Source organism: Eumetopias jubatus, unplaced genomic scaffold (assembly GCF_037043125.1).
Source record: "Eumetopias jubatus isolate StellerSeaLion01/CBP00866 unplaced genomic scaffold, mEumJub1_p1.0 scaffold_11, whole genome shotgun sequence".
Taxonomy (NCBI): domain Eukaryota; kingdom Metazoa; phylum Chordata; class Mammalia; order Carnivora; family Otariidae; genus Eumetopias; species Eumetopias jubatus.
In genome coordinates, this window is record NW_028274817.1 from 51740876 (window position 1) to 51812964 (window position 72089).

The following is a 72089-nucleotide window of genomic DNA, read 5'->3' on the forward strand; positions in this document are numbered from 1 at the left end:
GTCACTTTGGTCTCTTCTTTTCTCTCAGAGAGTCCCCTTTCATATTTCTTGCAGGGCTAGTTTAGTGGTCATGAACTCCTTTAGTTTTTGTTTGTCTGGGAAACTTTATCTCTCCTTCTATTCTGAATGATAGACTTGCTGGATAGAGTATTCTTGGCTGTAGGTTTTTCCCATTCAGCACATTGAATATATCATGCCACTCCCTTCGGGTTTGCCAAGTTTTTGTTGAAAAATCTGCTGATATCTTTATGGGAGTCCCCTTGTATATAACTGTCTTCTTTTGTATTGCTGCTTCTTAAAGTTTTTCTTTATCACTACCTTTTGCCATTTCTTTTTATTTTAATTTTTAAACATTGTATTTATTCATTTTTATTTTAGACAGAGAGAGCATGAGTAGGGGAGGGAAGGAGAGAGAGGGAAAGAATCTCAAGTAGACTCTGTGCTGAGCTCAGAGCCCAATGCAGGGCTTGATCTCATGACCCTGAGATCATGACTTTCACCAAAACCAAGAGTCGGATGCTTAACAGCCTGAGCCACCCAAGCACCCCTATTTTGCCATTTAATGTCTTAGTGTGGATCTGTTTTTGCTGATTTTGTTGGGGATTATCTGTGCCTCCTGGATCTAGATATCTTTCCTTCCCCAGATTAGGAAAGTTTTCAGCTATTATTTCTTCAAATAAATTTTCTGCCTCTTTTTTCTCTCTCTTCTTCTGGCATTCTTATAATGCAAATGTTAATATGAGTGATGAAGTCACTGAATCCTTAAGCCTATTCTCGTTTTGCATAGTTCTTTTTTCTCTCTTTTGTTCATCTTGATTACTTTCCATTACTCTGTCTTTTGGGTCATTAATTAATTCCTCTGCTTCTTCCAACCTGTTGTTCATTCCATCAAACGTGTTTCTCATTTCATTTACCAACTTAATTCGGCTGTTTTTCCTTACTTCTGTGTTAAGTGTCTCAGTGTTGCCTGCCACTCTCTTCTCAAGTGCCGTGAGTATCATGATCATTACTTTAAGTTCTCTATCAGCCATGTTACTTATATGTATTTTGCTTAGATTTCTGGCTGTGGTCTTGCCCTGTTCTTTCATTTGGGACAAATTCCTCTGCCTTTTCATTTTGTCTAAGTCTCTGTGTCTTTTTCTGTGTGTTAGGAAAGTGAGCTACATCTACTGTTTTTGAGGGTAATGATCTTATGAAGAAGAGGTCCTTTAAGTGTCCTGCTGTGTAGTGTCCCCTGTTCACCAGGGCCTGGCACTTCAAGGAGTGTCTTGAATGTGTGCTGTATACGCTCTGCTATTGTGTTCTGGCTGCTTTATTTTTCAGGCCAGTCATCTGCAGAGGCTCTCTTTGCTTGTTGTGGGCAGTGTTTGGTTCTTGGGCTGAATGTGGCAAGTTTTAACTAGGTGTGCTCTGATCAACTTGTGAAATGAGAGTTGTCACCACCCCTGTTGGAACATAAGCCCCACAAATCTCCTGGGTTGGGAGACAAGGTGCTTGTGGGTTTTGGGCTTGTCTGCCTGAGGTGTCCTGGCTCAATGGGACTGAGGCTAGTGTCACTGGGAAGGACAGTTCCCCCCATGTGCACAGGGGACGGGGGCAGGGTTTGGTGTAAGCAAGTTAGGTATCAAGTGTGGGGGGCCATGTGCTTATGCTGAAGGGAAAAGGAAAAGGTGCCTGACAGTTCCTTTGTTTCTGGAGGGGTCTCTCTGTGAATGCTGCCTCTCTGGGATAAGCTCAGAGATGAGCAAATAACCTCCCCATTATTTGTCCTAGTCACTCTTCAGATCATTGTTTCCATACTGTATCTGCATGGGCTGTTTGCCTTCTCTCCATTTGCAGCTCCACTGCCCTCTGGGCTCTCTCTTAGGCAAGCCCACTGATCTTTAAAACTCCAGGCTTCAAGCCCTGCTAGTTGTAAGAACTCACAAAATTCAGCCCATCTCACTTTCCAAGCCAATTGCTATGGGGATTCCTCCTCCCAGTGTGGGCTACCACGTGTGCTAGTCTATCTCTTGCCCTTCTCCAGGATCTTGGACCTCTCCCCATAGTGGTGGCCGTGATACATTTCTTTCCCAATCTGAGTCCCTGCACTTTCTACCTTCTTTGATGTGACCGCTTCTCTGCCATTAGTTGTGGAGTTTGTTCTGTCAGTCTTCAGGTCAATTTGTGGGGTATTTAGGATGATTTGATAGTCTTCTTGTATCTGTGGGTTGAGGCAAGCCTAGAGTCCTCCTACTTTGCTTTCATCTTCTCAATCCTCTCATCTTAACCATTTTAAGGTGTACCATTCAGGTGTACCATTTACATTGTTATAAAACAGATCTCTAGAATTTTTCATCTTGCAAATCTGAAACTCTATCTCCATTAAACAACAACTGTCCTTTCCCCTTTCTTCCCCAGCTGCTGGTAACTACCATTGTACTTTCTATTTCTAGGAATTTGACTACTTTAGTTACTTCATGTAAGTGGAATTAGAGCATTTTTTTTGTGATTGGTTTATTTTACCAAACATAATGTCCTCAAGATTCAGCATGTCAGTGATAGGATTTTTTCCCCTTTTTTAAGGTTTAATAATATTTTATTTCATGTATATATCACATTTTATTTTTTTCATTTGTCCACAAATATTTGTGTTGCTTCCACCTTTTGGCTATTCTGAATAGTGTTGCTATGAATATGAGTTTGCAAATATCTCCTTAAGAAATTTCTTTCAATTTTTGGACATATACCCTAAAGTGGGATTGCTAGATTATAAGGTAGTTTTATTTTTAATTTTTTGAGGAATCTCTATATTGGTTTCCAGTCATTGCATCATTTTAAAATCCTTCCAACAATGCACATTACCTCATTAACATTTGTAATTTCCTATTTTTTTATACTATCCACCCACCCTAATGGGCAGTATGCCATGAGGTGTATCTCACTGTGGTTTTAATTTTCATTTCTCTGATGATTATGATATTGAACACCTTTTGATATGTTTATTGGCTATTTGTACATCTTCTTTGGAGGAATGTCTATTCAAGTCTTTTGTTGTTGTGTTGTAAGGATTCTTTATATATTCCGAATATTAACCCTTTATCAGATTTATGATTTGCAAATATTCTCCCCATTTCTATGTGTTGCTTTTTCATTCTATTGATTATGCTCTTTGGTGCACAAAAGCTTTTAAGTTTGCTGTAGTTCCATTTGTCTATTTTTGCTTTTATTGCCTGCATTTTTGGTGTCACAACCAAAAAATTATTACCATGTCATGAAGTTTTCTCCGTATATTTCTTCTAGGAGTTTTATAGTTTTAGGTCTCATGCTTAGATCTTTAATTCATTCTGAGTTAATTTTTTTATATGATGTAAGATATGGGTCCAACTTCATGCTTTTGCATGTGGATATCTAATTTTTCCAACATCATTTGTTGAAGAGATCATTCTTTCTCCATTGAGTGGTCTTGACATTCTTAATGGTGATCATTTGACCATAAAAGCTAGACCATAAAAGCTAGAGATTATTTCTGGGCTCTGCATTCTATTCCTTGGTCTATTTATCCATACCACACTATTTTGATTACTATCGCTTAATATATTTTGAAGTCAGGAAGTTTGAGTCTTCAAAGTTTGTTATTCTTTTCTATATTACTTTTTCTATTTGAGTCCCTTGAGATTACATATTGATTTGGGGATTTAAAGAAAATTCTATAAAAATTGCCATTGGGATGTTGATAAGGGTTGCATTGAATCTGTAGATAGCTTTGGGTAGTAGGGACACTTAATTTTTCCAATCCATGAACAGAAGATATCTTTCTATTTATTTTTGTCTTTTTTAGTCCCTTTCATCATTGTTTTATAGTTTTCATTATACAAGTCTTTTGCCTCCTTTTCTATGTTTATTCCTAAGTATTTTATTCTTTTTGATGCTATTGTGAATGGGATTGTTTTCCTAATTTCTTTTTTGGATAGTTCATTGATAGTGTGTAAAAACATAACTGATTTTCTTGTGTTGATTTTATATCCTGCAGCTTTACTGAATTTATTAGTTCTGTGTTTTGTTTGTTTATTTGTTTTGTGGAGTCTTTAGGATTTCCTACATATAAAATCATGTCATCTGCGAACAGAGATAATTTTACTTTTCCCTTTTAGATTTGGATTATTTTATTTATTTTCTTCCCTAATTGCTCTGGCTAGGACTACCATTACTTTGTTCAATAGAAGTGGCCAAGTGGACATCTTTGCCTCGTTCCAGATCTTAGAAAAAAGGCTTTTAGTTTTTCACTATTAAGATGCTAGCTGTGGACTTGTCATATATGTTCTTTATTGTGTTGCAATAAGTTCCCATCTACTTAATTTATTGAGAGTTTGTATCATGAACAGATAGTGAATTTTATCAAATGCTATTTATGCATTATTGCAATGATCATATGATATTTATCTTCCGTTCTATTAATGTGGTGAATCACACTAATTGATTTGCATATTTTGAAACATCCTTGAATTCCAGGAGTAAATCCTATTTTTAATGGTATATGATCCTTTTAAAGTGGTGTTTAATTCAGTTTACTAGTATTTTGTTGATTTTTGCATTCATATTTATCAGGGATATTGCCCTAGTTTTCAATTCTTGTGTCTTTGTCTCACTTTAATATCAGGGTTATGTTGGCTTCTAAATGAGCTTGGAAGTATTTCCTCTTCTATTTTTTGGAGTTAAGAAGGATTGGTTTTAATTTATATTTGAATATTTGGTAGAATTCATCCATGAAAGCTTCTGGTCCTGGGCTTTTCTTTGTTGGGAAGTTTATGATTTTTCCCTTTCAGCACTTTGAATATATTGTGCCACTCACTTCTGGCCTGAAAAGTTTCTGCTGAGAAATCGTCTGACACCCTTATGTTTTAAGGTTTCCCTTGTTTGTGACTTTTTTTTAAAGATTATTTATTTATTTATTTAGAGAGACAAAGAGGGAGAGAGAGAGCACGTGCACACAAGTTGGGGGGTGGGCAGAGGGAGAGGGAGAGGAAGAAGCAGATTCCCTGCTGAGCATGGAGCCAGACTCGGGGCTCAATCCCAGGAGCCTGAAATCATGACCTGAGCCAGTCAGGTGCTTAACCAACTGAGCCTCCCAGGCACCCCAGTAACTTTCTTCTTTGCTTTCATTGCTTAATTTTTTTTATCACTACATTTTGCCATTTTAATTACTATGTATCTTGGTGTGGACTTCCCTGGGTTGAATTTGAGGGCAGTGGAATCTGTGCTTCCTGGATCTGGATATGTTTCCTTCCCCAGATTAGGGAAGTTTTTAGCTGTTATTTCTTTAAGTCAATTTTCTGCCTCCTTATCTTTCTCTTCTTCTGAGATTCCTATAATGTGGATGGTATAATGCTTGATGGAGTCATTGAGTTCCCTAAGACTATTCTCATTTTGCATAATTTTCTTTCCCCTCCTTTGCTCAGCTTAGTTATTTTTCATTTTTCTGTCTTCCAGGTCACTAATCCATCCCTCTGATTCATCTAGCCTGCCATGTATTCCATCAAGTGTATTTTTAATTTCACTTATTATGTTCTTGATTTCTGATTGGTTCTTTTTTTCCCCTCTGTGTTAAGGTTCTCACTGATGTCTTTCACTTTTTACTCGAGTCTAGTGAGTATTTTTATGGTCATTACTTTAAATTCTTTATCAGGCATATTACTTATATCCATTTAGCATTGGTCTCTTGCTGTGGTTGGTTCCTGTTCTTTTATTTGGGCGATGTTTCTCTGTCTCATTTTGTTTGACTCTCTGTGTCTATTTCTGTGTGTAAGGAAAGCCAGCTACTTCTCTTGCTCTTAATGATAATAACCTTATGAATATGAGGTCCTATAGTGTCCTGCAATGCAGTGTCCCTTGTTCCCCAGGGCCTGGCACTTCAAGGAGTGTCTTCTATGTGTGTTGCATGTGTTCTGCTATTGAGTCTGGGCCATTTTTTCTTTCACTCCAGTTGTTTGCTGAAGCTCTCTTTGCCTATTGTGGGCAACAAGGTGTGTGGTGGTCTGCTTGCAAAATGAGACCTGTTCCCATTGCTGCTGGAACTGAGGTCCTGCAAAATACACAGGTCAGGAGATGTGGTGTTGGTAGAGTTTGTGCCAATCTTCTGGTGGAGGGGCCTGCAAATCAGGACTCAGGGGAACATGACTGGGAAGGGTGGATCTGCTGAAGTCCTGTGGATGGGGGGACAGGGCTGGGTGCAAGCAAGTTATGTAAGAAGTGTCAGCACAAGGCTGGTTCCTGAAGGTGGGCATTGTTCATGTTGGGGGTAGGAGGGGAGGGAAATGGTGCCTGTCAGCCCCTTTCTTCCTGGAGAGCTCTTCCCGTGATCTCTATCTCTCTGGGCCATGCTCTGAGATGAGCAAATCAGTCTCCCTCCTGTCTGCCCCCAGTGTTTTTTGAGGTGGTGCTTCTACTCTGTATCTGTATGGGCTGTTTGTTTTGCTGTCTCTTTAAGGCAGGGAACTCTTCTTCCTAAGGCTTTCTGGGCTCTTCCAGAGGTGAGCCTGACAATTTCTAAAATTATAGGCTTTAACTCCTGCTGGTTTTAAGAACTCACTTTCTTTCAAAGATTTTATTTATTTATTTTAGAAAGAGAGAGAGCGCACAAGCAGGGGGAGGAGCAGAGGGAGATCTCACAACCCTGAGATCATGACCTGAGCCAAAACCAAGAGTCAGAGCCTTAACACATTGAGCCAACCAGGTGTCCCAGGGCCCTCTGGCTTTCAAATGCAAATATCATGGAGAGTCATCCTCCCCATTCATGGGCCCCTAGGTGTGAATATCTGTTTTCTGCTCTTCTCTGAACCAATGGTTCCTTCCCCACTGCAGAAGGCCATGGTTTGTTTCACTTCCCAGACTGCATCTTCATTCTTTCTACTCTCTTTTTTTTATTTTTTTAGATTTTTTAATGTATTTATGTATTTATGTATTTATTTATTTATTTGACACAGAGAGACACAGTGAGAGAGGGAACACAAGCAGGGGGAGTTGGAGAGGGAGAAGGGAGCCTGATGCGGGGCTCAATTCCAGGACCCTGGGATCACGACTTGAGCCAAAGGCAGGAGCTTAATGACTGAACCACCCAGGTGCCCCTCTTTCTACTCTCTTTGATGTGGCCTCTTGTTTACCTTCAGTTGTGGAGATTGTTCTGCCAATCTTCGTGTCATTTCCTGGGTTATTTACACTGATATGGATGTTATCTAGTTGTATCTGTGGGATGAAGGGAGCTTAGTGTCCTCCTAACCCACCATCTTCTCATCTGACCTCTCTAAAAGCTAAATGTTTATTCAACTCATTAGTTAAAGAAGGATCCAGTAAGATGTTAACAGTGGTGCAAAAGGAAAAATTGAGGAAGATTTATATAGTCAAAGTGCTACTGAACAAATTTGCTAATAAATGTAAAATTAGTTAATATCCTACATAAAAAATAAACTATAAAATTTGTATTTATCTTTTCTACTGGACAGAAATCAGTTGCACCTGACTAGATAAAATTTATGTGCATTGCCATGAACAGGAATTATTTTCATTGTTATTAGTTTTCTACAAGTTAATTTCTACCTTTATAGAGATATAAAATAATCTAATCAATAGAATTAGTCAAATGTACACCCATACCTGAACAGATAATCCCAAGAAATTTGGCTAAACCAGGAATCTGCAAACTCCAGCCCATTGACTAAATCTGGGTCATTGTCTATTTTTATAAATAAAGTTTTATAGCAACACAGCCACACTCTGTATTGTCCATAGCCACTTTTGTACTATAGTGACAGAATTTAGTAGTTGTTACAGAGATTTTATGGCCCACAGAACATAAAATATTTACTATCCCACCATTTAGAGAAAAATTTGTTGATTCCCATTCTAGACATTGAGCAGCACTCCACTGAAAAGACACCCAGTATTCCTTTTTGCCCCTTTCCAAAATTTGAATGAATGTTCTTTAAAATACTATGGATACTGAAATGAAATGAAACTGGCAATGTCACAGCATACAAATCAAAATACAAAAATATATTGCATCTCTATAGAGCAGCATAAATAATTGAAAATAAGTATTTGGGACAGGAGGCTGGGTGTGGCTATAGAGGGGTAACACAAAAAAGCCTTGTGGTGATGGAACAGTTCTCTATCTTCATTGTGGTATGGTTACATGAATCAATACATGTAATAAAGCTGCATAGAACAACAGACACAGACACAGACACACACACACTCACACACACACACACACACACACACACAAGTGCTTGTAAAACTGGTGAAATCTTAATATGTTCTGTGGATTATACTAATTTAAATCTCTTGTTTTTGATATTATTCTGTTCTACTAATACAAGATGTTACAACTGGGGGAAACTGGGAGACATAGACATAGAAGCATGCATTTGTTTGTTACTTCCTGTAAATCCATATTTCAAAGTAAAAACTAAATATATGCTCACAAAAAGCATATTGTTCACAAAAAGAAGAAATATTCTTCAAGAATGTTTATAGCAGCTTTATTAGCAATAACTAAAACTTGAGAACAATGTAAATATCCATCTTCAGGAGAATGGATAAAGGAATTGCAGTATGTTCATGTAAAGGAATACTATTCATCAATAAGAAATTACTGACACATGTAAAACATCAATGAATCTCATAGATATTATGTTGGGGAAAGAGTTGAACACAAAAGTGTACATACTATATGACTTATATGTAGTTGCATAACATTAAATAAATAGTAAAAATGTTATGTGGTTGCTTCTAGGTGAAGTTGTGGTGGTGGGATTGACTGGGGAGGGCATAAGGAAACTCTGAAGTGATAGAAATATTCTGTATCTTATTAGGAGAGTGGGTTACATAGGCATAAATTTTATGCACACACACAAAATAACTCTTAGATTATAGTAAGTTTGCATTTCTCAGTGGTATATTTTAGATATTTGATTAGATATTTTGAATATAATGGAAAGCAGTCTTTTTATAGTATAGAGATACAAATATGCAAAAGGAGAATACTAGAATATTCCTTGTGCTTTTTAAAACGTGTTTGTAGGTTTGTGTATATATATACCTCTGTTACTTGTATTGGCCTGGAAGCAATTCTACACCAATAGCAAAGGACACAACTAGGCCCCAAATTTGTTCTCTATTTAAATGAGCAGGACTCCTTGGAGAATGGCTGGAGACACAGAAAGTACAAGATGAGGTTGGAATATCTTAGTGTTCCAAAAAAGAATGGAATTACTCAGAGAATGATAGAGACATACCAACATGATGTAGGATCTAGCTGGAAGCGTTTTCCACAGGCCAAATCTGAAATAATTTGAAACTCCAAGCTAGTGAAGTTACTGGGTTCTAATCATTGATTAAAATAAGAATCTATAAATCAATGCTGATAAAAATCAATTAATAAATGAGTGAGTGAGGAAAAGCTCTTTCCCATTATAGAGTGTCAATTAATAAATCAGACAGAATGATTGAGAAAATCATCAATAAATGCTAAAATTATTAGGTAAAAGTTTGATGAAGAACAGGATATTTACATAATTTCAATACATCCCTCCATGTATTATTCATTAATTTTTAAATGAAAGAAAAGTAAATTTACAGTGGAGAAACTTGGCTTTCATTACTTTCGCTAAATGATCAGAGTTAATATCAGCAAGATGGAGCATATCAATATCATATACCTTTTTATTTGGCACACTGAGAAGGATATATCACCCCTGTAGTATTTCTGTCAAAGTGTATAACTTGAATACATTCATGAGGAAACATCTGACACACTCAAATTTAGGAACATTCTATATAATAATTGTCCTGTACTTTTAAAAAATGTCAAGGTCATGGAAGATAAAGAAATGCAATAAAATTGTTCCAGGTTAAAGGATACATGATAAGTAAATATAATGTTTGATCTTGATGGGATCCTGGATTAGGACAAATAGATATAAATCTATAAATATCTTTGGCCTGGGACAATTGACATATTATAGTTACATAAGAGAATGTGTTTTTAAGAAAAAAATACTAAAATATTAGAGACAAAGTGGTACAATGTATCCACAATGACTCCAAATTTCAAACAGTTAAAAAAATAAATAATAAAGTGTGCGTGTATGTGTGTATATATATAGAGAGATTTTAAATAATCAGTGAATCTGGATAAAAGATGTACAGGAATTCTAATACTATGTTCAAAGCTTTTCCTTAAGTGTAGGATTATATAAAAATAAAGTTTAAAAAATACAATGTTTACTTAACTGTTCAAAGATTATCTTTTTTTTTTTAGGCACCAAAGCTTCTATGCCAATAGTTTGCAAATGAAAGAATGGGAAGAGAGTAGAAACTGATTTCCCTCTTCTAGAAAAACCCTTAAAAAGCAATTTGACTTTTTGTCCCTGATATATACATAAAGGATTTGGCACATAATAAGCACGTGAGTACATGGCAGCTATTGATATTGTCACAGGTCTTCAGCTACCAGATTTCTTTTCATTACCTATATACTGGGTCTGAAATAAGTGCTGTCTACCTCTAGAATCCTCATTTATCTCCTAAGGATAATTATATGGTCTTATTAAATCGTATTGTCTCACTTGTCTTTTGCTTTTATTTCACTAGCCTTTGGAGATATATCTTGAAAGAAGTTGCAGTGGCTGATGTCAAAGAGGTTACTGCCTATGTTTTCCTCTAGGATTTTGATGGATTCCTGTCTCACATTGAGGTCTTTCATCCATTTTGAGTTTATCTATCTGTATGGTGTTAGAGATTGGTTGAGTTTCTTTCTTCTGTATATAGCTGTCCAATTTTCCCAGCACCATTGAAGAGACTGTCTTTTTTCCATTGCATGTTTTTTCCTGCTTTGTCAAAGATTAGTTGACCATAGAGTTGAGAGTCCATATATGGGCTTTCTATTCTGTTCCCTTGTTCTATATGTCTCTTTTGTACCAGTTCCGTGCTGTCTTGGTGATCACTGCTTTGTAATATAGCTTGAAATCGGGCAACATGATGCCCCCAGCTTTGTTTTTCTTTTTCAACATTACCTTGGTGATTTGGGGTCTTTTCTGATTCCATACAAATTTCAGGATTTTTTGTCCCAGTACTTTGAAAAATCTCATTGGAATTTTGATCAGGATGGCATTGAAGGTATAGATTGCTCTGGGTAGCATAGACATTGTAACAATGTTTATTCTTCAGATCCATGAGCATGGAAGGATTTTCCATCTTTTTGTGTCTTCAATTTCTTTCATGAGTGTTCTGCAATTCCTAGAGTATGGATCCTTTACCCCTTTGGTTAGGTTTATTCCGAGGTATATTATGGTTTTTGGTGCTATTGTAAATGGAATCGTTTCTCTAATTTTTTTTTCTACAGTTGCACTCTTAGTATATAAAAAAGCAACTGATTTCTGTGCATTGATTTTGTATCCTGCCACATTACTGAATTGCTATATGAGTTCTAGTAATTGGGGGGTGGAGTCTTTTGGGTTTTCCACATAAAGTATCATGTCATCTGTGAAGAGAGTGTTTGACTTCTTTTTTGCCAGGTTGAATACATTTTATTTCTTTTTGTTGTCTGATTGCTGTTGCTAGGAATTCTAGTAGTATGTTGAGCAATAGTCGCAAGAGTGGGCATCCTTGACGTGTTCCTGATCTTAAGGGAAAAGCTCTCAGCTTTTCCCCATTGAAAATCATATTCACTGTGGGTTTTACAAAGATGGATTTTATGAACTTGAGGAATGTTCCCTCTATCCCTACAGTTTAAAGAGTTTTAATCAGGAATGGATGCTTTATTTTGTCAAATGCTTTTCCTGCATCAGTTGAGAGGACCATATGGTTCTTCTCTCTCCTCTTATTAATGTGTTCTATCACATTAATTAATTTGTGAATGTTGAACCACCCTTGCATCCTGGGGATAAATCCCACTTGCTCGTGGAGGATGATCCTTTTAATGCAGTGCTGGATCTTATTAGTTAGGATTTTGTTGAGGATATTGGAATCTATATTTATCAGAGATATTGGTCTGAAATTCTCCTTTTTGATGGGGTCTTTGCCTTTACCTCAAGGTAATGCTGGCCTCATAGAATGAGTCTGGAAGCTTTCCTTCTGTTTCTATTTTTTAAAACAGCTTCAGGAGAATAGATATTATTTATTCGTTGAATGTTTGGTAGAATTCCCCAGGGAATTCATCAGGCCCTGGACTCTTGTCTTTTGAGAGGTTTTTGATCACTGCTTCAATCTCGTTACTGGTTATTGGCCTATTCAGGTTGTCAATTTCTTCCTGGTTGTGTCTTGGCAGTTTATAGAGTTCCAGGAAGGCATTCATTTCTTCCAGGTTGCTTAATTTATTGGCATATAGTTGTTGATAATAATTTCTAATAATTGTTTCTATTTCCTTGGTGTTACTCATGATCTCTCCCCTTTCATTCATAATTTTATTAATTTGGTCCTTTCTCTTTTCTTTTGGATAAGTCTGCCCAGTGGTTTATCAATTTTATTAATTCTTTCAAAGAACCAGCTTCTAGTTTTGTTGATCTGATCTACTGTTTCTGGTTTCTAATTCATTGATCTCTGCTCTAATATTAATTATTTCTCTTTTAATGTGTGGCTTAGGCATCGTTTGTTGCTTTTTCTCTAGTTCTTTAAGGTGTAAAGTTAGTTGGTGAATTTGGGATTTTTCTTTTTCTTTTTTTTTTTTTTTTTTGAGTGAGGCTTGGATGGCTATGTATTTCCCTCTTAGGACCACCTTTGCAGTATCCCATAGGTTTTGGACTGATGTGTTTTCATTTTCTTTGGTTTCCATGAATTGTTTAAGGTCCTCATTGATTTCCTGGTTGACCCAAACATTCTTGAGCAAAGTAGTCTTTAGCTTCCAAGTGTTGAATTTCTGCCAAATTTTTTCTTGTGATTGAGTTCCAGTTTTAAAGCACTGTGGTCTGAGAATATGCAGGGAATAATCTCAATCTTCTGGTATTGGTTGAAACCTGATTTGTGACCCAGTATGTGGTCTATTTTGGAGAAACTTCCATGTGTGCTTGAGAAGAATGGGTATTCTGTTGTTTTTTTGGAATGTTCTGTATATATCTATGAGGTCCATCTGGTCCAGTGTGTCATTCAAAGCTCTTGTTTCCTTGTTGATTTTCTGCTTAGATGATTTGTCTATTGCTGAGAATGGAGTATTGAGGTCTCCTACAATTAATGTATTGTTATCAATATGACTCTTTATTTTGGTTAACAGTTGGCTTATGTAGTTGGCTGCTCCCATGTTGGGGGTGTAGATATTTACAATTGGTAGGTCTTCTTGTTGGATAGACCCTTTAAGAATGATATAGCGTCCTTCTGTTCCTCTAACTACAGTCTTTAGCTTAAAATATAATTTATGTGACATAAGAATTGCTACCCCAGCTTTCTTTTGAGGTCCGTTGGCATGGAAGATGGATCTCCATCACCTTTCATTCTGGATGTATCTTTAGGTTCAAAATGAGTCTCTTGTAGACAGCATATGGATGGGTCCTGTCTTTTTATCCAATCTGCAGCCTTGTGCCATTTTATGGGAGCATTAAGCCATTCAAGTTGAGAGTGATTATTGAAAGATATGAATTTATTTTCATCACGTTGCCTGCGAAGACCTTGTTTCTATAGATTGTCTCTGTAAATTTCTGTTGTATATGACTCTTGGGGTCTTTCTCCTTTTATAGAACCCCCCTTAATATTTCTTGCAGGGCCGGCTTAGTGGTCACATATTCTTTCAGTTTCTACCAGTCCTGGAAGTTCTGCATCTTTCCATCCATTCTAAATGACAGCCTTGCCAGATAAAGTATTCTTGGCTGCATGTGTTTCTTGTTTAGTACCATGAGTATGTCCTGCCAGCCCTTTCTGGCTTGCCAGGTCTCTGTGGATAGGTCTGATGTTATTCTGATGTTCCTCCTTCTGTACATAAGGAATCTCTTCCCCCTAACTGCCCTTAAGATGGCTTCCTTGGTTCTAAGATTTGTGAATTTTATTATTACATGTCGGGGCATTAGCCTGTTTTCCTTGATCTTGGGAGGGTTCCTCTCTGCCTCTAGGACATGAATGTTTGTTTCATTCCCCAGATTAGGGAAGTTCTCATCTACGATTTGCTCAAATATATCTTCTAGTCTTCTCTCTCTCTCCATCCCCTCAGGGATCCCAATAATTCTGACATTGGAACATTTCATGGGGTCACTTATTTCTTTGATTCTATTTTCATGGATTCTGAGTTGTTTTTCCCTGTCCTCCTCTTTTTCCTTTTGTCTATTAATTGGTCTTCTAGATCACTAATTCATTCTTCTGCCTCGCTGACCCTAGTTGTTCGATTGTCTAGATTAGATTCGATCTCTTTGATAGCATTTTTCGGTTCTGCCAATTCATGTTTCATTTCTGGCTTTAGAGACTCTATGTTGCCATTAATCGATTTCTCCATTCTAGCTATTGCTTTCACAATTGATACCCTGAATTCCATCTCCAACATCTTGGTTATATCTGTATCCATTTGTAAATCTGTGGCAGAAGTCACAGTCTCTTGAGTCTTTCCTATTTTGGGGGTTCCTCCTTCTAGTCATTGTATTGAGGGGTGATTGAGGGAATGTACAGAGTCCAAATTATTGACCAGAACCCAAGTAAGATGCACCTATTTTCTAGGGACCTTAGGGTTGCTGGCCTCTTTTTTTCCCAGCCTGTCTTCTGGGGGAGGGGCCTGCCATGCTGTTTTTCAGGTAACCTTGTTTGGGCAGAGTTGCCCTGTCCCCTGTGACAGGGGATGGGCTCAGTAAAAAATGGTTTTGGGGGGCTTTTGTTCTCTGGTGGCTTTCCATGGTGGCTTATCACATCTCTTTCAAGAATCAGATCAGAAGAGATCATTTCCAACCCTCTGTCTCAGAGCAGAGAGATCGCAGTCTCTTCTTCAGTGAGCTCTCCAGGCCACACTATCACTGTTTCTGTCTGTGTTGTTATAAACTGCAGCATCCCAGGTTGTGGGCCCCTCAGCAGTGTTCCCAGCCCTGGCCTCCAGGTCGGGGCACGTCTGTGTTCTTTGTGCTTCTAAAACCACCAGCCGCCCCCGGTTCTCACGTGTGGCCCTGCCACTCTGGGTTTCAGTCTGGGGGGCTGCCCTAAATTCCTTTCCCTTTCGCTACCAGTCTGTGCCCAGTCCCCAGCACAGGAGGCTTTTGCACTCTGTTCCCAGCACCAGCACTTATAGCAGCTCCCTCCCCCTTCCAGGTACCTTTCAATATCTGCCTGTGGAATCATGGCTCCCCATTTCATACCTCAAAACCAACCGCCTGTGATATTCTGTTTGTAGAGATCCAAATCTATCTTGTTACATCTCAGACTGATTTCGTGGGTGTTCAGACTGGTCTGGTAGATATTTAGCTCAATTTCGGAGACCAGTTGGAATAGGGTCCCCTACTCCTGCACCATCTTTTCCTCTCCTGCTTTTATAATTTCAAAAAATTATTTAATTTGTCTTAATGAAAATGAGGAGTGAAATGGTAGACATTTCACTATGGCTAAATTAGGTGCAGTGCCTTTGTTAAGTGTAGACCAGCGGCAGTGGCATTACCTGGGATGTTAGAAATGCACCCTAGACCTACTGTCAGAATCTGCAATTTTATAAGATCCTGAAGTGATGTCTGTGCACAAAAATTTTGGAGAAACATTGAGGTAGTTAACCTCATTAGTCTTAAGAAAGAGAATCATCCATGCTAAGTATGTTAAATTACTATAGTGTCAGGTATTAATTTCAGACAGATTCTACTGAAAGTAGAATTTTCAAATTGGACCAATCTACTTAATTCAAATGTTACCTATGCATAGCAATACATAGGTAAAAGAAATTAGAGTATATAACAGAAAATTTATTAAGGAGGGACAATGAAACCAAACACAGATTATTTCTCACTCAGTTTTTTTTTTTTTTCTTGCTAATATCACTTTGGATTGCAGTGGTCCAGTACCTGGAAGTAGAGTTTACTGGCAGCCAAAAGTGATAGTAAACTTATGTATATAGCAGAAATTCCTATGGTGCCCTTCCTTTCTTCAGTTTAAGGGAAATTAGCTGTACAAAATCTTGGATTTTAATTATTAAAGCTGGTAGATTTTCTAACAGCTACAACCATTCAAGAATCATTTCTAGTTGCTAATGTACTTATTATCAAAGTGTGAAGCAAGCAAGTCCAGACTTCTGTCTGTTCCATATGACCCATGCCTCTATTATTTCTCTTTCTTTGCTCTTCTATAAGCTGTTAACAAAATGTAATGTTTCATTTTTATTCAAAATATTTTACTCAGTAAATATTTCAGAATCCTAATGGATGATATATGTGCTACTTTAAAGAGTCCGGTTTACAAATAAATTTAATATTTGCACAGGTTGTTAGGAAAGACAGTGTATTGCTATTTCTAAAATTTTTGGTAGATAATTACTACTACCACTTCCTCTCCTCCATCCCCCATTCTGTGTGTGTATGTATTTGTATGTGTGACTAATAAGAGAAACAAGGAAAACATCATGATGTATAGTCTAATACAGTATTTCTCCAACTTAATATGTATATGAAGCATCTGGGAATTATGTTAAAATCCAGATTCTAAATATTTCCTTAGCAAAATAAGAGTGGAAAGAACCCAGGAAAAATGAAACAAAACAAACAAACAAAATAGAACAAAAACTTAGCCTACCTACTTGATCTTGAGTAAGTTACTTCAATACTATGATTACTTCAACTCTTGGATTTCATCATCTGTAAAATTGGGCTAAAAATTGTGAGGATTCAAAAACAAAATAATATTTGTAAAGCACCCAACACATGGGAGAAACTCAATAAACAGTAGTCATTGTATTATTGCCATTAGATTGATGTTTTGGCATGTGTAATAGATTGAAGGGAAAGTGGTATAAAATGAAACAGCTGACATATATCATAATGTGAAATCTCAAGCTTGCCTATATCTGGCCCTTTTACACATTGAGGTGTTTCTAAGTTAAAACTGTACTTTTTTTTTTTTTAGTCAAAGTTGAATGTCTGATTTCTATATTGATGTTTTGACATCTCACCCTCAGTAGATGGTTGTGAAATCTCATCAGCCGGGTATTCGTTAGGTCCAGAATGACTAGTTGGACATATTTTTCTTAACTCCCTTTAAACTTATTCCTGTTAAGTTGTGTTAAACCTTCTTACACTGGTCCTATTTTCTGGCAAACTCTAAGTAACATTTTTTTAAATTTTCCATAGTCACACATATAACTCAGTCTCATTTCTGATTGATTTACTGGCATAAAGTTAGAATTCAATGTTGATTATTATAATTTATCTGTTTGAAAATTATCAAGGCTTAATAATCACTACTGTAAATATCACTAATATTATCAATATTAATGTAATTGATATTGCCTTATTGTTAATTGTGAACACTTTGTTAATATACTGTTATTAATAGTAATGCATGGTATCTCATGTTGTGAAATATTCAAAGTGCATGGATTTTAATCATATAGTTAATGTAGTTACTTTTTTCTAAAAATTATCTCAAGCATTAACAGTTTTATTCCAGTATAGATCTTATGGACTATCTTGATTAAATAATGCATACCTATTATGTTTAAGATACAGAGATAGATACCAAGGATATAGAGTGATATGAGAGTCTAGGCCTTTGAGGAACTTGTAGTCTTGTTGGGAAAACAAGGCACATTACAAATCACAGAATGTTGAGGTGGAAAATGTCCCTCTCTTAATTTGCTCAGGTTGCTTTAACAAAATACCATAGACTGGGTGGCTTAAACAACAGACATTTATTCCTCACAGTTTTGGAGGCTGAGAAATCCAAGGTCAAGGTGCCAGCAGATTTGGTGTCTAATGAGGACCCACTTCTTGACTTGCAGATAGCCCCTTTTTAATTGGGTGCACATGTGGCCTTTCCAAAGTATGTGTTCATGGAGAGAGAGATCTCTTTGTCTTCCTCTTCTTATAAGGGCACTGATCCCATCACAAAGCTTCCACTCTCCTGACCTTATCTAATTTAACCCTACTTCTCAAAGGTCCCACCTACTTAATACCTTCACATTGGGTATTAAGACTTCAACATATGAATTTTTAGGGGACACAAACATTCAACCCATAACAGTCCCTAAAGTTCATTTTGTTTATCTGATCCTTAAGTCCTCTTACAACCCCATAAAATAGTCATACTGTCTTTTATTATTTCCAATAGCAAGAACTTCATCATTTCCTGAGGCCATAGCTCATTCTATGTTAAATCAGTACTGACTACTAGAAAGTTATTTTTAAGATTGAGTTGAGGGGCACCTGGCTGGCTCAGTCAGTTGAGCATCTGACTCTTGACTTAGGCTCAGGTCATGATCTCAGGGTCTTGGGCTCGAGCTCCTCCTTGGGTTCTGCATTCAGCCAGGAGTCTGCTTGAGATTCTCCTGCTCCCTCTGCCCTTCCCCAACTCTCTCTCATGCAAGTGCGCATGCAAATGTGTGCATGCACTCCCTCTCTCTAAAATAAATAAATCTTTTAAAAAATAAATAAAATTGAGTTGAAAGTAGTCTCTCAATAATGTTTAACAATTGGCCCTGGTTCTGTCATTTGGAGCCCTATAGAATCATTCTATTTGCTCCTATATAAGAGTACTTAGAGTAGTTAAAGATAATTAGCATATTATCTCTTGCCCAACCCCAAAACTTCTCCAAGATATATACATCTCTAGTCTCCTCAGAAATTTACCCTGTACAATCTTTTTATTCTCCTGGATGCTGGCCTTCCTCATGCATAAAATGGTAAATAATACAATATTGTACATATTAAATACCAAATAAGTAAAATAAGCAATGGCAGTTAAAGGAGTTCAGAAAAGGGAATATTAACTGAAGTCCATGTGATTGGGCAGGGTTTAGTGGTTCAAGTCATACTTGCACTGAGTCTTAGACACAGGAAGACGAGAGAGGGTAATGTGAAAAAAAAGCCCCCAAAATTGCATTGTATGTGACTTCTTCAGGAACCATGTTCAGATCAGTTTAGCTCAATTGCATGGCACGTATAGGCATTGAATTACTTCATTGAAATCCATTAAAAAATATCTGTACCAGGGGCTCCTGAGTGGCACAGTCAGTCAAGCATCCATTTCAGCTCAGATCCTGATTTCAGGGTCACAAGATTGAGCCCCCCGTTGGGCTCCATGCTCAGCACAGAGTCTACTTAAAGCTCTTTCCCTCTCCCTTTCTGCCCCTCCCCCCTACTCTCTCTCTCTAAAAAATAAATTAATTAAAAATATATATCTGTACCAAGCTTTGAATGATTGTGGTCCTATATTCTTCCTAGCAAATAATGGCCCATTTTTATGCATTTCCTTAGAAAGCAAGTGTCACATGTATTTGAATTTCAGCGACTGCTTCAGTTTTAAGAACATCCCATGAAAGTTTTAGATATATTATTTTGAGTGGAATGATTTCATTGTGATGTGTTTTTTCCAGGGAGAGACCTCTCCTGACATAAATTAGATGCCTTTAAAGCTGGAGGTTCTTCTGATGAAAACATCAAATTATCCAAGTTTTGATTTTAGTGCAGTTCAGTTAATCTAAGACCCAAGAAAATGTAACATTTCTGTGAAACTTTCACTGACTCTCATAGTTTGGGAGTGAAAAGAACTAAGGAAAGAAAGGAGAACATGGGGGCAGGATGAGTAAGGACATATTCATGTGCTTATGAGATAAGCTATGGATAGGATAAGTGTGTTGTGCTAGCATATGTGATGTTCAAAAGTGACGTGGTATACTATGCTAATGGCACATGTTGTGTAACCTGTTTGGTAAAGATATATATGTGATAGTGCTTAGGTTATTTTATCTACTTAGGTCAGAGAATGGCTGACTGTATTGAGATATTTGAATGAAAACCTAAGTAGTAGCTTCTCAAAAGGCCAGGTTGTAGGTGCTGATATTTTGTGAAATTTCTTATAATAAATCTCTTCTGACAGGTTGAAAACATGTATTCATCATTCATCAAATAATAACTGACCATATATTGTATGTCAGCACCCTAATAGGCCCTGAAGACTGTAAACAAACACAGACAAGTCTTTCCCTTTGAGATTTTCATAGTTTAGTCAGAGAGACAGGCACTAATGTAATAATCATATGCATAACTATTTGTTGACCTAAGTGTTCCAAGGGAAAAGAACTGGGTACTATAAGAGAATAACGTGGTGTATGTTCTTTTGTGTGTTCCATATCTTCTGTACTATACCTGGAGACACCAGCCAGTTGCTGTTACAGGCCTCAATGGTATGATCCTTAAAAGTCTGCTTTTTCATTTGGGTCCCTAGAAAATTCAAGTCATACTTAATTTATAATAGGTAATGGATGTGTGTGCAATTAGCCATTAATACGTCTGTCTCCTGAAGTAGAATGTGAGCTCCTGGAGAGCAGAAATTCATTTGACCCAGCCCTATCTCTATCCCAGTGTTTGGCATATAGTATGAGTTCAGTAAGTGTTATATGGATGACTAAATTAATCCTACTGCAGTATAGTACAGGTTAAAAATATATTCTGAACCAAATTTTTCAGCAATAGTGCAGAACCACAAGAACACTTTACCCTAATTATATTCTAATTCCATTCTTTCTTTAAAAGATTTTATTTATTTATTTGACAGAGAGAGACACAGTGAGAGAGGGAACACAGCAAGGGGCAGTGGGAGAAGGAGAAGCAGGCTTCCCGTGGAGCAGGGAGCCTGATGTGGGGCTTGATCCCAGGACCCTGGGATCATGACCTGAGCCGAAGGCAGATGCTTAACGTCTGAGCCACCCAGGCACTAATTCCATTCTTTTTAACTCTATGCTCAATTTCAAAGTCTGCATTTGAAGTTAAATTAGGATATATAAATCAAAGTTTTTTTTAAAAAAAGATATTATTTAGAAAATAAGTAAATTTTGCATTGATTCTAATTTTGATTTGGGAGCAAAGCTTTAAAATGTCAAATAAATCCCAAATATCTTCAGGGGACCTGGGTGGCTCAGTCAGTTAAATGTCTGCCTTTGGCTCAGGTCCATGGGATCGAGCCCTGCATCAGGTTCCCCACTTGGCAGGGAGTCTGCTTATCCCTCTGTTTTCCTCCTTCCACTCGTGCTCTCCATTGAGGTGGAGGCCTCAATTCCTTGGCCAGTTTAAAATTAGTCAAGGAAAAGATAGGCTCCTATAGAAGTCAAATTCTTCTTAATGAACTGTTAATTGTTTACTTTTAGACTGAAGTTGCCTGATAATATTTCTTCTAATTTTGCTAATGTATTCCTGGCCCTGCTGCTCTGATGGTCTCAGGCAAACTCTGTCATAAAAATGCAGGTGTACTTAGCAGGTATAATAAAAGTGCATATGTGCATAACAGGTTTGTCAGCTGATATGCTCCTATCAGCTTAAAAGAACAACATTTCTACAAATTAAGAAATGAATCACTAGTGCACAGATTCTTGATTTCCCTCTCTTCATCATTTTCTCTGCAGGCCCAGCCAGACTAGGGTATTTTATAGGAGTTGGAGATGACTTGTCACCCCACATTACTTTGTCTCACAGATGGCATCATTTTATTTTATGCACAAAGAGGCTGACAAGTGACATTGCATTGATTTTATTGTATTAGGCTATAGAGAACACTGGCTGTGATAGATATATAATCTGGAATAGGAGTTTTCATTTGGGACTTGGGGCTTTGGTAGGGTACACAGGGAGATTTTTAAAAAGGGCATATAGTGGGAGAGAAGAGAGAGATGTTAAGAGAGAATGCATTCTCTATATAAGCAAGGTATTATTTTCTATACATCAGAGAATACTGAAGACCTGTAGATGGTTCTCAGGCTAATCTAGTCATTAGGTACTGGAAAGTAGTTTTTAGACTGTGCTAAAACTGTTGACTTAAGGCTTTTCAATTTCTGCCCAGAGTTACAGACTTGATCATTTTCATTAACAAATGAACCTAGGGGTGCTGTAGGGCTAAGCTAATGACCGGCTTCTTGCCAATGCTAAAATGATAGGGCAGTAATTTCCCCCCAGTAAGTCAAGTATGAGAGGTAAGAATCTTCTAAAATGTGTGTGTATGTGAATGTGTATATTTTCCTTTAGTGATGGTCACTGAATGCAAGTATGAAGAGTGGGAATATGTGCAACTTCACTGAAAATTTAAGTTTTTTCTTATGTGAGATGAGTCAAAGATAATTTTATAGAGTTTCTTCTGATGTATTCAGGAAAAAAAACTGGTCAACCAGGTAGAATCCTTTATTCTTCTGTCAGAAAGTTAGATCATTTCACAATCTATACAACTGTTGAATTACTATGTTGTACACCTGAAACTTGTAATTTACTACCATAGCCATGTAACAAAGTGCTTCTTAAGGAACTTAATGCCTCCTGTTAAAACTCAGGTTTTCTAGATTGAAGCCAAATACCCTTTCCAGCTAGTGTATCAAATATTAATTGTATTCTCTCACAAACTCTGGATATACAAAATAACCCATTATTTTCTAAACCAAATTAAATCTGACCTGAAGTCTTTATGGGGGTCCCGTAAAAGATTTAAAAGCATTCATTATTGGGTCTCGCTTCTAATTCCCCAGTGTTGTGGGATGTCAGTGGGTTTTTATGCAATCAAAAATTTTAAAAACTCCCTCAGGGATTTGTTCCACAAAGGTCCCTGATGATGTGCTTATTAGCCAAGCCTTCATTTTCCATTGGGTAGGGGTGGTGTTACCACTTCTTTGACTAGCTTGGGAACAGGGTTTGAGGCTGGACAGAAGGTCTAGCATGTTTGTTCTCTAGATGGAACTCACCTGAGGTTCCATCTCTTTCCCACTGACTCTCAGAGCTTTAAAAGCATCTGTTCCAGCTATCTGGGGACCACAAAAAGCACAATCACTTTTCCAGTGTTGGGGAGTCTCTCAGAGACCTGGGGTCAGCTAATTGGCCCACCTGTATCTCTCTAAGCACTTCTTTCTATCCTGTCTCTTCCCAGTGGACCGTTTGCTACTCTCTTTAGTGGGAAAGTAGGACAGAAAATACTGAAATTTGTCTGTCTTATTCAAATTACCTGATAGCAGTAGTGTCATGAACTAAAGAACAACTGCTCCTATCACTGCAAAGTGAACATATGGTCCATGTAGTTGCAGTCCATTGTTGGTTAACAGATCATGTGGACAGAAATACAGTGTCTTAAACTAAAATGTAGTCTAAAAAAAAAAAAAAACAAAACTAAACTAAAACCTATTCTAGACTAATCTTCCCAAAGTATGGCTCCATTGCCTCACTCTCATCCTTTAAAAAAAATTAATGGTTTCTTATTGATTATCAAATAAAATATACTTTCTGATCAACATAGTCTCAAACAACATAGTCTTAACCTACCCTTTCAGTTTTCTCTCCAGTCAATACTCCACACTCAGGTAAAACTGGACTGTTATCTCAACATTATGTTATTTGAACAGTATCACCTGTATGCTTTGTAACTGAACTTAAGGTTTTGCCACTTGCAGTGTATTAAATTGAACACAACCCAAGGAATTGTTGAAAGCAAAGAATGTTTATTACTTGCCACAAGTAAGGAGACAGGGAAATAGCTCTCAAAGCCCTGTCTCCCCTTGCGGTTAGTGCAGGAAGCTTTAATTCAGTGTGCTAGGGAGACGGGACAAGGAACTTCATACAGTAAGAAACTTATACATTTTCTGTTACTTAGGCACTTCAGTTCAACTGTGCATGCTTACCATGCTAGTGCATATATTATATGTTCAAAAGAAAATGGTGGAAAACTCCACCCATAGTAGGAGATTTTAGCATTATAATGAGCTAAAGTTAACTTTAGGGTAACTCAGGGGGCTTCTGCTCAGGGCTTCAGCTCCAATCTGGCTCAAACTTGTTCATGATGGGGGTATCCAGTGGAATACTTGGCCATACATCTCCTTAATGTGAACTGCTTGTTCTACAAAACAGACACATTCTTTCCCTTGTTTTGCCCCTTTCCCCTCCTCCCTCTTGCTGATCTGAGTAACTCTCCCTTGTGCCCTAAGGCACACCTTTGCTCACGCTTTCTGACTGGAATACCCTCCCTTTGTATCTGCCTGTCAAGATCCCACTCATCATTCAAAGTTCAACCCAGGTGCTATTTTCTTCAGGATTCTTTCATCATTCCTTTAATTTGATTTTATTTCTTTCATCTTTGAACCACAATACATTTTATTTGTCCTTCTATTTTTATAATTCTTTATATTCTGCCTTAGACTGTGGTTATTTGTATTTTTGCTCTAGCTTTTCAAGTAGACTGCATATTTCCTGAGAGCAGGCTCTGTGACCAAGGGCTGAAAAATCTCCTAGCATAGTGCTTGAAAGGCTAGACATTCAACAATTAATTTCAAAATTAGCACATCATATCCCAAGCCATTTTTAGGACAGACATTGTTTTCTTTCTTTTCACAGTGCCTATAGATGTTTTGGGCTATAACTGTTTTCCTACATGCAAATTTCTTTCCCCAACAGTTCTTATACCTTGGCCTCCTGCAGAGTAAATACATATCTAGCTATTTCTTCCTGGTTCTGGTTGTTTGAGTTTTCCATGTAGTTTTTTTTTTTTTCTGATTTATTACTGACAAACCATTTCTTTGTCCTTTTTGCTATGTTTCTCTTGGAGTTAAATTAAACTGTATTGGAATAAAAGAGGTAACTCTAGACACCACAGTTACCTAACTTTTTAAAAAGTTGATAGAAAGTGTAGGCACCACAGGAATACTTCTAAAAGAAACAAGCCAACTAAATAACATTGTAAGCTTTTTTTTAAGATTTTATTTATTTATTTGACAGAGAGACACAGCGAGAGCAGGAACACAAGCAGGGGAGTGGGAGAGGGAGAAGCAGGCTTCCCGCTGAGCAGGGAGCCCGATGTGGGACTCGATCCCAGGACCCTAGGATCATGATCTGAGCCGAAGGCACACGCTTAACGACTGAGGCACCCAGGTGCCCATAACATTGTAAGCTTTTTATTAAAAAAGTGGAAGAGGGAGTTCTGTTTGCACACTACAAAACTTTCAGTATTATGACATTAACTACTCTAATGGTTTGCTTTATACAAAACAAAAGTCACATGTCACAAAAGTAATAGACTGAAAATGGGGGAGGAAGAAAGAACACTAAACATAATTATTATGCAAAAACTCACTTTATACAATGGGATAATGAACATTTTTTAAAAGATTTTGTATTTATTTATTTGAGAGAGAGAACATGAATAGGGGGAGGGGCAGAGGGAGAAGCAGACTCCTGTTGAGCAGGGAGCCTAATGCAGGGCTGGATCCCAGGACCCTGGGATCATGACCTGAGCCGAAGGCAGATGCTTAACCGCCTAAGCCACCCAGGTGACCCTTGGATAATGAACATTTATGATCATCCAGAGATAAAACCCCTGGTGAGAACGAGACAATGCTAAATGCACGCTAAACAAATAATTGTACAAAATATTGACTTAATATCATTTTCAAATAAACCTTTGTGATGTCAAATGAGAATCTAAATATGAAATATTGTTAACATGTAACAGAGAGTTGAGAGCCTTGTTTGGAATCATGTTTACATTGCAAACACAGAGGCACAGTATTTCAGTAAAGAAAAATTTGTTTACATATTCTGGATAATATATATTTTAAATTAATTTAATTATATTTCATACAACTGTTAATATCTATGTGGAAAAATGCTCAGGATTAGAAAATATTTAAAATCATCAACTGACTGAAGGAATCCAGTCAAATTTTGTCTCTATCTAACCCAGAGAGATTTTCATTTTTGGTCTAATTCCTTAGAAGTTGAAGTAATGAAGCATACGATATGTACAATTTACATGAGTGATCATACCTCTGTTAATCTTATAATAGAATTAAATATTAGAATGGGGACATTCTCACTGAGATAAGTATGCTTTTATTGTAAGACTGTAGTGAAGTTAATCAGTATTTGAATATTATTCTGACCTTGATATAATGATAGTATCTTAACACAATATAAGCCATCAATATTTTTTTTCATTTTCTATTTTTAGTTTCTTATTTTTGAAAAAATGAAGTTTGAAATTAAAGCAGTGCTTAAGTAATGCTTTTTCATTCTAGTGAGAGCCCCAAACTCTATTGGTCCTGGTTCTGACATTAGCTAGTATAAGGCTTTGAATAAGTCCCTTCTGGTCCTCAATTTATTCATTTATAAATTTACCTTTGAAATACCAATATTTCATAATTCTAAATAAATGAGAAAATTAGGATTCTGCTCTCCTAGCAGTACTTGAATAGGAATAGCAACATCTTATACAGAAACATAGATAAGTACTTTACCTGACTGAATTTGTCTCTCTGAAAGCCAAGTGTGAGCTGTATTTAGACTCTATCTTGCACAGGAATGGCCCCAATTCCAGTATCGACCACATATTCTTAATTTAAATCAAATGAAGTCTTTTAAAGCTTGTTCTCAATGTTTAACTGTTTAAATGAACTCGTTTCCTGGAAGCTAAGAGCTCCTCTTGGGGGTCTAAGGCGCTTGTGTCATTAAATGGTCAATTCCTAATACATGGGGACAGATTTCTGCTCTGGTAGTGGAAGACACATTTTTTTCATGACAGCATTTAGGGCTTCTCGCTGTGCCTGGGATAAAGCTTTATAACTACCCCCGACCCAACATACATACATTTTTTTCAATCTACTGCTTGTCTGAAACTATAAACTACATGTCAATATATCAAATAGAAATGTAAAAGTGAATCTTTTACCTGAAGATACTGTCTTTCTGGATATGGCATTATTTAAGCCTCCTGGTCCTCAACTGCTACAATTGTATTACTATCTCTTTTAAACAATTAATCTTTTACATAAACAAAAGGATTTGTTTCCTGCTATTGCAATTAGAAACAAATGCATTAATGAAATACTAAATGTAACATTTAAAATGGTATTTTCCTTCATACATCCTAAGATATTTATTTGGTACAAGAAAACCAAGGAGTTTATACTGGGCAAGTTGACAAACTCAGTTTAACAAATTCTTTCTATTGCATATTGTAGGGAAAAGTATGACAACTATTGTTAAGTCCCTTGAGTCTGGAAAGGTATTTATTGCATTCAAGAGCAAGATGTAAGAGCAAATGGGGGAAGGGGGAGAAAGATTATTTCTTAGATGAAGCAGCCAAGATAAAGAAGTGTATTCTCTAGAGTTTTTCAGTCTGAGTCCTTGGCTACCATCACAGGAGTGTCACAAAGGATAAATGCTAATAGAGTTGGGAGGGAACAGTCTGGGGCAGAAGGAAGTTATAATCATTTTGAAAATGATTCTGCTGTATAGAAGTGTCATTTTGATATCATTATCCAAATATTTTATCCTTTTTATAAGTTATAGATATTCTAAGGAGTATTTCATTAAAGTCTCTAAGCTATCTTCAGTGATAATCTTATAACAAACATTGCTAATTCCTTTCGCTTTGTTTCATTTGAAAATAAAAAAAATAAACTCCAAAATAAGAAACACATTTTTAAATATATCTTCAAGTCACTCTCTTTTTTTAAACATTGCCAGTTAACATTCAACATAACCCAAAATGTAATGCTAATATCTTCAGAGTGTAGATCACTCAATTTACTGGGGGGAATTTAACAGTGGCATACCTACTGTTGCAGGATTGCAGGGTTCTTGTCTCATGGAGTCGAAGAATGAATCTCATGGACACAAAAGGGTTAAGTGAAGTGAAAGTTTATTAAGTGAAAGTGAGAGTGGAAAGGAAAGAAAACTCTCTAGAGTGAGAGGGGTCTCAACTAGGTTGCCACTGAGGGCTTTTAGTGGCAGTCTTTCATTGAGAATTGACTGGGAAGCTTGTGGCCTTGAGATTCTTGTGCTGTCTTGGTTTGTTCCCTTATCTCTTGTTCAGCTCCTTCTCAGCGTCTCCACCTGTCAGGAATAGTTTTAGAGCCTAGTCAGGGGAGTCAGGGGCCTCCTATCTCTCCTGCCTATACCTTAACCCTTTCCCTGTTCACGGGACAGGACCTGTGGGCAGAAAGAGCTATATTGAGATTGTGAGGTGTGACTGATTGTCTACTTTTTGATTAGTGGGGGTTGAGGATAGGGCAAGTCTCCGAGGAATCTGGAAGCAAGGCTTTCAGGAGCTTGAAAGGCCCCCTGCTACCAAGATGAGGTTCCTTTTAAACATAAAGGTACTAAGGCAGTCTCAAGTTCCTTGAGGAAGTTCACACTCTGCCTGTCTCAGGTATCTATCAGTGGGCTATAAGCTATAAGGAGATTTTCATTTAAGCTACATTTCTTTGGCCTTTGTTTCCCACATCACTACAGTGCAGTGAGGCTGGAATGCTTATTAGGACAGATTACTGACTGTCATTCCACCTGTGCAGCTTCCACTGAAATCAACAGTAATCTTGCAGCAATTCAATTTTCTCATGTAGCTCTCAGATCTTAAAAGTACTGAAGACCTTAATCAGTATGTAAATGTAGTGATTTCATAGAAAGCAGAAAAAATATGCATTCCAAAATAATGTTATCTGGACTTTTGCATAATGAGGAACCACTGGTATTATTTAACCAGACTGAAGGCCACAACCCAAACAAAAAGAAATTATACTCTCACCTCTCTCTTGGCCTTATACCAGGTCTCTACTGGCAAAGCCAAGTACAGGATTGAATTTTTTTTTGTAGATACCTTTAACTTTGAAGCAAAAGTAAAATATGAACTTTATTATTTAAATAATTATTAGGTCTTTTAGAATGAAAATATTTTGGTAGTACTAACAATGCTGTCCATATGAATTGGAACTTAAAAGTAATTAAATTGAGCATGAATTTGTTGAATTACTGTGTGTTTTCTTTGTGCATGTCCACATGCATCTGAACTTTTTAAGTTTAAATTCCAATTATGCTTTACCTAAGGAAGACTAGCTCTCTCAAAAAAATGTTAATGAATAATTATTTTACTGAGTCCTTTTAAGAAGTAGCAGCTGACAAAGCCTTTGCAAAGCATTATTAAATTATTTCTATATAACTCATTGACCCTAAAACCTTAGCCAGATAGATATAGGGAGGGAATTTTGCTCTTCTTTAGGAATTAGTTGAATATCCATCTCTTCTTGATTGATTTTTTTCTCAAGATAGAAACACTGTATAGCTTTTAAAAAAGCTTTAATTAAATTCCAGTTAGGGAAAAATAATTAAACAAAATATAATTTCCAGTTAAGTAACATACAGTGTTGTATTAGTTTCAGGTGTACAATATAGTGATTCAACACTTCCATACAAAACTTTGTACTCATCAAAGCAAGTGCACTCCTAAATCCCCATCACTTATTTAACCCATCCCCCCACCTACCTGACCTTTGGTAAACATCAGTTTCTTTTCTATAATTAAGAGTCTGTTTCTTGGTTTGCCTCTCTCTTTTGTTCCCTTTGCTCATTTGTTTTCTTTCTTAAATTCCAAATATGAGTGAAATAATATGATACTTGTATTTCTCTGACTGACTTATTTTGTGTAACATGGGACACTTGACTATTGTAGATAATGCTGCTATGAATATTGGGGTGCATGTATCACTTTGAATTAGTATTTTTTATTCCTTGAGTAAATACCCAGTAGTGCAAGTGCTAGATTGTATGGTAGTTCTATTTTTAAATTTTTGAGGAAACTCCATATTGCTTTCCATAGTGGCTACACCAGGTTGCCTTTCCACCAGTAGTGCAAGAGGGTTCCCTTTTCTCCACATCCTTGAAAACACCTGTTGTTTCTTCTGTTGTTGATTTTAGCCATTCTGACAGGTGTGAGGTGATATTTCATTGTAGTTTAGATTTGCATTTCTCTAATGGTCAATGATATTGAGCATCCTTTCAAGTGTCTCTTGGCCATCAGTATGACTTCCGTGGAATAATGAAAATTCTACTCATTTATCTCTGTTTCTCATTTTTTAATTTGGATTATTCACTTTTGGGTGTTGAGTTTTATAAGTTCTTTTTTTTTCAAAGATTTTATTTATTTGACAGAGAGAGACATAGAGAGAGAGGGAACACTAGCAGGGGCAGTGGGAGAGGGAGAAGACTTCCTGCAGAGTGGGGAGCCTGATGCGGGGCTCGATCCCAGGACCTGGGATCATGACCCAAGCCGAAGGCAGATGCTTAAAACTGAGCCACCCAGACATCCCTAGTTTTTAATATATTTTACATACTAACCCTTTATCAGATATGTCATTTGAAATCATCTTCTCCCATGCAGTAGGTTGTCTTTTAGTTTGGTTGATTGTTTCTTTCACTGTGCAGAAGCTTTTTATTTTGATGTTATCCCAATAGCTTATTTTTACTTTTGTTTCCCTTGCCTCAGGAGACATTTCTGAAAAGAAGTTGCTATGGCCAATGTCAGAGAAGTTACCGCCTGTGTTCTCCTCTAGGATTTTGTTGGTTTCTTGTCTCACATTTAAGTCTTTCATCAATTTCCAATTTATTTCTGTATATGGTATAAAAAAAGATCCCATTTCATTCTTTTGCATGTAGCTGTCCAGTTTTCTCAACACCATTTGTTGAAGAGACTGTCTTTTTCCCATTGGATATACTTTCCTGCTTTGTCAAGCATTAATAGATCATATAGTTGTAGCTTCATTTCTGGGTTTTCTATTCTGTTCTATTGATCAATGTGTCTATTTTTATGACAGTACCATACTGTTTTGATCACTATAGCTTTGTAATATAACTTGAAGTCTGGAATTGTGATGCCTCCTACTGTGCTTTTCCTTTTCAAGACTGCTTTGCTTATTTGAGGTCTTTTGTGGTTCCATACAAATGTTTGGATTGTTTGTTCTAGCTCTGAGAAAAATGCTGTTGGTATTTTGATGAGAATTGCATTAAATGAGTAGATTGCTTTGGGTAATGTAGATATTTTAACACTATTTGTTCTTCCAATCCATGAGCATGGAATGTCTTCATTTCTTTTTGTCATCTTCAATATTTTTCATCAGAATTTTATACTTTTTGGAGTACAAGTCTTTCATCTCTTTGCATAGGTTTATTATTTTTTTAAGATTTTATTTATTTATTTGACACACAGAGAGAAAGCATAAGTGGGAGAGCAGCAGGGAGAGGGTGAAGCAGTCTTCCTGCTGAGCAGGGAGCATGATGTGGGGCTCGATCCCAGGACCCTGGGATCGTGGCCTGAGCAGAAGGCAGCCACTTCACTGAGTGAGCCACCCAGGTGCCCCGCATAGGTTTATTTTTAGGTATCTTATTGTTTTTGGTGAAGTTGTAAATGACATCGATTCCTTGATTTATCTTTCTGCTGCTTCTTTCAGTATATAGAAATGCAACATATTTCTCTACATTGATTTTGTATCCTGCAACTTTACTGAATTCGTGTATCAGTTCTAACAATTTCTTGATGGAGTCTTTTGGGTTTTCTACATAGAGTATCATGTCATCTGCAAATAGTGAAAGTTGGACTACTTCCTTGCTGATTTGGATACCTTTTATTTCTTATTGTTGTCTGTTTGCTGTGGCTAGGACTTCCAGTACTATTTTAAATAACAGTGGTGAGAGTGGACATCCCTGTCTTGTTCCTGAACATAGAGGAAAAGCTCTCATTTTTTCCTCATTGAGGCTGGTATTAGCTGTGGGTTTCACATGTATGACCTTTCTTACACTGAGGTATATTCCCTGTATCCCTCCTTTGTTGAGGGATTTTATCATAAATGAATATTTTACTTTGTCACATGCTTTTTCTGCATCTATTGAGAAGATCATATGGTTCTTAACCTTTATTTTATTAATGTGGTGTATGACATTGATTGACTTGTGAATATTGAACCACTCTTGCAACCCAGAATAAATCCCACTTGATCATGGTAAATGATTTTAATGCATTGTTGGATTTGATTTGCTAGTATTTTATTAAGAATTTTTGGGTCTGTGTTCATCAGGGATATTGGCCTCTAGTATTCTTTTAATGGAGTCTATCTGATTTTGGTATTAGGGTATTGCTGGCCTCATAGAATGAATTTAGACATTTTCCTTCCTTTTCTATTTCTTTTGAATAGCTTGAGAAGAACAGGCATTAAGTCTTCTTTTAATTTTTTAATTTTTTAATTTTTTTAAAGATTTATTTATTTGAGAGAGTGAAAATGAGAGACAGAGAGTACATGGGGGGGAGGGTCAGAGGGAGAAGCAGGCTCCTCGCTGAGCAGGGAACCCAATGCGGGACTCGATCCCAGGACTCTGGGATCATGACCTGAGCCAAAAGCAGTCGCTTAACCAACTGAGCCACCCAGGCACCCTAAGTCTTCTTTTTAAAAAAATATTTATTTATTTTAGAGAGAGAGAGAGCAAATGGGGGAGGGGCAGAGGGAGAGAATATTCAAGCAGACTCCCCACTGATCGTGGAGCCCAACATGGGGTTCAACCCTACGACCCATGAGATCATGACCTGAGCCAAAACCAAGAGTCAAATGCTTAATTGACTGAGCCACCCAGCCTCCTCAGCATTAACTCTTCTTTTAATGTTTGGTAGATTTCACCTGTGAAGGTATCTGTCCCTGGACTTTTGTTTGTGGAGAGTTTTTTAATAACTGATTGAATTTCTTTGCAGGTTATCAGTCTATTCAAATTATCTATTTCTTTTTTTTTTAAGATTTTATTTATGTATTTGACAGAGAGAGACACAGCGATAGAGGGAACACAAGCAGGGGGAGTGGGAGAGGGAGAAGAATTCTTCCTGATGAGCAGGGATCCCAATGTGGAGCTCGATCCCAGGACCCTGGGATCATGACCTGAGCCGAAGGCAGACGCTTAACCACTAAGCCACCCAGGCGCCCTTCAAATTATCTATTTCTTCCTGTTTCAATTTTGGTAGTTGATATGTTTCTTGGAAATTTATCCATTTCTTCTAGTTTGTCCAATTTGTTGTGTATAGTTTATCATAATTTTCTCTTATAATTGTATTTCTGTGGTGTTGGTTATTATTTCTCTTCTCTCATTTGTGATTTTATTTTTTGGGTCCTTTCTCTTTTCTTTTGATAAGTCTGCCTAGAAGTTCATTAATTTTATTAATTTTTCAAGGAACCAGCTCCTGGTTTCATTTATCTGTTCTATTGTATTTTTAGCTTCTGTATCAATTATTTCTGCTCTAAGCTTTATCATTTTCTTTCTTCTGCTGGCTTTAGGCTTTGTTATTCTTTCTCTAGTTACTTTAGGTGTACATTTGGGTTGTTTGAGATTTTCCTTGCTTTTTGAGGTAGGTTTGTATTGCTATAAACTTTCCTCTTAGAACCATTTTTGCTCTATCCCAAAGATTTTGGACAATTGTGTTTTCATTTGTTTCCATGTAATTTTAAAATTTCTTTGATTTATTAGTTGAGCCATTCATTGTTTAGTATCATATTATTTAACCTCCACATATCTGTGCTCTTTCCAGGTTTTTTCCTGTGGTTGATTTCTAGTTTCATGGTATTGTGTTCAGAAAAGATGTATGGTATGTGTTTGATCTTCTTGAATTTGTTGAGACTTGTTTTGTTACCTATTATGTGATCTATTCTGGAGAATGTTCCATGTACACTGTATTTTTTTTTAATTGTGAAAAAAATGCAGTTTATGTACATGAGCAAGGAACCAATATGTATAATATAACAAATAGGTAATCTTAGGTGTAAGATTATAGTATAAAGTAGTGGTGTTTGTGATATACATCAAGTATCAATATAATAAACATATCCAAAGTGGGTGTTGATGAGTAGGTCCAAAATTAAGCTTTAAAAGTCATTTTTAAATGATGACTTCATTGTTACCCTATCAATATATTTTTAAAAGTTGTTTCTACTTTTGATCTAAATGCCAAACTTCAAGACATCTACAATAAAAATTGTTCCTTAGCACTTTAAAAGACTATGTATTCTGCTTTATTGGGATGGAATGTTTTGAATATATCTGTTATATCCATCTAGTGCAGTGTATCATTCAAAGCCAGTATTTCCTTGTTGATTTCTGTTTGGATTATCTGTTCATTGATGTAAATGAGTGTTAAAGGGAACTACTATTATTATATTACTATGGATTAGTTTCTTTAAGTTTGTTATCAACAATTTTATGTATTTAGGTGCTCCCATGTTTAGAGCCTAAATCATTACAATTGTGATATCTTCTCGAATTATCACATTTATGATTATATAGTACCCTCCTTTGTCTCTTGTTACAATCTTTGTTTTAAAGTCTAGTTATCCTATATAAATATTGCTACTCCAGCATTCTTTTGACATCTATTTGAGTGATAGATGTTGTTACATCCCCTCACATTCAATCTGTAGGAGTCATCAGGTCAGAAATGACTCTCTTTTAGGCGACATATAGATGGGTCTTCTTTTCTTTTTTTTCTTTTAAGTTTTTATTTAAATTCCATTTCATTAACAGACTGTAAAATTAGATTCAGGTGTAAAATTTAGTGATTCATCATGTACATACAACACACAATGCTTATCACAAACCGTGCCCTTCCTAATATTCATCATGTACTTAACCCATCCCCCCCCCACCTCTCCTCCAGTAACCTTCAGTTTCTCTTCTGTAGTTAAGAGTCTGTTTCCTGGTTTGGCTCTATTCTTTCCCCCCTGTTTTTTTTTTTTTTTCTTAAATTCCATGTAAGAGTGAAATCATATGGTATTTGTCTTTCTCTGACTGACATTTCTCTTAGCATAATGTATGTTAGCTTTATCCACATCATTGCAAATGGCAAGATTTCATTCTTTTTTATGGCTGATATTCTATTGTATATACATGCCACTTCTTCTTTTTTATTATTTTTTATTTTATTATGTTATGTTAATCACCATACATTACATCATTAATTTTTGATGTAGTGTTCCATGATTCATTGTTTGCATATAACACCCAGGGCTCCGTTAAATACGTGCCCTCTTTAATACCCATCACCAGGCTAACACATTCCCCCACCTCCCTCCCCTCTAGAACCCTCAGTTTGTTTCTCAGATTCCATTGTCTCTCATGGTTCATCTCCCCCACCAATTCCCCCCCTTCGTTTTTCCCTTCCTACTATCTTCTCTCTGTCTCTCTCTTTCTTAACATATAATGTATTATTTATTTCAGAGATACAGGTCTGTGATTCATCAGTGTTACACAATTCTCAGCACTCACCATAGCACATAACCTTCCCAATGTCTATCACCCAGCTACCCTGTCTCTCCCAACCCCCACCACTCCAGCAACCCTCAGTTTGTTTTCTGAGATTAAGAATTCTTCATATCAGTCAGATCATAGGATATATGTCTTTCTCTGACTGACTTATTTAGCTTAGCATAATACCCTCTAGGTCCATCCACATCATTGCAAGTGGCAAGATTTCGTTTTTTTTTTTTGATGGCTGCATAATATTCCATTATACACACACACACACACACACACACACACACACACACACACACACACACACATATATATATATATATATATATATATATCACATCTTCTTTATCCATTCATCTGTTGATGGACATCTTGGCTCTATCCATAGTTTGGCGATTGTGGACATTGCTGCTATAAACATCAGGGTGCACATACCCCTTCCAATCCCTACATTTGTATCTTTGGGGTAAATACCCAGTAGTGCAATTGCTGGGTTGTACAGAAGCTCTATTTTCAACTTTTCAAGGAACCTCCATACTGTTTGCCGGAGTGGCTGTACCAGCATGCACTCCCACCGACAGTGTAGGAGGGTTCTCCTTTCTCCACATCCTCGCCAACGGTTCCTGACTTGTTAATTTTAGCTATTCTGACTGGCGTGAGATGGTATCTCATTGAGGTTTTGATTTGGATTTCCCTGATGCCGAGTGATGTTGAGCACTTTTTCCTGTGTCTGCTGGTGATTTAGATGTTTGTTCATGTCTTCTGCCCATTTCTTGATTGGATCATTTGTTCTTTGGGTGTTGAGTTTAAGAAGTTCTTTATAGATATTGGATATTAGCCCTTTATCTGATATGTCATTTGCAAATATCCTATCCCATTCTGTCAGTTGTCTTGGTTTTGTTGACTGTTTCCTTTACTGTGCAAAAGCTTTTGATCTTGATGAAGTCCCAATAGGTCATTTTTGCCCTTGCTTCCCTTGCCTTTGGTGATGTTTCTAGGAAGAAGTTGTTGTGGCTGAGGTTGAAGAAGTTGCTGTCTGTGTTCTCCTCTAGGATTTTGATGGACTCCTGTCTCACATTTAGGTCTTTCATCCATTTTGAGTCTATTTTTGTGTGTGGTGTAAGGAAATGGTTCAGTTTCATTCTTCTACATGTAGCTGTCCAATTTTCCCAACACCATTTGAAGAGACTGTCTTTTTTCCATTGGACATTCTTTCCTGCTTTGTTGAAGATTAGTTGACCACAAAGTTGAGGGTCCATTTCTGGGCTCTTTATTCTGTTCCATTGATCTATGTGTCTGTTTTTGTGCCAGTACCATACTGTCTTGACGATGACAGCTTTGTAATAGAGCTTGAAGTCTGGAATTGTGATGCTGCCAATTTTTCTTGTCTTTTTCAACATTCCTCTAGCTATTTGGGGTCTTTTCTGGTTCCATACAAATTTTAGGATTATTTGTTCCATTTCTTTGGAAAAAGTTGATGGTATTTTGATAGGGATTGCATTAAATGTGTAGATTGCTCTAGGTAGCTTTGACATCTTCACAATATTTGTTCTTCCAATCCATGAGCATGGAACGTTTTTCCATTTCTTTGTGTCTTCCTCCATTTCTTTCATGAGTATTTTATAGTTTTCTGAGTACAGATTGTTTTTCTCTTCGGTTAGATTTATTCCTAGGTATCTTATGGTTTTGGATGCAATTGTAATTGGGATCGACTCCTTAATTTCTCTTTCTTCTACCTTGTTGTTGGTGTATAGGAAGGCCACTGATTTCTGTGCATTGATTTTATATCCTGCCACTTTACTGAATCCCTGTATGAGTTCTAGCAGTTTTGGGGTGGCGTCTTTTGGGTTTTCCACATACAGTATCATATCATCTGCAAAGAGTGAGAGTTTGACTACTTCTTTGCCAATTCGGATGCCTTTTACTTCTTTTTGTTGTCTGATTGATGTGGCTAGGACTTCTAATACTATGTTGAATAGCAGTGGTGATAGTGGGCATCCCTGCCGTGTTCCTGACCTTGGGGGGAAAGCTTTCACTTTTTCCCCATTGAGAATGACATTCTCTGTGGGTTTTTCATAGATGGCTTTTATGATATTGAGGTATGTACCCTCTATCCATACGCTCTGAAGAGTTTTAATCAAGAAACATTGATGTACTTTGTCAAATGCACTTTCTGCATCTATTGAGAGGATCATATGGTCTTGTTCTTTCTTTATTAATGTATTGTATCACTTTGATTGATTTGGGAAGTTGAACCAACCTTGCAGCCCAGGAATAATTCCCACTTGGTCGTGGTGAATAATCCTTTTAATGTACTGTTGGATCCTATTGGCTAGTATTTTGGTGAGAATTTTTACATTCATGTTCATCAGGGATATTGTTCTGTCATTCTTCTTTTTGATGGGGTCTTTGTCTAATTTTGGGATCAAGGTAATGATGCTTCATAAAATGAGTTTGGAAGTTTTCCTTCCATTTCTATTTTTTGGAACAGTTTCAGAAGAATAGGTATTGATTCTTCTTTAAATGTTTGGTAGAATTCTCCTGGGAAGCCATCTGGCCCTGGGCTCTTGTTTGTTGGGAGATGTTGATTACTGCTTCAATTTCCTTACTGGTTATAGGTCTGTTCAGTTTTTCTATTTCTTCCTGGTTCAGTTTTGGTAGTAGATACATCTCTAGGAATGCATCCATTTCTTCCAGATTATCTAATTTGCTGGCATAAAGTTGCTCATAGTATGTTCTTATAATTGTTTGTATTTCTTTCGTGTTTGTTGTGATCCCTCCTCTTCCGTTCATGACTTTATTTATTTGGGTCATTTCTCTTTTCTTTTTGATAAGTCTGACCAGGGGTTTATCAATCTTATTAATTCTTTCAAAGAAACACCTTCTAGTTTCCTTGATCTGTTCTACCATTCTTTTGGTTGCTTTTTCATTGATTTCTTCTCTAATCTTTATTATTTCTCTCTCCTGCTGGGTTTAGGATTTATTTGCTGTTCTTTCTCTAGCTCCTTAGGTGTAGGGTTTGGTTGTGTATTTGAGACCTTTCTTGTTTCTTGAGAACGTCTTATATTGCTACATACTTTCCTCTTTTTTTTTTAAAGATGTTATTTATTTTTTTGCCAGAGAGAGAGAGAGAAAGTGAGAGCACAAGCAGGGGGAGTGGCAGGGAGAGGGAGAAGCAGACCTCCTGCTGAGCAGAGAGCCTGATGTGGGACTCGATCCCAGGACCCTGGGTTGATGACCTGAGCCGAAGGCAGATGCTCAACCAACTGAGCCACCCAGGCGTCCCTACATACTTTCCTCTTAGGACGGCCTTTGCTGCATCCCAAAGATTTTGAACTGTTGTGTTTTCATTTTCATTGGTTTCCATGAATTTTTTTAATTCTTCTTTAATTTCCTGGTTGACCCATTCATTCTTTGGTAGAATGCTCCTTAGCCTCCACGTATTTGAGTTCTTTCCAACTTTCCTCTTGTGATTGAGTTCTAGTTTCAAAACACTGTGGTCTGATAATATGCAGGGAATGATCCCAATCTTTTGGTACCAGTTGAGACCTGATTTGTGACCCAGGATGTGATCTATTCTGGAGAACGTTCCATGGGCACTAGAGAAGAATGTGTATTGTATTGCTTTGGTATGGAATGTTCTGAATATATCTGTGAGTTCATTTGGTCCAGTGTGTCATTTAAAGTCTTTATTTCCTTGGTGATCTTTTGCTTAGATGATCTGTCCATTTCAGTGAGGGGGCTGTTAAAGTCCCCTGCTATTTGTATTGTTTCTTTGATTTTGTTATTAACTGGCTTATGTAATTGGCTGCTCCCATGTTGGGGGGATAGATATTTACAATTGTTAGATCTTCTTGTTGCATAGACACTTTAAGTATGATATAGTGTCCTTCCTCATCTCTTATTACAGTCTTTGGTTTAAAATCTAATTAGTTTGATGTAAGGATTGCCACCCCAGCTTTCTTTTGGTGTCCATTAGCATAGTAAATTGTTTTTCACCTCACTTTCAAAATGGAGGTGAATCTGGGTCTAAAATGAGTCTCTTGCAGACAGCATATCGATGGGTCTTGTTTTTTTTTTTTTTAATCCAATCTGATAGCCTATGTCTTTTGATTGGGTCATTTAGCCCATTTACATTCAGGGTAAGTATTGAAAGATATGAATTTAGTGCCATTGTATTGCCTGTAAGGTGACTGTTACTGTATATTGTCTGTGTTCCTTTCTGGTCTATGTTACTTTTAGGCTCTCTCTTTGCTTAGAGGACCCCTTTCAGTATTTCTTGTAGGGCTGGCTTCATGTTTGGAAATTCCTTTAGTTTTTGTTTGTCCTGTAAACTTTTTATTTCTCCTTCTATTATCTTTCCTTCTCCATTCTCCTTCTATATCTAGCGGATATAGTATTCTTGGCTGCATATTTTTCTCGTTTACTGCTCTAAATATATCATGCCAGTCCTTTCTGGCCTGCCAGGTCTCTGTGGATAGGTCCGTTGCCAATCTAATATTTCTACCATTGTAGGTTACAGACCTCTTGTCCCGAACTCCTTTCAGGATTTTCTCTTTGTCTCTGAGACTTGTGAGTTTTACTATTAGATGTTGGGGTGTGGACCTATTTTTATTGATTTTGAGAGGGGTTCTCTGTGCCTCCTGGATTTTGATGCTTGTTTCCATCCCCAAATTAAGGAAGTTCTCTGCTAGAATTTGCTCCAATATATCTTTTGTCCCTCTCTCTGTTTCTTCTTCTTCTGGGATCCCAATTATTCTAATACTGTTTCGTCTTATGGTAGCACTTATCTCTCGAATTCTGTCCTCGTGATTCAGTAGTTGTTTACTTCTCTTTTTCTTAGCTTCTTTATTCTCTATCATTTGGTCTTCTATATCGCTAATTTTCTCTTCTACCTCATTTATCTTAGCAGTTATAGCCTCCATTTTTTATTGCACCTCATTAATAGCCTTTTTGATTTTGACTTGGTTAGATTTTAGTTCTTTTATTTCTCCAGAAACGGTTTCTCTAGTATCTTCCATGCTTTTTTCAAGCCGAGCTAGTATCTTTATAATTGTCATTCTGAACTCAGTTCTGACATCTTACTAATGTCCATATTGATTAGGTCCCTGGCAACTGGTACTGCCTCTTGTTCTTTTTGTTGAGGTGAGTTATTCATCTTGTCATTTTGTCCAGAGCAGAACAGATGAATGAGAGAACAACATGCTAACAGGGTAACAATGACCCCAGAAAAATATACAGTAAACAAATCAGAAGAGACCTGAAACTGGGGGAAAATAAAGGGAAAGAAAGCAAAAAGAATAAAAAAGAAAATTAAAAAAAACAAAGTGATCAAATATGATCATGTTCATCAATAGATCAGTACCACACACTAGAATTTGGGTGTATTTTTGTCTGTTAGAAGAAACTACCTCCCAAAATTTTAAAGAAAGAAAAACTTACATATATACAAAAATAATGGTAAATATGATGAAGGGATAGAATATGACTGTAAAGATGAAAATTATTAAAGATTCTATAAAAGGAATTGATAAGATAAGAAGTTTTTTGAATAAAGAAAGAAAAGAAATTTAAAAAAATAAATAAATAAAAGGGAGAGAATGTGATGAGCTAGGAGACCAGAACAAAGTCATACACTAGAGATTTAGAGTATATTTTGGTCTGTTAGAAGAAACTGTGTCCCAAAATTTTAAAGAGATATATACCAAAAATAAGGTTAACTACAATGAAAAGATAGAATATGACTCTAAAAATGAAAAATAAAAAAGATTTTCTAAAAAAGGATTGGTAAGATGTTCGTTGAATAATGGAAAAAGAGAAATAAAAAAATAAGAAAGAAAGAAAAGAAAATTAAAAAAATTAACTTTGAAAGACTAAAGAATCCGGGGGAAAAAGCCATGAATTCTATGTGCTGTATTCCCCTATTGCTGGAGTTATGCCATTTCTCATTGACAGGTAAACTTGGTCTTGGCTGGCTGTTCTTGCTGATCTTCTGGGGAAGGGACTGTTGCAGTGGTTCTCAAATGTCTTTGCCTGAGGCAGAATTGCCCCACCTTAGCCAGGGGCCAGGCTAAGTAATCTGCTCAGGTTTGCTCTCAATAGCTTTTTTTCCCTGCAAGCTTTCCGTACAGCTTTGGAGGATGAGAGTGAAAATGGCAGCCTCCCAGTCCAGAGGAGCTGAGAACTCGGGGCCCGACTCCTCAGTGTGCCCCCAGAGAAAAGCAGTCAATCACTCATGTCTCCCCAGTCTCCGGCCAGACTCGGTGCTCATCCGGCCTGTGACTGAGGGTTTCTATCTCTGGCACAGGACCTTTTTTTGAGTCCCCAAACCCAGCAGATTCCTGTGGTGTCATCCTCCCAGGGGAGGAAAGAGAGTCTCCCTGGATCTACCGCTTGTTGGGTCCCTGCTCCAAGAGCAGTGGCTCGACTGTGCCATGGATCACAGTTTATGCCAACCCTGAGATGAGAGCCCACTCCTCGGCTCCGTCTCTGCAGCTGACTTCTCCACTCCGATACCTGGGAGTTCTGCCGCACTCAGGCACCCCTGGTCTTTTGGTGACCCTGAGGGTCCTGAGACCACACTGTCCCAGCGAGGGTTCCACCCCCTGCTTAGCCACCGGAGCAACGTCCCTCAGCAGAGCTGACTTCTAATAGTTCCGATTTTCTGCTCTGCTACACTATCACTTACCAGTAGCTGGCTGATAGAGCTCCCTCCCCCCATGGTCTATCTTCCCATATATTGCCTCAGATTCACTTCTCCACACATCCTACCTTCCAGAAAGTGGTTGCTTTTCAGTTCAGAGAGTGGCTGCTATTCTTTCCTTCAGTCTCCTGTAGAGTTTGTAGGTGTTCAGAATGGTTTGATACGTATCTAGCTGAATTCCTGGGACCAGACGAAATTTAGGTCTCCTACTCCTCCACCGTCTTGCTCCTCCTCCCATGCCACTTCTTCTTTACCCATTCATCAGTTGATGGACATTTGGGCTCTTTTTATATTTGGCTATTGTTGCTAATGCTGCTATAAACATCAGGGTGCATGTGTCCCTTCAAATCAGTACTTTTTTAATCATTGGGTACAATTGTTGTATCAAAAGGTAGTTCCATTTTTCAGTTTTTGAGGAACCTCTATATTGTTTCCAGAGTTGCTGCACCAATTTGCATTCCCACCAAGTGTAAGAGGGTTCCCTTTTCTCCACGTCCTTGCCCAAACCTGCTGTTTCCTGTGTTAATTTTAGACATTCTGACAGCTGTGAGGTGATCTCATTGTAGTTTTTAAGATTTTATTATTTATTTATTTATTTATTTATTTATTTATTTATTTATTTTGAGAGAGAGAGAGAAAGAGAGAGAGGAGGAGGAAGAGAGGGAGAGAAACAAGCAGACTTCATGCTGAGTGTGGAGCCCAAAGCAGGGTTGAAGCCCATGATGCAGAGATCATGACATGAGCCAAAATCAAGAGTCAGGCATTTAACTGACTGAGCCACCCAGGTGCCCCTCATTGTAGTTTTGATTTTTATTTTCCTGAAGATGAGTGATGTTTAGCATCTTTTCATGTGTCTGTTAGTCATCTGTATGCCTTCTTTGGAGAAATGTCTATTCACACCTTCTGCCTATATTTTAATTAGATTATTCATTTTTTGGGTGTTGAGTTTTAAAAGTTCTTTATATATTTTGAATATTAACCCTTTATCAGATATGTCACTAGCAAATATCTTCTCCCATTCCATAGGTTGCCTTTTAGTTTTGTTTATTGTTTCCTTTGTTGTGCAGAAGGTTTTTATCTTGATGAAGTCCTAACAATTTATATGTGCTTTTGTTTCCCTCACCTCAGACATATCTAGTAAGAAGTTGCTATGGCCAATGTCAAAGAGGTTACTGCCTATGTTCTCTTCAAGGATTTTGATAGTTTCCTGTCACACATTTAAGTTTTTCATCCATTTTGAATTTATTTTTTGTGTATGGTGTAAGAAAGTTGTCCATTTTCATTCTATTGCTTGTTGTGGTCCACTTTTCCCAACACTATTTGTTGAAGAGACTGTCTTTTTCCCATTGGATATTCTTTCCTGTTTTGTCAAAGATTAGTTGACTGTAGAGTTGTAGGTTCACTTCTGGTTTTCTATTCTATTCCATTGATCAATGTTTCTATTTTTGTTTTAGTACCATACTGGATCACTACAGCTTTGTAATATAACTTGAAGTCTGGAATTGTTTTGTGTCCAGCTTTTCTTTTCTTTTTCAAGGCTGCTTTGGCTCTTCGGTGTTTTGTAGTTCCATACAAATTTCAGGATTGTTGATTCTAGCTCTGTGAAAAATGCTGTTGGTATTTTGATAGGGATTGCATTGAATGTGTAGATTGCTTTGGGTAATGTAACATTTTAACACTATTTGTTCTTCCAATCCATGAGCATGGTATGTCTTTCCATTTCTTTATGCCATCTTCAGTTTTGTCAGCAGTGTTTTATAGTTTTCAGAGTATAGACTTTTACCTCTTTGGTTAGGTTTAATCCTAGGTATCTTATGTTGTTTTTTTTTTTTTGTGCAACTGTAAGCGGGATTGATTCCTTGATTTCTATTTCTGCTGCTTCATTATTGGTGTATAGAAATGCAACAGATTTTTGTATATTGATTTTGTATCCTGCAACTTTACTGAATTCATATATTAGTTCTAGAAAAATTTTGGTGGATTTTTTTTGGTTTCTACATAATGTCATGTCATCTGCAAATAGTGAAATTTGAACACTTCCTTGCTGTTTTGGATGCCTTTTATTTCTTTTTGTTGTCTGTTTGCTGTGGCTAGGGCTTCCAGTACTATTTTAAATAACAGTGGTGAGAGTGGACATCCCTGTCTTGTTCCTGACCATAGAAGAAAAGCTCTCATTTTTTCCTCATTGAAGCTGGTATTAGCTGCTGTGGGTTTCACATGTATGACCTTTCTTACACTGAGGTATATTCCCTGTATCCCTCCTTTGTTGAGGGATTTTGTCATGAATGAATGTTGTACTTTGTCAAATGCTTTTTCTGCATCTATTGAAATATCATATGGTTCTTAACCTTTATTTTATTAATGTGGTGTATGACATTGATTGATTTGTGAATGTTGAACCACCTGCAGCCCAAGAATAAATCCCATTTGTTCTTGGTGAATGATTCTTTTAATGTATTGTTGGATTCTGTTTCTAGTATTTTGAGAATTTTTCCATCCATGCTCATCAGGGATAGGACTTTAGTTCTTTTTTTTAAGAAAGTCTTTGGTTTTGGAATCAAGGTATTGCTGACCTCATAGCATGAGTTTGGAAGGTTTTTTTCCACTTCTATTTTTTGGAATAGTTTGAGACAAATAGACATTAGATCTTTAAATGTAGATTTCACCTGTGAAGCCATCTGGCCCAGGACTTTTGTTTATGGGGAAATTTTTGATTACTGATTCAATTTCTTTGCTGGTTATCAGTCTGTTCAAGTTTTCTATTTCTTCCTGTTTCAGTTTTTGTAGTTAATATGTTTCTAGGAATTTGTCCATTTTTCCAGGTTGTCCAATTTGTTGGCACTCAATTTTTCATAACATTCTCTTAGAATTGTTTGTATTCCTGTGGTGTTGGTTGTTATTTCTCCTCTCTCTTTCTTGATTTATTTATTTGGGTCCTTTTTGTTTTCTTTTTGATAAGTCTGGCTAGGGATTTGTCACTTTTATTAATTTTTTTCAAAGAAACAACCCCTGGTTTCATTGATCTGTTCTATTTTTTTTTCAGTTTCTATATCATTTATTTGTGCTCTAATCTTTATTATTTCCCTTCTTCTGCTGGCTTTAGGCTTTCTTTTTCTTTTTCTAGCTCCTTAAGGTGTAAGGTTAGATTGTGTATTTGAGATTTTGCTTGCTTCTGGAGTTAGGCTTCTATTTCTATATACTTCCCTCTTAGGACCTCTTTTGCTACATCCCAACAGTTTGGACCATTGTGTTTTCATTTTCATTTGCTTCTATGTATTTCTGTTTCATCTTTAATTTTCTGGATGACCCATTCAATTTTTAGTAGAATGTTGTTTTTGTTTGTTTGTTTCTTTGTTTGTTTTTTAGTAGCATGTTTTTTAACTTCCATGTACTTGTGTTTTTTTCCAAATTTTTTCTTGTGTTGACTTCAATTTTCATAGCATTTTGGTCAGGAAAGATGCATGGTATGATCTCAATCTTTTTGTTCTTGTTGAGGCCTGGTTTGTGGCCTACTATGTGGTCTATTCTGGATAATGTTCCATGTGCAGTTGAAAAGAAAATGTATTTTGTTATTTTAGGATGAAATGTTCTGAATATATCTGTGAAGTCCGTCTGGTCCAGTGTGTCATTCAAAGTCACTGTTTCCTTGTTGATTTTCTATTTAGATGATCTGTCTTTTGATGTAAGTGGGGTGTTAAAGCCTCGTACTATTATTGTGTTATTTTCAATTAGTTGTTTTATGTTTATTACTAATTATTTTATATATTTGGCTGCTCCCAAGTTGGGGGCATAAATATTTACAATTGTTAGGTCTTCTTATTCGAATGACCCCTTTATTATGATATATTGCCCTTCTTCATCTCTTGTTATAGTCCTTGGTTTAGAATCTAGTTTGTCTGATGGAGAACAGAGGTATTGCTACCCCAGCTTTCTTTTGACATCCATTTGTGTGATAAAGGTTTCTCCATCCCTTCACTTTAAATCTGCAGGTGTCTTTAGGTCTAAAATGGATCTCTTATAGGCAGCGTGTAGATAGGTCTTGTTTTTTATCCATTCTGACAACCTATGTCTTTTGATTGGAGCTTTTAGTCCATTTACATTCAAAATTCCTTTCTTGTCTTTGTCACTTTTTAAAAAAGATTTTATTTATTTATTTGAGAGAGATATATAGAGAGAGATAAAGAGAGAGAGAGAGAGAGCATGAGTGGGGGGAGAGGAGCAGAGGGAGAGGGAGAAGCAGACTCCCCTGCTGAGCAGGGAGCTCAAAACAAGTCTTGATCCTAGGACCCCAGGATCACGACCTGAGCTGAAGGCATATGCCTAACCCACTGAGGCACCCAGCTGTCCCCTGTCTTTGTCACTTTTGTTCTCTCCCTTCCACACAAAGAGTTCCCTTTCATATTTCTTGCAAAGCTGGTTTAGTGGTCACAAACTCCTTTGGTTTTTGTTTGGGAAACTCTTTATCTCTCCTATTCTGAATGTTAGCTTCACTGGATATTCTTGGCTGCAGATTCTTCTGCATGAATGACACACTAGACCAGATGGACTTAACAGATATATTCTGAACATTGCTCCTAAAACTGCAAAATATACATTCTTTTCAAATGTACATGGACATTCTCTAGAATACATCACATACAGGTCACAAAACTGGCCTCAACACATACAAAAATCCTGAAATCATACCATACACCTTTTTTGATCACAACACTATGAAACTGGAAGTCAATCACAAGAAAAACTCTGGAAAGACCACAAACAAATACGTGAAGGTTAAACAACATCCTACTAAGCAATGAATGGGTCAGCCAGGAAATCAAAAAAATAAAAAAAATACATGGAAAAAAATGAAAATGAAAACACAATAGAACAGATCAATGAAAACAAGAGTTGGTTCTTTGAAAAAAATAATAAAATTTATTAACTTCTGGGATGCCTGGGTGGCTCAGTTGGTTAAGTGACTGCCTTCGGCTCAGGTCGTGATCCTGGAGTCCTGGGATCAAGTCCCACATTGGGCTCCCTGCTCGGGGGGCGGGGGTCTGCTTCTCCCTCTGACCCTCTTTCCTCTCATGCTCTCTGTCTCTCATTCTCTCTCTCAAATAAATAAATAAAATCTTTAAAAAAATAAAATAAAATTTATTAATTTCTAGTCAGACTTATCAAAAAAAGAAAAGAGAATGGACCCTATCCTTGATAACTATAGCTTTGTAGTGTATCTTGAAATCTGGAATTGTAATACCTCGGGCTTTGTTCTCCTTTCTCAGATTGCTTTGACTATTTGGGGTCTTTTGTGGTTCCATACAAATTTTAGTGTTATTTATTCTAGTTCATGACAGTTATTTATCTAATAAAATATGGTTTACAATTTAAAAAGAGATAAAATGAGAAAGCTTTTTTTTCCTCCTTTCCCTGTGTTACTAGTTCTCTGGCATCCACTTACTCTCCTTTTCAAAGTTAACAGGTTGATGTGAAGATTAAAAACAAACTTTCTAGGGTTATTTCTTCCACCACTGATATTTCATAGCCAAGGTGGTTGTGGGTAGCTCAGTCTGTTACACAAAATGTGTAAAGTGGGTCAATTGGAATTTCCTTTGTATAAAGAAATGCTTTTCGTTGAATGAATTATTTTGTAGAATTTTTTCCAATCCATATTTGTAATGTTCTTTATAAAACAGAGACAGTTATCATGATTTATTACAGAAAGTCATAGTTTGGGTCCATGCCATGTAAAGAAGAAAGGGAAACAGAAGTAAGGGGAAAATCCACTGAGTACAGTCATTTAATTAGGATTATTAAATTATATTTATTTATTGAATACAACTATGGCCAATATTAGTTGTGGGTAATTTAGAACACAATAGAGTGACCTAATTATACAAACTTTCATGGATAATTTCAATCTTGCATATGTTAATATTAAGTGTACCTCGACTTCTACATGTATTTATTATGATTTCTTATGATTTATCAATGACAAAATGAGTGATGATTATCCCAGTAAGGAAAAACAGAAAATTAACAAAATTGGAATATACATATCTAATATTTAGAGTTAATACTAACTCCAGTCTCCCCTTTGAGGCCACATAAGAAAGATAAAATATCAAGGTAAAAGTTTTGGTAACTAAATCATACTATATTTAAATGATAAGTGAACTTATTTTATAGGAATCTAATAAAATATCCTACTGGGTAGAAAGAAATGTTTCTTCCTCCCCATTGATGTCAATTGTCAGATTAGTTCTAGATTTGAAACCTAAATTTGTTCTTTCTGGTTTTGAAATTTTGTTTAAAGTTGTGAGTCTTTATCTTTTCTTGACCTATGCTGTCATAATGTGATGCGTTTCATTTTCCTTCCAGCTTTTATAATAGAACTAACTTTTCTTTCTGGAACCCTGTAATTTTAGGATTAGGATTCTTTGAATGGAAGAAACCATTGACTGACCTCAATCCTTTTAATTTCTGATCTCAGGTTCATCTAAACCCCATGATAGCACCATGGTCCAGAGTTTTTAAAGATACAAATTTCTTTTATTTCCTATTCCTCTTTAGAGAAAATAATACCAACTGAAAACTTCTTCTGTCTGAAATACTTTCTCTTTGTGTTTGAGAGAAGTTAAAATGAGCCTTGAATCCTTTTATGCAAAGGTAGTATTTCAATGTCTTGACCCCTGAGTCTTCAGCTTCACTTAGAGTAATTGCATTATTTTTAAAAGATGACTCATTCTTCAATATTAATTAATGTCAGAGTTTAGTTTAAAATATCCTATATTTGAAATATTTTGTAATCAGAGGTAGAACTTCTAAAACAAAGTTTCTATGATGATCTGTAATTTATGGAACAGGGTAAGATGAAGTCACTTCACAAATACAAGATTTAAGGTTTTGAAAATTAACATTTTTTTAATCAAGGAAGTTGCTAAATAGGAGAGCAAGAGTAAGTCAGTGCATCAGTGAACCAGAAGCTTGAAGCAGGCAGTTCTCCTTGAATGCAGTCTATTGGAACAAAAGAGAGAAGTTAATAGGCATAAAACATACATCTCCAAGTTCTAAAACACTATCAATAGTACTTCATAAAGAGAAATAGAGAGTGGAGAAAAGGAAATAAAGGGTAACAAAATAATATATATTAATTTATTCAAAAAATTAGAGCCTATTATGTCCCAGGCACTGTTCCAGACTCAGGAAAACAATAGAAAAAAAAAGGCAGAGAAAAGTCTCTGTATATGTGGAGCTTACATTCTGCTTTGAAAAACCTACACTAAACAGGATGAATAATTAAAGTATAATGTGTTAGAGTATGGTATGGAATGAGAAAATAATAAAGCAAAGAATAAGAATTTGAAATAGTGGAGTAAATTTTTCATGTTTGATGTGATGGCAAAGTAAGGCTTCACTGACCCAGAAACATATGTGCATTGAGTGAGGGAATGAACCATGAAGCTGTCTGAAAGAAGAGCATCTCAGATAGAAGTAATTATAAGTATGAAGGCACTTGAGTTAAGAACATACCAGGTATATTCAAGGAACAGCAGGGAAGTGCACTTTGGAGAGAACAAGGAAAGAATAGTAAGAGATAATGTCAGTGGAAAGGAAGGACAGCTTGTGTAGTTTCTAAAAACTTTTATTTACAATGGAAAACCATTGGAGGATTTGAGAGGAGGAGTGACATTATATGACAGTTTTTTTAAGATATTTATTTATTTGACAGAGAGAGACACAGTGAGAGAGGGAACTCAAGCAGGGGGAGTGGGAGAGGGAGAAGCAGGCTTCCCACCTAGCAGGGAGCCTGAAGCAGGGCTTGATCCCAGGACCCTGGAACCATTATCTGAGCCAAAGGCAGATGCTTAATTACTGAGCCACCCAGGTGACACTTATATGACAGGTTTTAAGAAGATTACTCTTTGTGCTGTGTGGAGAAGTCTACAAGAGATTAAGAATGAAAGCAGGGTGTTCAATTAAAATTTTATTTTATTAATTCAGAAAAGGGAAGATGGTGGCTTGGACCAAGGTAATGGCAGTGAAGTAGTAGAAATGTCAAATTCTGTATATATTTTTAAGTTCATGTCAATAGTATTTGCTGATGGAACAGAGCTAAGGTGTTAGAGAATGTGGAGAGTGCCTGGGTGAAATTAAGACTTTTCACAAAAGTAACTGAAATTAACCCAGATCAGTAAGACTTCAGGAAGAGAAACTTTTGGAGGAAGAATATTGGGAACTGGTTTGAATGTGTTAAGCCTCAGTGACTATTAGACAAAGAAAGATGTCCAATGAATAACTGAGTACAGATATCTGGAGTTCAGAGAAGAGGTCTGAGCCAGGGATAATCAGGATGTAGATTTTAATTAAAGACTTAAGACTATATATGATCACCAAGGATATAAGTATAGCTAGGAAAGAAGACTAAGCTCTAGGGCAACACCTTATTTTTAGACTAAGATTTAAAGAACTAGAAAAGAAGGAACAATCACAGCAAGCAGGAAGAAAACTGGGTGAGTGTCATAATCTAGAAGTAAAGTGACAAAATGTCTTAAAGAGGAGAAAGTGATAAACTCTGACAAATGCTGTGCTAAGTCAAATAAGAAGAGGACAGAGAAATGACCATTGCATATGAGGTCATTAACAACTATGGACTCAAGAGAAATTAGTGAGGAATATAAATAAACAACTCAATTTTTTTTTCTATAAAGAAAAAGAAAGATGTGGCAGGGTAACTGGAGGGGAAATTAGGTGACACTTATTGACTCTCTGATCATCTTCAGCCCTGTCCTTCTCAAAACAAGAGGAACAGGGTATCCTAGAGGCCTGCAAAAGATAATTGATCAATATGTTGGCTTGAGGCCTTGGCATTCATTCTTTCAATGAAAAGACTTCATTCACCGAAGTGAACTTGCAAAACCCCAGCCAAGTTCCACCTCACTGCCCCATCAAGAACTGTTTCAGCTGTGAATCTATTCAGGTTGACAGATATAACATCTGAAAACATGATCTCTGGTATTTTCCCCAGCCTACATTTTGCTGATAGTCTTCTAGACCTCAAGGCTGTTTTCCCCCCTCATCCATTTTTACTATGAAAATTATTTAAATCTCATTCTTTAGAGCCTATTAACTACTCATCTCTTAAATAGACTGATTTCAAATGGCTGCATATTCGACAATCAAGGAGTTGTCCAAACATAGGTAGATGAGTGAGACCTGGCCAAAAAGAGTTATTAGGAATAAAACGCACATACTATCATTTGTTTCCAAAGATATAAATATATATGTATCTATATATTTATATATAATAAATAAATACATAAATTTATGTATTTCACATATATATATTTCACATATAAACTTTTTCATCTTAATATTCTTAGACTTTTAAACAATCTAACCACTTGGCAAAGTAATATAGCAGACTGATAACACTTATTTCTGTAATGCTAATGGGTAATTTCTAAGTTATCTGGTATTTATAAAAATGACTAATTCATTTTCATTCAGACTCTACTCACTGATAAAACAGACATGATAAATCTTAACTTACATATTAGTATCTATCAAAACATATGGATACATCAAGTATCTGTCCACAGGAAACTGCTTTGGTTTTTCTTTAACGTGTTGGATGTCTACTGATGAGAGGCATGTTACTAAGAAGTTTATAATTATAGTCTCACATAATCATCATACTATTTTATTAGCTATAAGATAGGTAATTTTAATTCTCATTTTTAGAAGAAGCAACTAACTCAGAGAAATTAAATTTCAAATAGGAAATAAGACCCAAATCTGTACAGATTAAAATCTGTACCTATTCTAGTACACCCTTCTTGTAGCTTTCCTGACAACTAGAGACTACTAGGTTTCTACAACCAAGAATGTGACTATTAAAACTCCAACCATAACACACCTGAACTAGAAAGATGGCTCACATGAAGGCCAGGCTTCTGGAAACACCCATGAAAGGAAAGAGAACAATTTTGCTAAATCCAGTCTATGTGAAATGGCAATCACTGAATTCAGTAGGTTTGCTAGATGAAATATAGACACCTAGTTAAATTTGAATTTCAGATAAATGAGTGAATTTTTTAGTGTAAGTGTGGCCCATGTACTATTTAGGGCATATGTGTGTTAATAATTATCCCCCATTTATATGAAATTCAAATTTAAGTGAGTATCCTGTAGTTTTACTTCCTAAAACTGGCAACCCTATCAATAAGACAATTGTAGTTTCAGCTTCTAATTTCAAGGTACTATTAGTTGTGTTTTCCCTGAGACTTTTAGAGAAACAGCCTTGATATAGTACATAGTGGATAATGGCACCAATATTGTGCTTTGAAGTAGGCAAATGGTTTTGTTTGGGGTGGAGGGCAATACATCTAACAATATTCTGAACTCTTCTGCCATGCAGAATTATTTGAAAATTTGTCATAAACAGTTTCTGAAATCAATTTCTTATACATTATGGAACATATAAGGTATCACTCACTGCATCTGAACTTTTAGAGCAAAATTCACTGACAGAGCTAAATTATTGGAAAAAGAAAATAACCTTTTGAGGCATTTTTTTTTCAGTCCGTGATTACAGTGTAGTGGGAAAAAAAGCATTAACCTTGAGTTAGAAAATCTGAGCCCTGTTCAGTAGCTTTGTCACTTATTATCAAGTGATATAGGAAAAGTTATCTATTTCCTCTGAACTTCACTTTTTAAATTTATATAATAGTGGTAATAATCTCCTTCCAGTCTACTTCACATAACTGTTAATATGCCTAAATGAGATAATAGATACAGCAGGTTCTGTATGTTGTAAAGCCCTATTCAAAATGTAAATAATTATCTTAATTTTACCCCCAAAGAGCTTTAAATGACAACTATTGTGACATTGAAAATATTAATAATGAATAAATTACTTGGTTGTTTTCTGATTGTTTTTGACAGCAAGAAAATATTTCATTGTTATATGATTTAGTATTCTGATATTTTGTGCCTATAAAACTAATTGAAATAGACTTTTTCCAAGCTGAGTAGAAGTAAATAGAAAGTTAGACTGTCCCAAGAGATTATGTGAGATTATGTGAATGTGGACTGTGTGATCATATATATAACATATGTACTCATGGAAGTGTGATAAACACTATCAGTCATGTGATGTATCTTTATAGTATAATAAGTCTTCTTTAAAAGATTTATTTCAGGGGCTCCTAGGTGGCTCAGTTGTTAAGCGTCTGCCTTCAGCTCAGGTCATGATCCCAAGGTCCTGGGATCGAGCCCCACATCGGGCTCCCTGATCTGCTGGAAGCCTGCTTCTCCCTCACCCTCTGCTTGCCTCTCTGCCTACTTGTGCTCTCCCTCTCTCTCTCTTTGCCAAATAAATAAAGAAAATCTTAAAAAAAAAGATTTATTTCAGAGAGAGAGAGAGAAAAGAGGGAGAGGAAGAGGGGAAGTAGACTCCCCACTGAACATGGAGCCCAATGTGGGGCTCAATCTCTTGACTGGGAGATCATGACCTTGGCTGAAGTCAAGAGTATGACGCTCAATAGACTGAGCTACCCAAGTGCCCCTATGGTATAATAAGTCTTAAAAATAATGGTGAAGTAATTTTATTCAGTGGCTGGATGAAGTTTCATTAAAATCTTGTCAACCAAAATTTAGCAGGAAGGAAATTCCCAATTTTCTTTGATGGTTAAGGAAGTTGACCCCTTATCAATTTTCACCTTTTTAAAATTAAATTCTAAACAATTTTAATAATAGAGATTTCAGTTTTTAGAGCTAATAATTTACATCTCCCTTTTTGCACATCTGCAATATGTAAGTAGGTGCCAAAAATATCATCCTTATGTCATAACATCTATTTCTATGATTTAGGACTATCTACTGGAATATTGCCTTAAGTATCTATTGATATCATAAAGGAAACAAAGCTACTGAAAGCAAGCAGAGATGGTTCATGCTGCTACATATTAAGAAAGAATCAATCATCAATCCGTTTTTAACTAAACCCTTTTTTGTAAAGCCATTGGGTTTCTCTCACTTTTTCTCTCTTTCTCCAATCTCCTCCAATTTTAAGTGTTTTTTTTTCTCTTAACGAATATGTTTGTTGCATATTAAAATGAATGCTTATGGATAACTAGTATTTTTGCCACTATTAATTCTGCCTGCTCAAAGTGGCTTCTAGCAAAATGTTGAGAATTATTCTCAAATCTTTTTAAACTAATCTTTGAACAGACAATATGTTTATTTAATCTCAACAATGTCATGGCAGTGATATGTAAATGGTATCAAAGAACTGCTTCTAAAAACTAAAATTGCTGTCAGAGAGGCCTAAGCAGAAAGCAATTTTTAGCTTTGAAGTGCCCCTTTTAAGGCATCCTGTTGAGCTGCAGTCTGGCTGCAAACATGGTGGTCATTGTAGCAGTGACTTAATTATGACTTTTTTATCAAAGTATTTTTAGGTTTGATTATTTAGTTGTACTAAACCTCAATTAAAAGTTAGATATTTTCCCTTCTTCTACATAATTGTGAATTCCCTACATTTTAGCTCTATTTTCAGAATGGATTCTTATATTACCAATGGTAAGACTAAAATTTAATACATTATTATCTGCAGATACTGATTTGAGATTAAGTGTTGTTGAGGAGGAACAACAAATGTTGGAGAGGTTGTGGAGAAAAGGGAACCCTCTTACACTGTTGGTGGGAATGCAATTTGGTACAACCACTTTAGAAAACAATGTGGAGGTTCTTCAAAAAGTTAAAAATAGAGCTACTCTATGACCCAACTTTTTTATTTAGTACCAAAGACCACCTCCCTTCCCTTTAGTCCAAGGCATATTTTCCTTCCTTTACCTGGCTGGCTCAGAAAGCTGATCTTAATTTATTTTTAATTTATTATTTAGTGTCAAAAGGGTCATGTTATGGTCTTCCCAGGATGACTTGTGTTTCTCTTTTAAAGTTGGACACTGGGAGGAAAAATGAAATGTATATATAGATCTAGATATCTATCCATATATATCTATATACATATATGTATATATCTGTGTACATATAGATATCTATATCTATCTATCTATATATATCTATCTATAAATAAGTAAATAAATAAATAAATAAATAAATAAAATTGAAAGAGCAAGAGGATGTGAGAACCTTGCCTCCCCATTCATATTCTACCAAATCTAGACCCTGCTTTTTGTAACCTCACTTCTCATGCTGAGCCCTTCCTTAGCAATAAGCTGTAAGATTCTTGAGAGCAGATGCTTTTTACCACATTGGTCATTTGTACATTTCTAGTGTCTGTCACTGTATCGCAGTGCCTATAACAAAGCTAAAGTACATTTGTTGAATTAATAATCAAAGAATTTTTTTTCTTTTTCAAGTTTTTATTTAAATTCCAGTTAGTTAACAAACAGAATAATATTAGTATCAGGTGTAGAATTTAGTGATTCATCATGTACATACAATACCCAGGGCTCATTACAAATGCCTTCCTAATACCCATACACATTTAAACCACTCCCCTCCCTACTTCCCCTCCAGCAATCCTCAGTTTGTTCTCTATAGTTAAGAGTGTGTTTTATGGTTTGTATCTCTCTTTTTTATCACCCTATGTTCATCTGTTTTGTTTCTTAAATTCAGCATATGAATGAAATCATATAGCATTTGTCTTTCTCTGATTTATTTTGCTTAGCATAATACACTCTAGCTTGATCCATGTCTTTATAAATGGCAAGATTTCATTCATTTCTATGGCTGAGTAATATTCCATTGTAAATATATATCAAATCTTCTTTATCCATTCATCAGTCCCAGGACACCTGGACTCTTTCCATAATTTTGCTATTGTTGATAATGCCGCCATAAACATTGGGGTGCATGTATCCCTTCAAATAATATTTTTGTATCCTTTGGGTAAGTACCCAGTAGTGCAATTGCTGGATCATAAGGTAGTTCTATTTTTCAGTTTATGAGGAACTCCATACTGTTTTCTAGAGTGGCTGCTCCAGTTTGTATTCTCCCAACAGTGGAAGAGTGTTCCCCTTTCTCCATATCCTTGCCAACATCTGTTGTTTCCTGTGTTGTTAATTTTAGACAGTTGTGAGGTGATATCTCATTGTAGTTTTGATTTGTAATTCCCTGATGATGAGTGATGTTGAGCATCTTGTCATGTGTCTGTTAGACATCTGTATGTCATCTTTTGGAAAAATGTCTATTCATGTCTTCTGTCCATTTCTTAACTGGATTATTTGTTTTTTGGGTGTTGAGTTTTATATATTCTTTATATATTTTTGGATACTAGCCCTTTATCAGAGATGTCACTTACAAATTACCCCAATTATCCCATTACCTAGGTTGCCTTTTAGTTTTGCTGATTGTTTCCTTTGCTGTGCAGAAGATTTTTATCTTCATGAAGTCCCAATAGTTTATTTTTGCTTTTGTTACTCTTGCCTCAGGAGACATATCTAGTAAGAAGTTGCTACAGCTGATGTCAAACAGGTTACTGCCTATCTTCTCCTCTAGGATTTTTATGGTTTCCTGTCTCACATTTAGGTCCTTAATCCAATTTGAATTTATTTTTGTGTATGGTGTAGGTTTCATTCTTTTGCATGTAGCTGTTCACTTTTCCCAATACCATTTACTGAAGAGATTTTTTTCCATTGGATAGTCTTTCCTGCTTTGTCAAAAATTAGTTAACTATATAGTTGTGGGTTCATTTCTGGGTTTTCTATTCTGTTCCATTGATCTATATGCCTGTTATTGTTTTAGTACCATACTGTCTGGACCACTACAGCTTTGTAATATAACTTGAAGTCCAGAATTGTGTACCCTCAGCTTTGCTTTTCTTTTTCAAAGTTGCTTTGCTTTCCCAATTAAAACTCCTCAGAGTATAGGGATAGAGGGAACATTCTTCAAGTTCATAAAATCCATCTATGAAAAACCCACAATGAATATCATTCTCAATGGGGAAAAGCTGAGAGCCTTTCCCTTAAGATCAGGGACACGTCAAGGATGCCCACTCTCACCACTATTGTTCAACATAGTACTAGAAGTCCTAGCAACAGCAATCAGACAACAAAAAGAAATAAAAGGTATTCAAATTGGCAAAGAAGTCAAACTCTCTCTTCTTGCAGATGACATGATACTTTATGTAGAAAACCCAAAAGACTCCACCCCCAAATTACTAGAACTCATACAGCAATTCAGTAATGTGTCAGGATACAAAATCAATGCACAGAAATCAGTCGCTTTCTTATACACTAACAATGCAACTGCAGAAAGAGAAATTAGAGAAATGATTCCTTTTACAATAGCACCAAAAAACCATAAGATACCTCAGAATAAGCCTAACCAAACAGGTAAAGGATCTATACTCTAGGAACTACAGAACACTCATGAAACAAATTGAAGAAGACACAAAATGATGGAAAAATATTCCATGCTCATGGATTGGAAGAATAAACATTGTTAAAATGTCTATGCTACCCAGATCAATCTATACCTTCAATGCCATCCTGATAAAAATTCCAAAGACATTTTTCAAAGTGCTTGAACAAACAATCCTAAAATTTGTATGGAATCAGAAAAGACTCCGAATCACCAAGGAAATGTTGAAAAAGAAAAACAAAGCTGGGGGCATCACGTTGCCCAATTTCAAGCTATATTACAAAGCAGTGATCACCAAGACAGCATGGTACTGGCACAGAAACAGACATATTGACCAATGGAACAGAATAGGGAACTCAGATATGGACCCTCAACTCTATGGTCAAATAATCTTCAACAACGCAGGAAAAAAACATGCAATGGAAAAAAGACAGTCTCTTTAATAAATGGTGCTGGGAAAATTGGACAGCCACATGCAGAAGAATGAAACTCAACCATTCTCTAACACCATACACAAAGATAAACTCAGAATGGATGAAAAACCTCAGTGTGAGACAGGAATCCATCAAAATCCTAGAGGAGAACATAGGCAGTAACCTCTTTGACATCAGCCACAGCAACTTCTTTCAAGATTCATCTCCAAAATCTCATGAAACAAAAGCAAAAATGAACTTTTGGGACTTCATCAAGATAAAAATTTTCTGCACAGCAAAGGAAACAGTCAACCAAACAAAGAGGCAACCCACAGAATGGGAGAAGATATTTGCAAATGACACTACAGATAAAGGGTTGGTATCCAAGATCTATAAAGAACTTATCAAACTCAACAACTAAAAAACAAATAATCAAATAAAAAAATGGGCAGAAGACATGAAAAGACACTTCTCTGAAGAAGACATACAAATGGCTAACAGACACATGGAAAAATGTTCATCGTCATTAGCCATCAGGGAAATTAAAATCAAAACCACATTGAGATACCACCTTACACCAGTTAGAATGGCAAAAATGGACAGGGAAAGAAACAACAAATGTTGGAGAGGTTGTGGAGAAAGGGGAACCCTCTTATACTGTTGGTGGGAATGCAAGTTGGTACAGCCACTTTGGAAAACAGTGTGGAGGTTCCTCAAAAAATTAAAAATAGAGCTACCCTATGACCCAGCAATTGCACTTATGGGTATTTACCCCAAAGACACAGATGTAGTGAGAAGAAGGGTCATATGCACCCCAATGTTCATAGCAGCAATATCCACAATAGCCAAACTGTGGAAAGAGCTGAGATGCCCTTCAACAGATGAATGGATAAAGAAGATGTGGTCCAAATATACAGTGGAATATGACAGCCATCAGAAAGGATGAATACGCAACTTTTACATCAACATGGTTGGGACTGGAGGAAATTATGCTAAGTGAAATAAGTCAAGCAGAGAAAGTCAATTATCATATGGTTTCACTTATTTGTGGAACATAAAGAATAGCATGGAGGACATCAGGAGAAGGAAGGGAAAAATGAAGGGGTGGGAATCAGAGGGAGAGATGAACCATGAGACTGTGGACTGTGAGAAACAAACAGGGTTTTAGAGGGGAGAGGGGAGGGGGGGTGGGTTAGCCCGGTGATGGGTATTAAGGAGGGCAGGTACTGCATGGAGCACTGAATGTTATACAAAAACAATGGATCGTGGATCACCACATCAAAAACTAATGATGTATTGTATGGTGACTAACATAACACAATAAAATTAAAAAAAAATTTTAAATTAAAAAAATAAAATGTAAAAAAAAAAGTTTCTTTGGCTATTTGGGGTCTTTTGTTGTTCCATACAAACTTTAAGATTGTTTGTTCTATCTCCGTGAAAAATGCTGTCGGTATTTCAATATGGATTAAATGTGCAGGTTGCTTTGTGTAGTATAGACATTTTAACAATAGTTCTTCCAATCCATGAGCATAGAATGTTTTTCCATTTCTTTGTGTCATCTTTAATTTCTTTCATATGTGTTTTAAAGTTTTCAGAGTACAGATCTTTTACCTCTTTGGTTAGGTTTATTTCTAGGTATCTTATAGTTTTGGGTGCAATTATTACTGGAATCAATTCCTTGATTTCTATTTCTGCTGCTTCGTTATTGGTGTATAGAAATGCAAAACATTTCTGTACAAAGATTCTGTATCCTGTGACTTTACTGAATTCATATATCAGTTCTAGCAAATTTTTGGTGGATTTCGGGTTTTCTATATAGAGTGTCATGTCATATGCAAATAATGAAAGTTCGACTTCTTCCTTGCCAATACGGATGCCTTTTATTTCTTTGTGTTGTCTACTGTGGTTAGTACTTCCAACACTGTGTTAAATAACAGTGGTGAAAGTGGATATCCCTGTCTTGTTCCTGAAGATACAGGAAAAGCTCTCAGTTTTTCCCCATTGAAGATGATATTAGCTGTGGAATTGTTGTGTATAGCTTTTCTTATGTTGAGGTATGTTTCCTCTAACCCTACTTTGTTGAAAGTTTTTTTTATCATGAATGAATGTTGTACTTTGTCAAATGCTTTCTCTGCATCTATTGAGAGGATCACATGGTTCGTATCCTTTCTTTTATTAATGTGGTGCATTATGTTGATTGATTTGTGAATATTGAACCCCCTTGCAGCCCAAGTAGGAATCCTGCTTGATTGTGTTGAATGATTCTTTTAATATATTGTTAGATTTGATTTGCTAGTATTTTATTGAGAATATTTGCATCCATGTTCATCAGGGATATTGGCTTATTATTTTTTTAGTGGAGTCTTTGCCTGGTTTTGGTATCAAGGTAACACTGGCCTCATAGAATGAGTTTTGAAATTTTTCCTTCCATTTATATTTTTTAGAATAGTTTGAGAAGAATAAGTATTAACTCTTCTTTCAATGTTTGGTAGAATTCGCCTGTGAAGCCATCTGGCCCTAGACTCTTGTTTGTTGGGAGATTTTTGATTACTAAATCAATTTCTTTGCTGGTTATCCATTTGTTTAAGTTTTCTATTTTTTTTTTTTGGTAGTTTATATGTTTCTTGGAATTTATCCATTTCTTCCAGGTTGTCCAATTTGTGGGCATATATTTTATCATAATATTCTCTTATAATTTTATTTCTATGGTATTGGTTGTTATTTCTCCTCTCTCATTTGTGATTTTATTTATTTGGGTCCTTTCTCTTTTCTTTTTGATAAGTCTGGCTAGGGGCTTATCAATTTTATTAATTTTTTCAAAGAACCATCTCCTGGTTTCATTAATCTGTTTTTTTTTAAGTTTCTGTATCATTTATTTGTGTTTCTTCTTACTTCCCTTCTTCCACTGGCTTTCAGCTTCTTTTGTTGTTCATTTCTTAGCTCCTTTAGGTTTAAGGTTAATTTGAGATTTTTCTCGCTTCTTGAGGTAGGTCTGTATTCCTATCTACTTCCCTCTTAGGATCACTTTGGTGCATCTAGAAGGCTTTTGACCATTGTGTTTTCATTTTCACTTGTTTCTCTATAGTTTTTATTTCTTCTTTGATTTTCTGGTTGACCCATTCATTGTCTAGTAGCATGTTGTTCAACCTGCATGTATTTGTGGTCTTCCCAAATTTTTTCTTGTGGTTGACTTCAAGTTTCATAGTGTTGTGGTCAGAAAAGATGCATGGTATAATCTCATTCTTTTTGTACTTGTTAAAACCTAATTTGTGACAGTATGTGATCTATTCTGGAGAATATTCCATGTTAGCTGGCTGGTAGTTTTGATTGCTTAAAAATGTCACCTTTTCCTTATTTCTTACAAGTTATTTCTAAAGTCAAGAAAATTCATTTATTTTTATATATTTTTTATATATTTTATTTTGCTTACTATTTTATGGAACTCGTTTTATTTCTAATGATTTACAAATCAATGCTCTTGTATATTTAGGCATATAATAATGTACAAATCCTGAGAATTCTGTGTCCTTGTATTCTAACACTTATAACTCATATTTCTGTTTAATGTATTATTGGATTAGCCAGAATATTCATGTAAATCTCAATTTCTAATGATGATAGCAAATATCCATATCTTGAACTTTATTTTCATTTTGACATTACTTGTATACCTGCATCTTTTACCAATACCTGATAATGGATCTGTTAAGTTAATCTGTATGAATTCTCACATGAAAGCCATACTTACTTGTTTTTTTTTATTATGTTATGTTAATCACCATACATTGCATCTTTAGTTTTAGATGTAGTGTTCCATGATTCATTGTTTGTGTATAACACCCAGTGCTCCATGCAGAACATGCCCTCTTTAGTACCCATCACTAGGCTAACCCATCCTCCCACCACCCCTCGCTAGAACCCTCAGTTTGTTTTTCAGAGTCCATAGTCTCTCATGGTTCGTCTCCCCATCTGATTTCCTCCCCTTCATTCTTCCCTTCCTGCTATCTTCTTTATTTTCTTTTAACATATAATGTATTATTTGTTTCAGAGGTACATGTCTGTGATTCAACAGTCTTACACAATTCACAGCACTTTCATTGACGTTGCTTAACATAGAGTGCATTTCATTAGGTAATCCCTTTACTCTGTGAAATGTTATAAGTGAAAAGAAATGGGTAATCGTTTCTATCTCATGCTTTTCAGGACTCTCTGAATGATAGCTTTAATACTGTAGTTTATTATTTTATAAGTGTTTAATTCAAATCTATAAACATCATTGCATACCTATAATATGCAATGTTTTGTGCCACAATCTGGAGATATAGATGAATTAAGCTTCATCTTTAACTTCAAATTTTTCCTTCTACTGTGGGAAACAGATATATTAAACCAGTAAACACAATAAAATTATGTTTTATTGAGAACACAAAGATGGTGTAGTCAATTCTACCCGAGTTAGTGGGAGAGTTTATCCCCCCTGAGGATGTACAGGCAACACTTAAGATGAATCTTAGAAGTTGGATGAATGTTTGGCAGGTAAGCAAGAAAGCAGACCATTGTAGGCAGAAAGAGCAGCATGAGCATATCTGCAGTTGTGAAATGTTCTATCATATATAAGGTTTAATGATAATTCAATATTGCTGGCTTTTATTATTTAGGCATCAAAGAACCAGAACATTGGGGTACCTGGGTGGCTCAGTCATTAAGCATCTGCCTTCAGCTCAGGTCATGATCTCAGGGTCCCATCAAGCCCCACATCAGGCTCTCTGGAAGCAGGATGCAGGAAGCCTGCTTCTTTTTCTCCCACTCCCCCTGCTTGTGTTCCCTTGCTGTCTCTCTCTCTGTCAAATAAATAAATAAAAACTTTTAAAAAACAAAAACAAAGAACCAGAACATTCAAATCAAAATAAAATTAATTATGTTTATATTATTTGCCACTTTTAGTTATTTGTGATTTTCCTCTCCTCTTAGATTCTAGTGTAAATCATTAAGAATTGACTTAAGGTGAGGGTCAAGTAAGTGAAAGCATGCTACAGAAAAAAAAAATCTACATAAATAAAAGGAATTATTGATTTACAATTAATATTCATTTCCCTGGCATGTACAGCAGTGGAAAATGTTAACTGTCCCCCAAAATTCATTCTCCCTTTTATATATAGGAATAAAATTTATGTTGGGTACATGACCATCTAGTCAGAAACTACATTTCACAGGCTCCCTTTTAGTATGTAAGGCAAACCATGTGACTAAATTTTGGCCAGTGGAATGTGAACAGAGGTAATGTACCTTATATCCAGGCCATTCATTTAAAAGAAAGGAAACATGTTGCTAACGTCAGATCAGTATGCTAGAAAGAATCAGATCCCTGGGGGTAGGAGCAAGATGGCAGAGGAGTAGGAGATCTTGATTTCATCTGGCCTCAGGAATTCAGCTGGATAGCTGAATTCAGAAACCATTCAGAACACCTACGAACTCAACAGGAGATTGAAAAAAAGAATAGCAATAACTATCTGAACAGAAAAGTGACCACTTTCTGGAAGACAAAAATGACAAGATGGAAAAAAATCACCTCAACAAAAAGAAAAAGAGACAGTACCCACTGCCAGGGACTTAATCAATACAGACATTAATAAGATGTTGGAATTCAAGTTCAGAATTATGATTTTAAATATACTAGCTGGACTTGAAAAAAACATGAAAGTTATTGGAGAAACGCTTTCTGGAGAAATAAAAGAATTAAATCTAATGAAGTCGAAATAAAAAATTAATGAGGTGCAATCAAAATGGAAACTCTAACTGCTAGGATAAATGAGGCAGAAGAAAGAATTAGTGATATAGAAGACCAAATGATGGAAAATAAAGAAGCTGAGAAAAAGATAAACAACTACTGGATCCTGAGGGCAGAATTCGAGAGATAAGTGATACCATAAGACAAAACAATATTAGAATAATTGGGATCCCAGAAGAAGAAGGAAGAGAGAGAGGGGCAGAAGGTATATTGGAGCAAATTATAGCAGAGAACTTCCCTAATTTGGGGAAGGAAACAGACATCAAAATCCAGGAGGCACAGAGAACCCCTCTCAAAATCAATAAAAATAGGTCAAAACCCAAACATCTAATAGTAAAACTTATGAGTCTCAGAGACAAAGAGAAAATCCTGAAAGAAGTTCAGGAGAAGAGATCTGTAACCTACAATGGTAGAAACATTAGATTGGCAACAGACCTATCCACAGAGACCTGGCAGGCCAGAAAGGACTGGCATGATATCTTCAGAGCACTAAATGAGAAAAATATGCAGCCAAGAATAATATATACAGATAAGCTGTCATTAAAAATAGAAGGAGAGATAAAAAGCTTCCAGGACAAACAAATAGTAAAGGAATTTGCAGATACAAAACCAGCCCTACAAGAAATATTGAAAGGGGTCCTCTAAGCAAAGAGAGAGCCTAAAAGCAACATAGACCAGAAAGGAACACAGACAATATACAGTAACAGTCACCTTACAGGCAATACAATGGCACTAAATTCGTATCTTTCAAGAGTTACCCTGAATGTAAATAGGATAAATGCCCCAATCAAAAGACACAGGTTATCAGATTGGATTAAAATTTTTTTAGACCCATTGATATGCTGTCTGCAAGAGACTCATTTTAGATCCAAAGTCACCCCCAGATTGAAAGTGAGGGGGTGGAAAAACATTTACCATGCTAATGGACACCAGAAGAAAGCTGGGGTGGCTACCCTTATATCAGAAAATTAGATTTTAGGGTGCCTGGGTGGCTCAGTTGGTTAAGTGACTGCCTTCGGCTCAGGTCATGATCCTCGAGTCCCGGGATCGAGTCCCACATCGGGCTTCCTGCTCAGCAGGGAGTCTGCTTCTCCCTCTGACCCTCTTCCCTCTCATGCTTTCTATCTCTCATTCTCTCTCTCTCAAATAAATAAATAAAATCTTTAAAAAAAAAAAAGAAAATTAGATTTTAAACCAAGGACTATAATAAGAGATGAGGAAGGACATTATATCATATTTAAAGTGTCTATCCAACAAGAAGATCTAACAATTGTAAATATCTATGCCCCTAACATGGGAGCAGCCAATTATATAAGCCAATTAATAACAAAAGCAAAGAAACACATAGACAACAATACAGTAATAGTAGGGGACTTTAACACCCCCCTCACTGAAATGGATAGATCATCTAAGTAAAAGATCAACAAGGAAATAAAGACTTTAAATGACACACTGGACCAAATGGACTTCACAGATATATTCAGAACATTCCATCCCAAAGCAACAGAATACACATTCTTCTCTAGTGCCCATGGAACATGCTCCATGATAGATCACATCCTAGGTCACAAATCAAGTCTGAACCAGTACCAAAAGATTGCGATCATTCTCTGCATATTTTCAGACCACATTGCTTTGAAACTAGAACTCAATCACAAGAGGAACGTCAGAAAGAACTCAAATACATGGAGGCTAAAGAGCATCTTACTAAAGAATGAATGGGTCAACCAGGAAATTAAAGAAAAATTTAAAAAATTCATGGAAACCAATGAAAATGAAAACACAGCTGTTCAAAATCTTTGAGATACTGCAAAGGCAGTCCTAAGAGGAAAGTATATAGCAATACTAACCTTTCTCAAAAAAACAAGAAATGTCTCAAATACACAACCTAACCCTATATCTAAAGGAGCTGGAGAAAGAACAGCAAATAAAGCCTAAACCCAGCAGGAGAAGAGACATAATAAAGATCAGAGCAGAAATCAATGAAATAGAAACCAAAAGAACAGTGGAACAGATCAACGAAACTAGGAGCTGGTTCTTTGAAAGAATTAACAAGATTGATAAACCCCTGGCCAGACTTATCAAAAAGAAAAGAGAAATGACCTAAATAAATAAAGTCATGAATGAAAGAGGAGACAACACAACCAATACCAAAGAAATACAAACAATTATAAGAACATATGAGCAAAGATATGCCAGCAAATTCGAAAATCTGGAAGTAATGGATGCATTCCTAGAGATGTATCAACTACCAAAACCAAACCAGGAAGAAATGGAAAACCTGAACAGACCTATAACCACTAAGGAAATTGAAGCAGTCATCAAAAATCTACCAACAAACAAAAGCCCATGAGCCAGATGGCTTCCCAGGGGAATTCTACCAAACATTTAAAGAATTAATACCTATTCTGAAACTGTTCCAAAAAATAGAAATGGAAGGAAAACTTCCAAACTCGTTTTATGAGGCCACCATTACCTTGATCCCCAAAACAGACAAAGACCCCATCCAAAAGGAGAATTACAGACCAATATCCTTGATGAACATGGATGCAAAAATTCTCAGCCAATAGGATCCAACAGTACATTAAAAGGATTATTCACAACGACCAAGTGGGATTTCTCCCTGGGTTGCAAGGTTGGTTCAACATTCACAAATCAATCAACGTGATACAATACATTGACAAAAGAAAGAACAAGAATCATATGATCCTCTCAATTGATGCAGAAAAAGCATTTGACAAAGTACAGCATCCGTTCTTGATTAAAACTCTTCAGAGTGTAGGGATAGAGGGCACATACTTCAATATCATAAAAGCCATCTATGAAAAACCCACAGCTAATATCATTCTCAATGGGGAAAAACTGAGAGCTTTCCCCCTAAGTTCAGGAATGCAGCAGGGATGTCCACTCTCACCACTGCTATTCAACATAGAATTAGAAGTCCTAGCCACAGCAATCAGACAACAAAAAGAAATAAAAGGCATCCAAATCAGCAAAGAAGAAGTCAAACTCTCACTGTTTGCAGATGATATGACACTTTATGTGGAAAATCCAAAAGACGCCACCCCAAAACTGCTAGAACTCATACAGGAATTCAGTAAAGTGACAGGATATAAAATCAATGCACACAAATCAGTGGCCTTCCTATACACCAACAACAAGACAGAAGAAAGAGAAATTAAGGAGTCGATCCCATTTACAATTGCACCCCAAACCATAAGATACCTAGGAATAAATCTAACCAAAGAGGCAAAGAATCTGTACTCAGAAAACTATAAAATACTCATGAAAGTAATGGAGGAAGACACAAAGAAATGGAAAAACGTTCCATGCTCGTGGATCGAAAGAACAAATATTGTGAAGATGCCAATGCTACCTAGAGCAATCTACACATTCAATGCAATCCCTATCAAAATACCATCCACTTTTTTCAATGAAATGGAACAAATAATCCTAAAATTTGTATGGAACCAGAAAAGACCCCGAATAGCCAGAGGAATGTTGAAAAAGAAAAACAAGGCTGGCGGCATCATAATTCCGGACTTCAAGCTCTATTACAAAGCTGTAATCATCAAGACAGTATGGTACTGGCACAAAAACAGACACATCGATCAATGGAACTGAATAGAGAGCTCAGAAATGGACCCTCAACCCTATGGTCAACTAATCTTCAACAAAGCAGGAAAGAATGTCCAATGGAAAAAAGACAGTCTCTTCAACAAATGGTGTTGGGAAAATTGGACAGCCACATGCAGAAGAATGAAACTGGACCATTTCCTTATACCACACACAAAAATAGACTCAAAATCATTGAAAGACCTAAATGTGAGGCAAGAATCCATCATAATCCTGAAGGAGAACACAGGCAGCAACCTCTTTGACCTCAGCCGCAGCAACTTCTTCCTAGAAACATCACCAAATGCAAGGGAAGCAAAAGCAAAAATGAACTATTGGGACTTCATCAAGATCAAAAGCTCTTGCACAGCAAAAGAAACAGTCAACAAAACCAAAAGACAACCGAAGGAATGGGAGAAGACATTTGCAAATGACATATCAGATAAAGGGCTAGTATCCAAAATCTATAAAGAACTTAGCAAACTCAACAGCCAAAGAACAAATGATCCAATCAAGCAATGGCAGAAAGCATGAACAGACATTTTTCCAAAGAAGACATCCAAATGGCCAACAGATACATGAAAAAGTGTTCAACATCGCTCAGCATCAGGGAAATCCAAATCAAAACCTCAATGAGATATCACCTCAAACCAGGCAGAATGGCTATAATTAACAAATCAGGAAACGACAGATGTTGGTGGGGATGTGGAGAAAGGGGAATCCTCCTACACTCTTGGTGGGACTGCAAGCTGGTGCAGCCACTCTTGAAAACAGTATGAAGGTTCCTCAAAAAGTTGAAAATAAAGCTTCTATACGATCCAACAATTGCATAACTGGGCATTTACCCCAAAGATACAAACGTAGGGATCTGAAGGGGTACATGCACCCCAATGTTTATAGCAGCAATGTCCACAATAGCCAAATTGTGGAAGGAGCCAAGATGTTCAATGACAGATGAATGGGTAAAGAAGATGTAGTATATAAATACAATGGAATATTATGCAGCCATCAAAAGGAATGAGATCTTGCCATTTGCAATGACGTGGATGGAACTGGAGGGCATTATGCTGAGTGAAATAAGTCAATCAGAGAAAGACATATATCATATGACCTCACTGATATGAGGAATTCTTAATCTCAGGAAACAAACTGAGGGTTTCTGGAGTGGTGGGGGGTGGGAGGGATGGGGTAGCTGGGTGATAGACATTGGGGAGGGTATGTGCTATGGTGAGCACTGTGAATTGGGTAAGTCGGTTGAATCACAGATCTGTACCTCTGAAACAAATAACACATTATATGTTAAAAAAAAGAAGATAGCAGGAGAGGAAAAATGAAGGGGGGGATCGGAGGGGAAGATGAACCATGAGAGACTATGGACTCTGAAGAACAAACTGAGGGTTCTAGAGGGGGAATGTGTTAGTCTGGTGATAGGTATTCAAGAGAGCACGTTATGCGTGGAGCACTTAGTGTTATATGCAAGCAATGAATCATGGAACACTACATCAAAAACTAATGATGTAATGTATGGTGATTAACATAACATGAAAAAAAAGAATTGGATCACTGAGAATTTTGATTATGTCTACCCAAATTTGATGTGAAAGAAAAATAAACTTCTCTAGTTTAAGCAACTATTATTTGAGATCTCTGAGTTAGAGCAACAAAATCAGTATCTAATATAACACGTGTATTACTTCTAGAAAAGGCTTAAAAACAATTCTTTGTGATTTATTTTGGACTTGTTTTTGAGTACACAAACTGATTAAAATGAAATTTCTGCATTGGTAACTTTGGTTAATTTGATGTAAAAGAGAACTCTGTTGTAGCATTCCTCCTCATTGACAATAGAGATAATACTTCAAATAAATTTTAATTTTCATAGTTTAAATATCTCAAATTGCACAGAAAATATTTTTCACATATTGACAAGATTAACACTAAAATAATTATTATAGTCACTACTGGGGAACTTTTCTAAAGTGGCATAAAGATAACTTAAATAATTAAAAATACATGCTGATTAAGCTATTTCTGACCTAGTTTTTTTTTTAAGAAAAAAATAAAAATGAAAATAATCAACTAATCCAGAAGCTGAATTCCAATCTAGGTTGTCAAAGGAAATTTTTTTTTTTACTTTTTTAAATTTTAAATTCATTTTATTTTGTTTAAAGATTTTATTTATTTATTTGAGAGAGAGAGAGAGCACAAGAGCAAGGTGAAGGGCAGAGGGAGAAGCAGACTCCCCATTGAGTGGGAAGCCGATACAAGGCTTGATCCCAGGACTCCAGGATCATGACTTGAGCTGAAGGCAGATGGTAAACAGACGTAGCCACCCAGGCACCCCTAAATTCAATTTAGTTAACATGTACTGTATTATTAGTTTCATGGGTAGAATTTAGTGATTCATCAGTTGCATATAACACCCAATGCTCATTACATCAACTGCCCTTCTTAATGCCCATCACCCAATTACCCCATCCCCCCACCTCCCCTCCAACAACCCTGTTTGTTTCTTATAATTAAGAGTCTCTTATGGTTTGTCTCCCTCTCTGTTTTTATCTCATTTTATTTTTCCTTCCCTTCCACTATGTGCATCTGTTTTGTTTCCTAAATTCCACATATGAGTGAAATCATATGGTATTTGTCTTTTTGTAACTGACTTATTTCACTTAACATAGTACCCTCTAGTTCCATCCACATTGTTGCAAATGGCAAGATTTCATTCTTTTTGATGGCCGAGTAATATTCCATTGTGTGTGTGTGTGTGTGTGTGTGTGTGTGTGTGTGTGTGTGTGTGTGTGTGTATACACACACACTCATATATATAAATCATTTCTTCATCCATTCATCTGTGGATGGACATGTGGACTCTTTCCATATTTTGGTGTTTGTGGACATTGCTGCTATAAACATTCGGGTGCATGTGCCCCTTCAAATCACTAATTTTGCATCCTTTGGATAGATACCTCATAGTGCAATTTTGCTGGGTCATAAGGTAGTTCTATTTTTAATTTCTTGAGGAAACTCCATACTGTTTTCCAGATTGGACCTTTTGTCCTGAGCTTCTTTCATGATTTTCTCTTTATCTCTGTAATTTGCAAGCTTCACTATATGTCACAGGGTGTTGACCTATTTTTGTTGATTTTGAGGGGGGTTCTCTGTGACTCCTGAACTTGAATGCCTGTTTCCTTCCCCAGATTAGGGAAGTTCTCAGCTATAATTTGTTCAAATAAACCTTCTGCCCCCTTTTCCTGCTCCTCATCTTCTGGGACTCCTATAACACAGATATTATTTTGCTTTATGGAATCACTGAATTCCCTAGTTCTACCTTTGTGATCTAATAGTTTTCTCTCCCTCTTCTTTTCAGCTTCCTTATTTTCCATAATTTTATCTTCTGTATCACTGATTCACTGTTCTGCTTCATTCATCTCATTTTTATGGCCTCCACTTTGGACTGCATCTCAGTAATAGCGTTTGTAATTTTGGCCTGACCAGGTTTTATATCTTTTATTTCTACAGTAAGGGATTCTCTACTGTCTTCTATGCTTTTTTCAAGCCCAGGTAGTATCTTTATAATCGTTGTTTTAAATTCTGGTTCAGACATCTTACTTATAGCCTTATTGATTAAATCTCTGGCAGTGAGTACTACTTCCTGTTCTTTCCTTTGGGGTAAATTTCTCCATCTTGTCATTTTGTCCTGAAAAGAAAAGAAGAAAGAGAAAACCACTACCACCAACAACTAAAACTACAATAATAACAAAAACAATAACAGAAAATAAAATGCCTAGATCCTAGGGTGTTATGGTCTGCTTGTTAAAAGAAACTAGGTCCCAAAATGAGAAAGAAAGGAAAAGGTATCTATCTATCTATCCATAATGAAATATAATAAGAGGAAACACAAAGTTAAAGAATATATATAACATATATAAAAATTAAAAAAGAATAAAAAAGAACTGAAAAATAAGAAAATAGTTGAAAAAATAATACTAAAAGACCAAAGAATAAAAATACAAAGAATCCTATATACTCTTTTCCCCAAGACCTGAAGGTTTGCAGTAAACTTGGTGAGATTGTGTTGTTTGTGCTGGTCTTCTGGGGGAGGGGCCTGTTGTCCTGATTCTCAGGTGGACTTGCCCCAGTGGAAATGTGCCCCTAGTGGGCTGAGGTAGGGCTCTGTATAAGTGGCTCTAGAGTCCACTAGGTGGCACTGTTTTACTCCCTGAATGCTTTCAGCCCTGATGGATGGGATGAATATGGCTGTCCCTTCTCTCTAGCCCTGGAGTTGAAAATCTGTGCCCCCCCACTCTTCAGTGAGCCATCTCAGAAAAGCAATCAATCACTCTGTCTCCCCAGTTTCTGTCAGAACTCTGTGTTCACCCAGCCTGTGACTGAACATTTTTATCTCAGGCACATTACTATGTTTCAAAACTCCAAATTTTAGGGACTCCTGTGGTGGTGTGGACCCACGCTCTTCTTCCTGTGGCGGGGGGGTGGCTCACCACATTTCAGCCTTTTGCTGGACCTCTGCCAGAAAAGCAGTGGCATGATCATGCAGCAGTTTGCAGTTTATGGCAACACAATGCAGAAAGCTGGCACCTAGACTCACTGTTCTCAGCCAGCTTCCCTGTTCCTATGCCTGGGAACTCTGCCACACTCTGACACCACCCATTCTTCTTGTGACCCCAGGAAACCCCAAACTATGCTGTCATACTTGGGATTCTGCCCCGCTTCACCACTTGAGCACCTTTAAGCCAGGCACATCCCCCACTGCAGCAGACTTCTAAAAGTTCCAGTTTTGCACTCCCCTGCCTATAATATTTTGCAGTAGTCTCCATAAGCAGGCTCCCTCCCCTTCACTGTATCCTCAGTTATATCACAACAGATTCAAGTCTCCACACTTCCTACCTTCCAAACAGTAGTCACTTTTCCACTTGTAGTCTTGCAACATTTATTTTCTCAGATCACCAGTTGATCTCTCAGGTGTTTAGAATGATTTG